Source organism: Nicotiana tabacum, chromosome 14 (assembly GCF_000715075.1).
Source record: "Nicotiana tabacum cultivar K326 chromosome 14, ASM71507v2, whole genome shotgun sequence".
In the NCBI taxonomy this organism is placed as follows: Eukaryota; Viridiplantae; Streptophyta; class Magnoliopsida; order Solanales; family Solanaceae; genus Nicotiana; species Nicotiana tabacum.
Window position 1 is genome coordinate 25,182,537 of NC_134093.1, and position 72,089 is coordinate 25,254,625.

At 38.1% G+C, this 72,089-nt stretch overlaps 1 long non-coding RNA gene across 1 annotated transcript; it reads left to right on the plus strand.

The window, feature by feature from the left end:
* The first annotated feature begins 40,650 nt into the window (after positions 1-40,650).
* LOC107776712 (uncharacterized) lies at positions 40,651-43,385 on the plus strand. Its single transcript, XR_001646039.2, has 2 exons — positions 40,651-40,783; positions 42,920-43,385. It is a non-coding gene; the product is annotated as an uncharacterized LOC107776712 (long non-coding RNA).
* The last annotated feature ends 28,704 nt before the right edge of the window (positions 43,386-72,089 follow it).

Genomic DNA, 72,089 nt, shown 5'->3' on the forward strand with positions numbered 1-72,089 from the left:
ACTACTTCTGTTCTTATACCACATATCTCATATCAAGAATGGACCCGTTGAAATACATCTTCCAGAAACCCATGCCTACCGGAAAGTTGGCAAAATGGCAAATATTGCTGAGTGAGTTTGACATCATCTACGTAACTCAGAAGGCAGTCAAAGGGCAAGCATTGGCAGATCATTTGGCAGAAAATCCTGTAGACGGAGAATACGAACCATTGAAAACATATTTTCCCGACTAGGAAGTATCATTTGTGGGGGGAAGACATCATTGAAGCATATGACGGTTGGAGGATGTTCGTCGACGGAGCCACGAACTTCAAAGGAATAGGTATTGGAGCTGTCTTAGTATCAGAGACAGGTCAACACTATCCAGTATCTGCAAAGCTCAGGTTTCCATGTACCAACAATATGGCAGAATGTGAGGCTTGCATCTTGGGACTCAAGTTGGCCATTGACATGAACGTTCAGGAATTGCTGGTAATTGGTGACTCAGACCTTTTGGTACATCAGGTTCTAGGAGAATGGGCTGCAAAGAATACCAAAATACTGTCGTATTTGTACTATGTACAAGAATTGATGAAGAGATTCACAAAAATAGAGTTCAAACATGTTCCGATAATCCAGAATGAGTTCGCAGATGCATTGGCCACTCTATTTTTCATGATACAACACCCAGACAAGAATTTCATTGACCCTATCCCGGTAGGGATTCATAACCATCCAGCTTATTGTGCTCACATTGAAGAAGAAATTGATGGAAATCCATGGTTCCATGACATCAAAGAATATTTGGCAAAAGGAGAATACCCAGAGCACGAAAATCGTACTCAGAAACACACACTCCAAAGATTATCTAACCACTTCTTCCAAAGTGGAGGGATTATGTACAGAAGGACTCCAGATCTGGGGTTATTACGGTGTGTCGACGCCAAGGAAGCATACAAATTGCTCGAAGAAATACATGCCGGAACTTGCAGACCATACATGAATGGCTTCGTCTTAGCTAAGAAGATATTAAGAGCATGAAATGTTTGGATGACTATGGAAACAGACTGCATCAGGTATGTCTAAAAGTGTCACCAATGCCAAGTGCATGCCAATATGATGCGTGTGCCACCCAATGAACTCAATGCAACAAGTGCACCTTGGCCTTTCTCTGCTTGGGAGATAGATGTCATTGGTCCAATTGAACCCACCGCTTCAAATGGGCACAGGTTCATTCTAGTGGCCATAGACTATTTCACAAAATGGGCTGAAGCCGCATCTTATAAGGTTGTAACTGAAAAGGTCGTAGCAAATTTCGTTAGGGATCGTATTGTCTGTCGATTCGGGGTACCGGAATCAATCATCATCGACAACTCTGCCAACCTTAACAGTGATTTGATGAGATCCATTTGTGAAACCTTCAAGATCAAGCATAAGAATTCCACAGCATACAGGCCACAAATGAATGGAGTTGTGAAAGCCGCCAATAAGAACATCAAGAAGATACTAAGGAAGATGGTAGATAATCACAAACAATGGCATGAGAAGTTACCATTTGACCTACTTGGATATCGCACCATGGTTCGCACATCAACTGGGGCAACTCCTTATTTGCTGGTCTATGGTGCTGAAGCCGTCATTCCCGCCGAAGTAGAAATTCCTTCTTTGAGAATCATACAAGAGGCCGAACTCAGTGATGCGGAATGGATACGAAATCGTTATGAACAATTGTCTCTCATTGACGGGAAAAGAATAAACGCAGTATGTCACGATCAACTTTATCAGAACAGAATGTCCAGAGCTTTCAATAAAAGGTCAGGCCTAGACAATTCACAGCATGGCAGTTGGTGCTAAAGCGGATCTTCCCGCATCAAGATAAAGCCAAAGGGAAATTTTCACCCAATTGGCAAGGGCCCTGCATGGTTCATAGAGTACTAACAGGAGGAGCGCTCATACTTGCAGAAATGGACAGAGAAATTTGGCCAAAACCTATCAACTCAGACGCAGTCAACAGATACTATGTTTAGATTGTTTACATTTCTTCATTTGATGTAACTGAGCTACGTTGACCTGATTTCCGTTTAATAGGGGATACGTAGGCAGCCCTGTGGGTTCGGTCACATCTCAATAAGATCTTCATTTTGCCATGGTCAGAAACTGGGATAGAATTTTGAGGGGGACCCTCAAAATTCAAGTCCAGCTAATTTCGTCAATACACAAAATGGTCAAAGAATTTCTTTTAAACTGGGGCAGAATTTTAAGGAAGACCCTCAAAATTCTAAAGCACGGAAGTCGCAATGTCTCTAAAATATGTCACAGTCATTGGTTCATCTAAATTACTTGATATTGCATACTACTATATTTAAATAACTACATTCATCAAATGCACGCATATTTTTCGAAAACATTATTTTTATAAACAGCCAGATGCTGCCCAGGGTAACTCAAACAGGATCTCAAGACAGGAGCAAAAGCAAAGCGAGAAGGCAAAGCACGGACCAACCTTCCCCGCAAACTCACGATTTTTCTTTAGATGTAGGCACAATGAACATAACAAGAATATGTGCAAATACATACACACATCAGAATCACTACCTTCATAATGACAAAGTTGCCAAACACAAACACATCTTCAGTTAAGAAATACTCTGCTTTCTCACTATCACTCATTGTTTTCCCGCATGAGGCTAAGCATTGCCTCCCTAATTCCACAAGGCTAAGCATTGCCTCCTTAACTGCATAAGGCTAAGAGCTGCCTCCTATTTGCATGAGGATAAGCATTGTCTCCTTAATTGCATAAGGCTAAGCACTGCCTTTCTTTACATGAGACTAAGCATTGTCTCCTATTTGCACGAGGCTAAGCATTGCCTCCTTAACTGCATAAGGCTAAGCACTGCCTTTCATTGCATGAGACTAAGCATTGTCTCCTATTATTATGAGGCTAAGCATTGCCTCTTTAATTGCACAAGGCTAAGCACTGCCTTCTTTGCATGAGACTAAACATTGTCTCTTATTTTACATGAAGCTAAGCACCGCTTCCCTTACTTGCATGAGGCTAAACATTGTCTCCTCATCCTGAATGAGGCAAAGCGCTGCCTCCCTAATTCCACAAGGCTAAGCACTGCCTTTTCCTCAGTGTAAAAGGCCGTGTGTATTTCTAGATCCAAAATAACCTTTTCTGAAGCATACGACCATTCCTATAACAACTCCATCGGTTTCGTTCGCCGTTGGATCTAGAAATACACACGGCCTGATTCTCGTAACACTAGGGATATGTAGGCAACTCAGGGACCACGGTTCGGCCTCCTTTTTTGTTTTTTATTTAAAAAAAAGCACCTCATTCGGTCAAAATCGGTCATCATTTCCTTTACCCGACGACTCTTTCATCATTCCCGCGTAAAGAGGGGCAGCTGTTGATACCCAGTTTTGCCCTCATATATTTTTTAAATAATATGCATACTTTAAAAATATTATTTTTGCATTATTATTAATTTACAGGATTTACACAAGCATTTCCTATAATATTTCATAATTTCAGAGTTTTTAAATTAATATTTCTTGCATTAATTTACATAAAAATTCAGTACTCACTCTTTTAAATTATTTGTGATGCCTTAATCACCTAAAACTATTATTTGCATCCCTAATACATTTTTTAAATATTTTTACCCCATTTTTTATATAATTACAATGGTATTTTAGGCTATTTGCATAAATTTGCAATAATAGCCTATATTTTGCATTCTTATTGCAATTGATATTTCATTTAGGGTCAAAATAATATCTTACATTTTTTATAGTTTTCTATTATTGTAAAGTATTAATTTGCATAAGTAGTATTTTTATATATTTATTTAGCTATTTATTTAAATTATTTTTCTTTTAATTTCTATATTTAAAAGATGGCCCAATTTTGAGTCAAATTTTCGGACCAAACCAGCCCAATACACTAACCCAATAACCCCAGCCCAAACCGGTCGTGACCCGACCCAACCCCTCTTTAAAATCCTGATCGTTGATCTCTAAGATCAACGGCCCACATTTAATACCCCATTTTAAATCACCCAACCCCAAACCTTAATCCCATTCCCTCTAAATCCGCCGCTCTAAAACTCTCCCCCTCTCTGAAGAACCCTAATCGCCGCCTCTCTAAACCCCTCTCCTAATCCCTCTTCTAATGAGATTCTCCTCTCATTTACTTACCATATTTGTGTGTTTTCGCTACTAGTTGATTCTCTATGGTATCACCTAGTACTTGCCTAAACATGGCAAGTACTACTTTTCTTATTCTGTCAGATTGATTCCTATCTTTTGAATGTGGACCATATTTCCTCTACACGCGTTCTATTCTACACTGTGTGAGTCCGATTTTGTTTGTATTTTGCTGATTTACACTTTCTCTAAAAATTAGGGTTTACCAGATTTTCTCTCTTAAATTGATTTCAAATTGATTTGCATGTTTCTTTTCCTTGTTTATTGTTTAAATTATTCTGTTTCCTTATATGTTTGCTCGATTTTTGACTACTATATAAATCCCCTCATTTTCCCTTATGGGGTAGACTTTTAAAAAATCGATTTCTTCACTAAACTTTTGAGGTTTTTGCTACTCTCTTGCTTGGTATTCTATATTGGCCGTCTGAAAGCCAAGGCCATTAGCATCTTGTTACTTAACCCATTCTTAGTGCGAGCACTACCCTGAGTTCATCGAAGCTCTTGGGAACTTTGACGCATTAGGGATTCTGGGTTTTCTGTTGAAACCTATTCTTTACTGTTCTCCGCTTAACTGGTGAGTCATTATACTTTGCAATTTTATTCCTAGGAATCTATAGTTTGTATACATTTTTATTCCTGAAATTGGTCAGTTCAGTATGTTTTCTGGATTGCTTTTGTGCGTAATTCTGTTTGCTTTCCTCAACTCTTTAGGTCTCTTTAGCCTTTAGCTTCAAGCATGCCTAAACCTGGTTCTATTAAGTTCTGACCAGTCAATGGGTTAGAAATTATTACTGTTTGGGACCCTTATACTTGTTATCATATTCTGGTTTTTAATTTAGTCTTTTGCTATCAGTCTTGTTACTTGAATATGCCTCACTAGCATAATTTGTACTTCTTTAGTCGACTAGTTGATTGAGTTCAAAATCATGAATATGTACCCTATTGTATGGCACAAGCTTGTTTCCCCTTATATTCTGAATTTCTGTATTGATGACTTGCCTATCTGACATGTTTTGACCTTTAACATGTTTAACCCCTCTCCCTGCTTCACCAGTAATGGTAATCTATTTTTCTCATGTCTAAATACTGCCCTATTGCCAAATTAGCATGATCCAGACTTATAGTTAGCATAATCAGAAACTTCTTAGGGTAATTAGTCTACTATGTCAATATTAGAATACCTACATGTATTATTTAACATGAGCTTGCTTCTCACTCTGTATTGAATCTCTGTAATGCTTGTCTTGCATACCTAATGTGTTTTAATCTATTATAAGACCTCTTTCCTCAACTGTGATCTCGCTAATATCCCCCCCCCAGTATGTCTTAATTCCATGTTCCTTCAGTGGTTACTTGGCCTCTTTCCTAAACTGTTAGTGTTGATTTTTGTCAAACTTCGCAAACCTGTTCCTTCCCCTAATTCTCCCAATATGTGTTTGTGATGTGCTACTTTGCCAAACGTTGAAGTTCTACTGAACAAGTCTTATGACCTGCTTGACTGGCTATTCTGTAAGCTCAAATGGGCTATGTCTACTTTAGGATATGAGTGTATCCCCTAACTTCTGTCCACTCTCCTTACTTGCAACTTATGCTATTCTGAACTCTTCACTCTTTGTCGGCTAGCTGAAAGTCAAGGCTACCTAGATTCTATTGTTGGCCTCCCTAGTGTGAGCATTGTTCGGGGTCCAATTGAGATCCTTGTGAACTCTGACACACTAGGGCTTGGTCCTTAGTCACTCCCTCAATCTCAAACTGTTCATATTCACTCTACTTCCCCTTGTTATGTATTTTGTACTTGAATTAGCTGATTTAAATGGTGCAACACTTGGTGCCATGGTTGAGTAAACTGGTTCTGGACTCCTCTATGGATCCCTAAGTCGTGTATTGAATGTGGCTCTTTGTTGAAGGCCTGGGTATGCTGTGTAAGAGCTATTGAAGTCCCAGGCAATGCTGGGTATTTATTTTATTTGGGCATGTTGTGAGCCTCTTATCACTGTTATGTAACATTTGTATATTTTACTCGTTATTGGGCCTGTAATACCCTTTGTATAAATAATTAGGGTGTTAGTAAAAAGGGAATGGGTGGAATTCAATATCTACATGCAAAGTGGGTAGATAACATGCCTATAGGACTTGACAATATGTTTGCTATACGTGTTGTTCGATTACATGAGCACTGTAGAAATCATGATATTAGGAGAAGCACACACACTACTTGTTTATAGACAACATGCCTATAGGAAGTAATCACTTTGCATGACTACTTTCAAATGCATTAGAAGCATGCCTATAGGAAGTGAGCACTCCTTCAATTTGCATGACTACTTTTAAATGCATTAGAAACCTGCCTATAGGAATGAGTGCTAATGAATTTTCCTTCAATTCACTTCATTTATTCAATAGAAATCATGCCTATAGGATTTTGATCACTTCATTTGCTATTGTATCACATTGTTCACTAGAAATCTTGTTTGTAGGAATAAGTACAAATAAAATGAGTTCTAACCATCAACTGTTAGAGATCCTGCCTATAGGAAATGATTGCTTGTTAATTGGTTAATATTAGACTACTTAAACATTGTTCCTGAGTGACACTATTAGGAAAATCTGGATAATTCTGGGACTCTCCCCAGTAGATTCTGTTATACCCAACTGCGTAGATCACCTAGGCATCACACATATAGGATTGGTAACTTAAAACTTTCAATAACCAGTTTTTCATACCTGCATAATTCTATCTATAAGCAATATCTTACATCTAGAATTACCTGCGTACTTTTGATCGCCTAGAAAGCATGTCTATAGGCTTAAGATTCTGGAGTCTGCCAATTCCTAATTGACATATGTGTTTGCGTGCATTTGCTGCTTAGGTGTGGAGGTCAATTTGAGCCTTTAATTGTTTTATGTGGATTCCTTATATGTTTTGCTTGTCGCCTAGTTTTTTTTTTTTTGCAATTTTGAGTTGCCTAGATAATGGTCTAGAACCATCCAAATAGAGGTCCAAAGCCTCCTGGACCATAGGTATGGGACGGGTAGAGCACGCATAGGGCACGGTTTAGAATTGAATTAGAGCGCTCTTAGGTAAACAACTTTAACATAGTAATTGGGTAGCAGGAGATAATAGTCTGTGCCCGCTAAATAATATGAGCAACCCCCCTATCTCAAGGGAGTTATGAAATATTATTTATATTGCACGGGGTGATTCTTTAGGCTAAAAAACATAGGACCCCCCCCCCCCTCTTTTCTTTCTTTTTCTATTAGAATAAAAAATAGTTGTACCCCTCTGTTCAAAAAAGCTTTTTATAATAAAATTCTTAGATTTTGTACTCTCTCTTTGCTTACTTGATTAGTTAGACTAATCCATATAATTTAAGTTTGACCGGGACCCACAGTTGTGGACCTCGAAGAGTACCTAATACCTTCTCCTTGAGGTAACTTGAGTCCTTACCCGATCTTTGGTGATGTAAACTAGTTAAAACAGAGTTATTCGCAAACAGGTGCCCTAACGCACCTTAAAAATCGTTAGGTGGTGACTCTTCTCTTTTAATACCTCCTTTAAAAGAGTTGTCATGTATCGAAGCCCGATGGGCATGACATCCGCTATGTCATTTATGACTTGTGTGCATAATTTGAGTTCAATCGAACTTTATTTGATTGGTTTCGGCATCGAATGTAGAAGTTGAAAATACTTAAGTTCCTTAAGCTTGAATTAGAGTATGATTCATGGTTTTAGCATTGTTTGATGTGATTTGAGGTCTTGACTAAGTTCGTATGATGTTTTAGGACTTGTTGGTGTATTTGGTTGAGGTCCCGGGGACCTCGGGTAGATTTCAGATAGTTAACAGATCAAAATTTGGACTTAAGGAAAATCTGAAATTTTGGCCTTCTGGGGTAATCGCACTTGTGGATTTTAGACCGCAAATGCGGTCAAGTGTCCGCAGAAGAGGAAACTGCAGATGCAGTCAAGTGTCCGCATAAGCGGAAATCGCAGATGCGGTCAACTATCCGCAGATGCGAAAAGGCCTGGACAGAACCCATAAAATCGGAAGTTAATCTTTTTTTACTCATTTTTGAGTTTTGAGTCTCGGATTTAAGCGATTCCAAAGGGATTTTTCACGAATTTGAATTGGGTAAGGTTCTATAACCAAGAGTGATTATATTTCATAAATCCATGTCTATAGTCATCATTTATTTTGGATTTAGATGGAAAATATTATTTGTAAAACTTTCCAAAAACGAAAATTTAAGATTTGAAGGTCCATTTGACATCGGAATTTGATAATTTTTGTATGGTTGGACTCGTGTCGGAACGAGTGTTTGGATTTCATAAGTTTTTCCGAGATTCGAGATGTGGGCCCCACTGTCAATTTTTGAGATGAATTTCGGATTTTAATCCGGAAAATTAATGAATTCATATGGAATTAATTCCTACAATTTGTATTGATTATGTTGAATTGTTTATGACTAGATTTGAGGATTTAAGACACAAATTCGCGAGGCAAAGGTTTATTGGAATCATAAACTTGGTTGCAAATCGAGGTAAGTGTCGTGGTTAACCTTGACTTGAGGGAATAGAACCCTTGAATGATTTGTTATATGAAATTCATGTGAACGCCGTATAGGCGAGGTGACGAGTGTCTATACGTTGTCAAATTAATTGTTTGCATAATTATTTAAACATCATAAATTATTTTAAGACACGAATTAATTATTTCTCTCATATTCCTTGTCAAATATTAATTCTTGAATTCCTGCAATAATTGTTACATGCTTATTTGATTTATGTGTCTTAATTGCTACTTGACACTTACCATATTAAATATGAAATTTCCTATTTTCTCCCTCATTTACACAATTAATTGCTACTTGTCATTACTTATTTCCTAAATAATTTATAAATATTATGTGCATTGTTACCAAATAATTTCTAACTGAATGTGGTATTTATGAGTGTATTTTTATTTTATTTAATAGTTATTAAATTTTATTGTTGGAGCGGGTTGCATGCCGCAGCGAAAATGAAAAGGAATATATTGGGGGATCGGATTGCACGCCGCAACGGATTATATTTTAAGTTTATATTGTTTGAGAGGGTTGCATGTCGCAATGAAAATTTATTAAAGAATTATATTGTTGGAGCGGGTTGCATGCCGTAACGGAAATTGATTGAAATAATAATTGGTTATGACAGCCGAGTTGGTTTCAACTGTTGAAATGAGTTACATGTTTTATTTCTATTATTGTTATTATTACTATTATTGCGTACAGGTTAATGTAAGTGACATGCCTTAGCCTCATCACTACTTCGTCGAGGTTAGGCTCGGCACTTACAGAGTACACGGGGTCGATTGTACTCATACTACACTCTGCACTTCTTATGCAGATTTAGGAGTTATTTCCAACGGTGTACCATACACTTGCTCGGATTCAGCTACCCAGAGGAGACTTGAGGTATAACTGCTCAGCGTCCGCAGTTCTGAAGTCCCCTTCTACTTTATTTTAGTTGTGTGCTTTCTTTCAGACAGCTTAATTTTATTCAGACCCTTGTTTGTATTATTCTAGAAGCTCGTGCACTTGTGACACCAGTTATGGGATGGTATTCAGATATCGCTATTATTATGGATTATTCACTTTATTTCAGATTTTGTTTACGCATTTGCTCCTTTGTTATTAATTAATTTAAAATTATTTAAAAATGACTAATATTATTCTAACGTTAGCTTGCCTAGCAAGTAAGATGTTAGGCGCCATCACGGTTCCGAATGTGGGAATTTCGGGTCGTGACATTAAGAGTGCAAAATGTATAGGCATTTACTTAAAGTAAAGTTGATTGAGACAATGTAAAGTCTCCGAGGAACTTCAACTTCAATCACTAATACTTGCATAGTCTCCATACATTTGGTATAATGAATTCACTAAAATTAGGATGTTGTAAATACTTTTAGAATTTAGAAAAGCTACCTAATTTAGATTTTTTAATTTACTATACTTTGTTTAATCGGTTGTATTATTTAATATTTTTTTCTTTTATTTTTTTTGTCTAATTCAGAAAGCAAGTAAATGCCAATTATTTCAAAAATAGTGGACCTAGAAGAACAACAAGCGATTTAAATAAAATAAATTTGGGAGATTTTGGATTACTTAAGAGATCAAAGGGTATTTTTAAAAGTTTGCCGATTGTAAGGGTAAATTTGACTCGATAGTATAACGGTATGTGTAAATTTAACCCGATAGTATAACGAAAGTTAAATGTATATAATATATAAAAATAGAGGGGTATATTTGGCCTTATTCCCTTTAATAAATGAGAGTTTTGCAACATATATAAGCTGAATAGAATAGAAGTCTGGAAAATTAGCTTGTGATGTGATTTCATTGAACAAAGATATAGAGAGACGTAGACGAGCGAGAAACATGAAAGACATATGAAGCAAGAAAGAAAAAGGCAAGACATATGATGTCACGAACCAATTTCACCTAAAGGTCGTGATGGCGCCCAACACTACAGCTAGACAAGCCAACTAATAAATTAAACATATATCAATTATTTTCAGAATAATATTCCAAGTAATTTTATTATTTTATTATCAATATTAAAGAAAATAAAAAGATACCGATAAATTTAAATCCAGGAAAAATAATAAAACCCTAAATTCTACTAGTGTGTGTGCCAAGACCTGGTGTCACAAGTATGAGAATCTAGTAGATTATATAAAATTTTAAATACTGTCTGAAATGAAAATAGACAGAATTAAAATTACAAGAAGAGGAAATGGTAGCTGCAGGATGGCTCAGAAAGGCAGCTCACCACTATACCCCTGGATAACGAGGATGTGCGATGATAGGTCCTCCACTAGTATCCTGCCCCAGATCCTGCACAAAAAGTGCAGCAAGTGTAACATGAGTACGTAAACAACGTGTACCCAGTAAGTATCAAGCCTAATCTCGAAGTGGTAGAGAAGAGATGGCCGACTTTGACACTCACTAAGGGTCAATAATAATAAATGGAATAAATTATAATTATTCAAATCAGCATGATTCACAGAGTTAACAATAATTTTATTCAATTAGCAGAAAAAATAAAAATCCTTCAAATGCAACAATTTCCAATCTATTAATTAAATCCTTCAATTTCAATAAAATTTTCAATTTATCAAATAACTTTACAAGCTGCAATTCAATTTCAATAAACTTTCAATTTATCAAATAGCTTTACAAGATGCAATAAACTGTCCAAGTATCGTGTAATTATTATTATTATTAAGCACGATTTCTGCCGAGGTCGTACGGCCCGATCCAGAGTGTCGTGTACACTGCCGAGGGACGTGCGACACGATCCATAGATGCATCTATCCTGCCGAGGCGTTCGGCCCGCTCCACAAGAAAGGAGAACATTTTCTTATGTACCTCCGGAAAGAGAGTATATTTATTATAAGATCAATTCGAAAGGATGAACAATTTCTCTTAACAATTAATTAATTTAAACAGAAAATCAAGCATATGATATTTCCATCATTTAATATTTTTTTTTATATCTAATAATTCACAATTAATATGTATATATATCAAATAATATTAATTAAATAAAGAATATAATTTACACAAGTAATTCATGCTTTGAGTCCTAAACTACCCGGACTTTAGCATTAATAGTAGCTACGCACGGACTCTCGTCACCTCGTGTGTACGTAGCCTCCACAATTTGACACAATTATTACTTTAATTACCTATGGGGTAATTTTCCCCTCACAAGATTAGACAAGAGACTTACCTCGTCTTGCTCTAATTTAATCCACTAGTAGACCCTTTCCTCGATTATCCAACTCTGTCTGGCTCGAATATAGCCAAAATAATTCGATACAATCATTAAAATTTATAGGAATAAATTCTATAAGAAAATACTACATTTTCAATAAAAATCCCGAAATTAATTAAAACTTTGTCTGTGGGGACCACGTCTCGGAATCCGGTGAAAGTTATGAAATCCGACAACCCATTCAATTACGAGTTCAACCATACCAGTTTCACTCAAATCTGACTCTGAATCAATACCGAAATCTCGAAAATTCGTCTCTATGAGATTTCAAAAAAATTTCAAATTTCAATCTCAAAACATTAATTAAATGGTGAAAATAATGATATATTTGTGTATATAGACCAAATCCGAGTTAGAATCACTTGCCCCAATGTCTTTCCTTGAAAATCTATCCAAAATCACCTCTGCTCAAGCTCCAATTTGTTAAAAATGACGAATGGGACGAATGCACTCTTTTATAAATCTGCCGAGGCAGCCTTCGGAACTGGGCCTCGAACTGGGTCTCGATCGTGGCTTCGATCATGGCCCTCGAGCCAAGGCCTCGATCTGTCTTCGATCACAAGCTCGAGCCTGGACTCGATCATGGCATCGAGCTTGCGCCTTCAATTGTGACCCACGATCTTGGGTCTCGATCCTGGCCCTCGAGCCTTGCCTTCGATCATGGCCCTCGAGGTGGACCTTCGATCGTGGCTTCGATACTGAGCCTCGACTCAGGCCATCGAACCTGGGCTCGATATCTGGGCTCGACATCTGGGCTCAATTTTGGGCTCGATCACAACCCAAAATATCCAGCAGAAGGAAAAATTGCAATAGCTTTTTAAGTCCAATTATTTATCTGTTAACCATCCGAAACTCACCCGAGGCCCTCGGGACCTCAACCAAATATACCAACAAGTCCTAAAACATCATACGAACTTATTTGAAATCTCAAATCACATAAAACGACGCTAAAATCACAAAATATGCTCCAATTCAAGCTTAATGAAACTTAGAATTTCCAACTTCTACATTCGATGTCGAAACCTATCAAATCAAGTCCGATTAACCTCAAATTTTGCACACAATCATAAATGACATAACGGAGCTATAAAAATTTTCAGAACTGGATTCCAACTCCGGTATCAAAAAGTCAACTCCCCGGTCAAACTTCCAAACTTAAATTCTTATTTTAGCCATTTCAAGCCTAATTTAACTACGGATTTCCAAAAAATATTCCGAACAAGCTCCTAAGTCCAAAATCACCATACAGAGCTATTAGAATCGTCAAAATTTTATTCCGGGGTCATTTTCTCAAAATATTGACCGAATTTTAACTTGGTCCTTTAAAGCCATTTTAAGGAACTAAGTATTCCGATTTCAACCCAAACACTTCCAAATCCCGAACCAACCATCCCCGCAAGTCATAAATCATTAAAAGCACATACGGGAAGTTTTATTTTAGTAAACGGGGTTCTAAAAGTCAAAATGACATGTTGGGTCATTACATTCTCCACCTCTTAAACAAACGTTCGTCCTCGAACGGGTTTAGAATTATACCTGAAGTGCTGAATAAGTGTGGATATCTGCTCCACATGTTTTCCTCCGCCTCCCAAGTCGCTTCCTCGACTGGTTGGCCCCTCAACTAGACTTTTACTACAGAAATCTTCTTGGACCTCAACTAGCGAACATGTTTATCAACAATGGCAACTAGCTCTTCGGCATAGCCCAAGCTATTATCTAGTTGAACTGTGCTGAAGTCTAACACATGTGATAGGTCGGCATGATACATCCGGAGCATAGATACATGGAAAACCGGATGAACTCCCGATAGACTGGGTGGCAATGCAAACTCATAAGCAACCTCCCCAACTCGTCTCAACACCTCAAATGGGCCTATAAACCTTGGGCTCAACTTTCCCTTCTTCTCGAATCTCATGATTCCCTTCATTAGTGAAACCTTCAAGAGAAGTTTTTTACCCATCATAAATGATAAATCACGTGCTTTCTGATCTGCGTAACTCTTCTGTCTGGACTGTGCTGTACGAAGTCGCTCCTGAATCAACTTTAACTTTTCCAAGGCATCTTTCACCAAATCAATACCATATAATTTAGCCTCACCGGGCTCAAACCATCCAATGGGCGAACGGCCTCGCCGACCATATAAATCCTCAAATGGAGCCATCTCGATGCTGGATTGGTAACTGTTATTATAAGCAAACTCGGCCAAAGGTAAGAAACGATCCCACTGACCTCCAAAGTCAATCACACATGCCCTGAGCATATCCTCCAAAATCTAAATTGTCCGCTCTAACTGCCTATCGGTCTGCAGATGAAAAGTTGTGTTGATCTCTACTCGGGTCCTTAACTCACTCTGTACTACTCTCCAGAAATGTGAAGTAAATTGAGGGCCTCTATCTGATATGATAGAAATTGGAACACCGTGCAACCGAACTATCTCCTGAATATATATCTGGGCCAACCTCTCTGAAGTATACGTAGTCACAACCGAAATGAAGTGTGCCGACTTGGTCAACCTGTCGACGATGACCCAAACTGCATCAAACTTCTGCAAGGTCCGTGGCAACCCAACTACAAAGTCCATAGTGATGCGTTCCCATTTTTACTCTGGTATAGTCATCTGCTGAAGTAGGCCACCTAGCCTCTGGTGCTCATATTTAACTTGCTGGCAATTTAGACACCTAGCTACATACTCAACTATGTCCTTTTTCATTGGTCACTACCAAAAATGCTGCCTCAGGTCACGATACATCTTCGTAGTACCTGGATGAATAGAATACCGAGAACTGTGTGCTTCCTCTAGGATCTCTTTCCTCAGTCCATCCACATTAGGAACACATAGACGATCCTGGAGTCGCAGAACATCATCCGCTCCAATAGTAACTTCCTTGGCACCACCCCATATTATCGTTTCTCGAAGAACCATTAAGTGTGGATCATCATACTGGCGAGCCTTGATCTACTCAAATAGTGAAGACTGAGCTACAACACATGCAAGAACTCGATTGGGTTCTGAAATATCCAGCCGCATAAGTCTGTTGGCCAAGGACTGAATATCCAAAGCTAATGGCCTCTCATCTGCTGAAATGAAAGCCAAACTACCCATACTCTTCGCCTTTCTACTCAAGGCGTCTGCAACCACATTTGCTTTGCTCGGATGATATAGGATAGTAATATCATAATCTTTCAGTAACTCCAGCCATCTGTGCTGCCTCAAATTTAGGTCCCTCTGCTTGAACAAATACTGCAAACTGCGATGATCAGTGTAAACTTCACAAGACATCCCATAAAGATAATGCCTCCAAATCTTAAGAGCTTGAACAATCGCAGCTAATTCCAAATCATGTACCGGATAAGTCTTTTCGTGGGGCTTCAGTTGACGTGAAGCATATGCAATAACTCTCCCTTCCTGCATCAATACACAACCCAAGCCAACGCGTGAAGCATCACAGTACACTGTATACATTCCCAAACCGGAAGGCAACACTAACACTGATGATGTAGTCAATGCTGTCTTGAGCTTCTGAAAGCTCACCTCACAATCATCAGACCATCGGAACGGAGCACCTTTCTGGGTTAATTTGGTTAAAGGTGTTGCAATAGATGAAAAACCTTCCACGAACCGACGATAATAACCTGATAAACCCAGAAAACTCCTGATCTCAGTCGCCGAAGTGGGATGCCAATTCTGAACTGCCTCAATCTTTTTGGGATCAACCTTAATACCCTCGCCCGATACAATATGCCCAAAAAATGCTACAGAATCTAGCCAGAACTCGCATTTGGAGAACTTAGCATATAGCTTTTGTTCCCGCAACGTATGAAGCACTACTCTCATATGTTGCTCATGCTCCTCCTTACTGCGCGAGTAGATCAAAATGTCATCAACAAAGACAATGACAAACGATTCAATATATGGCCTGAATACCCTGTTCATCAGATCCATAAATGTTGTCGGGGCGTTAGTCAAACCGAAGGACATTACCAGAAACTCATAATGACCATATCTAGTCCGGAAAGCAATCTTCGGAACATCCGAATCCTGAATTTTCAACTGATGGTACCCCGACCTCAAGTCGATCTTAAAAAACACCCTAGCACCCTGCAACTGGTCAAATAGATCACCAATACGCGGCAACAGGTACTTGTTCTTAATAGTGACTTTGTTCAATTGGAGATAATCAATACACATCCGCATCGTTCCATCTTTCTTCTTCACAAATAATACTGGTGCACCCCAAGGCGATACACTCGGTCTGACGAACCCTTTGGCTAGTAACTCCTCAAGTTGTTCTTTCAATTCTTTCGGAGCCATGTGATACGGTGGGATAGATATAGGCTGGGTATCTGGAGCCAAGTCAATACAAAAATCAATATCATGATTAGGTGGCATACCTGGAAGATCTGAAGGAAATACATCGGAGAACTCCCGAACTACATGCACTGAATCAATAGCCGGAGTCTCTGCAGTAGTATCCCGAACATAAGCTAGATAAGCTAAACAACCCTTCTCAACCATGTGTTGAGCCTTTATAAAAGAAATAACTCGATTAAATGAACTAACAGATGAACCCTTCCACTCCAGCTTAGGCAATGCTGGAATAGCCAAGGTAACAGTCTTGGCATGACAATCTAGAATAGCATGATATGGAGATAACCAGTCCATGCCCAGAATAATTTCAAAATCGGCCATCTCAAGCAATAGGAGTTCTGCTATAGTTTCATAACCACATAATGTAATAATACAAGACTGGTAGATCCGGTTCACAACAACAGAATCGTCCACAGGAGTGGACACATAAACAGGAGTACTTAAGGACTCATGAGAAACACCCAGGAATGGAGCAAATAGAGATGACACATATGAATACGTAGATCCTGGATCAAATAATACTGAGGCATCTTTGCCGCAAATAGAAATAATACCTGTAATCACGGCATCTGAGGCCTCTGCATCTGGTCTGGCTGGAAAAGCATAGAACCGAGCTGGAGCGCCAACTGGCTGGCCTCCGCCTGGCTGACCTCCACCTCTAGGACGGCCCCTACCCACCTGTCCTCCACCTCTTGGTGGTCGGACAACTGGTGGAGCAACTGGTCTGGTAATCATAGGCTGCTAATCCTGTTGCACTAGTTTACCCCGAAGCCTGGGGCAAAATCTCCGTATGTGACTGGGATCCCCGCACTCGTAATAACTCTTTGGTGCGATGGCATGCTGACTAAGTGTATGGACCTGGGGACCTAAATACCCACTGGGAGGACCCTGAATAGTTAGTGGGCGATAAGAACTCTCTGGCATAGCACTGAGATAGGGTCCCACTGGAGCACCTCGAGGAGGCGATGGTGCTGGATATGGGGGCCTGCTAGACTGCCCTCTCACGAACTGACCTCTGCCCCCAGACGGAGCACCTCTGAACTCTCCAGAATACCTAAACCGCTTATCTCTCGTAACCTGCTCTCGGCTCCGTTGACGTACACCCTCAATCCTGCGGGCTATCTCCACGACTAGCTCATAAGAAGTGCCCATCTCAACCTCTCGAGCCATAGTGGGCTGAATGCCAGTATGTAAACCCGCAACAAACCTCTGCACTCTCTCCGCCTCAGTAGGGAGTATCATAAGTGTATGGCAAGATAACTCAGAGAACCTCGCCTTATAATCGGTCACTGACATCTGACCCTGCTGGAGCTGCTCAAACTAAAACTACAACTCTTACCTCTGAGAGGGTGAAATATACATGTCCAGAAAAATACGGGTGAACCTGTCCCAAGTCATGGGAGGAGAATTTGCTGGTCTGCCAAGAACATAAGATTGCCACCATCTACGGGCTCTGTCCTCTAGCTGAAAAGTAGCAAAGTCTACCCCATGAGACTCCAATATTCTCATATTGTATAGTCTATCCTTGCACCGATCAATGAAATCCTGGGGATCCTCATGTCGCTCACCCCCAAAGACAGGAGGATGTAGTCTAGTCCATCTGTCTAATAATTTCTGAGCATCAGTGGCTGCAGCTGGCCTGGGCTCAGGTGTAGCTGCTGCAACTAGCTGGGATCCACCCATGGGTAGTGCACCTTAGGTCTGATATACAGCAGCTGCCTGTCCATGAGCCTGTGCGGTAGGGGTCTGTGCTCCCCGCCCCCCTGAGATGTGGCTGGGTCTACCATAAATAAACCGACCTGAGTCATATTGTCCATGAACCGCAGCATACAACCCATGACATCCTGAAATCCTGGTGCAGATGTGAAATCCACCAGAGTTGGCTCTGCCACAGGCACCTCACCCTGTTCCTCAATAATGGGATTCTCTGGTGGATCCACTGACGGCATAACTGGAATAGTCCTGGGACGTCCTCGCCCTCTACCACGGGCTGGAGCCCTCCCTCGGCCTCTGCCTCGGCCTCTAGCAATTGGGGGAGTAGCTCTTCCCTGGTCTGGAACCTCATTAGAGCGCGTTCTCACCATCTGTGAGAGAATAAGAGAAGGATATTTAGTACTACATCAATTGCACGATGGAATATGAAGAAAGGTAGTTTCCTAACACCCTATAGTCTCTCGAAAATAAGTACAAACGTCTCTGTACCGATCCGCAAGACTTTATTAGGTCTGCTCATAACTTGTGAGACCTACGTGAACCTAGTACTCTGATACCATGTTGTCACGACCCAATTTCACTTAAAAGTCGTGATGGCGCCCAACACTATAGCTAGGCAAGCAAACTAATAAATTAAACATATATCGATTATTTTCAGAATAATATTCCAAGTAATTTTATTATTTTATTAGCAATATTAAAGATAATAAAAAGATACTGATAAATTTAAATCCAAGAAAAATAATAAGACCCCAAATACTACCAGTGTGTGTGCCAAGACCTAGTATCACAAGTGTATGAGCATCTACTAGATTATACAAAATTCCAAATACTGTCTGAAATGAAAATAGATAAAATTAAAAATACAAGAAGAGGCACCGGTAGCTGCAGGATAGCTCAGAAATGCAGCTCACCACTACGCCACTGGATAACGAGGATGTGCGATGATAGGTCCTCCACTAGTATCTGTCTCAGATCCCGCACAAAAAATGCAGCAAGTGTAGCATAAGTACGTAAACAACGTGTACCCAGTAAGTATCAAGCCTAATCTCGAAGTGGTAGAGACGAGATGGCCGACTTTGACACTCACTAAGGGTCAACAATAATAAATGGAATAAATTATAACTATTCAAATCAGCATGATTCATAGAGTTAACAATAATTTTATTCAATTAACAGAAATAATAAAAATCCTTCAAATGCAACAATTTCCAATCTATTAATTAAATCCTTCAATTTCAACAAAATTTCCAATATATCAAATAGCTTTACAAGCTGAATTTAAATTTTAACAAATTTCTAATTTATCAAATAGCTTTACAAGTTGCAATAAACTATCCAAGTATCGTGTAATTATTATTATTATTAAGTACAATTTCTGCCGAGATCGTACGGCCCGATCCAGAGTATCGTGTACACTGCCGAGGGACATGCGGCACGATCCATATATGCATCTATCCTGCCGAGGCGTTCGGCCCGCTCCACAAGAAAGAAGGACATTTTCTTATGTACCTCCGGAAAGAGAGTATATTTATTATAAGATCAATTCGAGAGGATGAACAATTTCTCTTAACAATTAATTAATTTAAACCAAAAATCAAACATATGAGATTTCCATCCTTTAATATTTTTATCTAACAATTCACAATATATATATATATATATATATATATATATATATATATATATATATATATATCAAATAATATTAATTAAACAAAGAATACAATTTATACAAGTAATTCATGTTTGAGTTCTAAACTAGCCGGACTTTAGCATTAATAGGTAGCTACGCACGGACTCTCGTCACCTCGTGCGTACGTAGCCCCCACAATTTGCAACAATTATTACTTTAAAATTGATAAAAATATTTATTTTTTAATATTTATTTAAAATAATAAAACATATTTGTTTAACAAATGATAGCTTTTTTTATAGTCAATAAAAAATTTTACTCTTGCCACTCGGGCATACCTCACAATCACTCTTGGCACTCGGGCATACCTCACAATCACAAATGCCTCCCAGTCACTCGGCACTCGCACTCGGTAGGTATCTGCGCTCACTGGAAGTGTGTACAGACTCCGGAGGGGCTCCTTCAGCCCAAGCGCTATAATCTGCACGGACAACTCACGTGTCATAATAATAAAGTATGCTGCAGGCGGGCAACCCCGATCCACACTCATCCTCACAAATCAGGCCCTCGGCCTCACTCAGTCATAAAGTATGTTGCATGCGAGCAGCCCCGATCCACACTCATCCTCACAAATCAAGCCACTCGGGCATTTCAGTAAAACAGGGCATTCGGCCCAAAATATTTATATGCATCAAAATAGAGTCATAAAACTGAGTTATGATATGCAATGAAATGAATATGACTGAGTATGAATTTTCAATTTAACACAATAATTCATAGCAATATGACCTCTGTGGGTCCCAATAATACTGGCACATAGCCTCAACATAATTTTTAATATGCTTTTCAGCTCAATTTCTTTGACACATAAAAACGCATGGAAAATGCCAAGATTATTTAACTATAAAATTCTACGGAAACAATTATGTCATAATTTCTATAGTGCACGCCCATACGCCCGTCACCTAGCATGTGCGTCACCTCCCAACAATTCACAAAATATATATATTCGGGGTTCATACCCTCAACTCCAAGATTAGATGAGTTACTTACCTCGAACAAGCTGAATCCAATGTCGAGCAAGCTAAACAATGCTCCAGAAATCCCATTATGTGCGTATCAACTTCCAAACGGCTCGAATCTAGTCACAATTAATTTGATTCAGCACACAAAATTTATAGGAATTAATTCCATATCAAAATACTAATATTTTCACAAAATCCGAAATTATGCCCCAAAAATCACCCGTGGGGCCCACGTCTCGAAATCCGACGAAACTCACAAAATACGACAACCCATCCAATTACAAGTTCAACCATACTAATTTCACTCAAATCCGACTCCAAATCGATATTCAAACTTGAAAAGTTCGTTTTGTGACATTATAGAAATTTCCTTCTATTTCTCTTGAAGATTCAATAATCTTACACCAAAAATGAAGATGAATTCATGGAATATAATCACAAGGGAGTTAAGAACACTTACCCCAAGTTGTGTGAAAAATTTCCTCTCCAAAATCGCCCAAACCGAGCTCCAAAATGTCCAAAATGAGAAAAATTCTCGGAACCCTCATTTTTAAACACTGCCCAGGCATTTCCGCACCTGCGGTGCCTGGGCTCGCACCTGCGCATACGCATTTGGAACAAGAATGCGCGCCTGTGGAAAATAGTCGGCCCTCTAAAAACTCGCATCTACGGCAATATTCTCGCATCAGCGGGCTTCGCAGATGCACATTCCCCTTCGCACCTGCGGCTCTGCCCAATCCCACTCTTGGCCGCTTCTGCGGCTTATTTCAGGCACATGCGGCTTCGCACCTGCGATCAAAATCTTCGCAGGTGCGATCACACCAGTAGGCAGCAGTTTCAGTATTTTTCCTTAAGTCCAAATTTGATCCGTTAACCATCCGAAACTCACCCGAGGCCCCCGGGACCTCAACCAATTGTATCAACAAGTCCCATAACATAACACGGACCTACTCGAGGTCTCAAATCACACCTAACGACATCGAAATGATGAATTACTCCTCAATCCTAAATCATTGAACCTTGAAACTTCAAATTCTATAACTTACGTCGAAACACATCAAATCACATCCGATTGACCTCAAAATTTGCACACAAGTCACATTTCACATTACGGACCTATTTCAATTTCCAGAATCAGATTCCGACCCCGATATCAAAAAGTCAACTCCCCGGTCAAACTTCCCAAAAATTCAACTTTCGGCAATTCACACCAAATTCTACTACGGACCTCCAAATAATTTTTTGGACACGCTCCTAAGTCCAAAATCACCATACGGAGCTATTGGAATCATCAGAATTAAATTCTGAGATCGTTTACACATAAGTCGACATCCGATCACTATTTTAACTTAAGCTTTAACCTTTGGAACTAAGTGTTCCAATTCATTCCAAAACCTCACCGGACCCGAACCAATTACCCCGGCAATTCACACAACATCTGTAAAGTACAATTTAAGCAGTAATGGGGGAAGCAAGGTTGTAATACTTAAAACGACCGGTCGGGTCATTACACTGGCCCTAGGGACCTAAATACCCACTGGGAGGACCCTGAATAGTTAGTGGGCGATAAGAACTCTCTGGTATAGCACTGAGATAGGGTCGCACTGAAGCACCTCGAGGAGGCGGTGGTGCTGGATATGGGGGCCTGCTAGACTGCCCTCTCACGAACTGACCTCTGCCCCCAGACGGAGCACCTCTGAACTCTCCAGAATACCTAAACCGCTTATCTATCGTAACCTACTCTCGGCTCCGCTAACGTACACCCTCAATCCTGCGGGCTATCTCCACAACTAGCTCGTAAGAAGTACCCATCTCAACCTCTAGAGCCATAGTGGGTTGGATGCTAGTATGTAAACCCGCAACAAACCTCTGCACTCTCTCCGCCTCAGCAGGGAGTATCATAAGTGCATGGCGAGATAACTCAGAGAACCTCACCTCATAATCGGTCACTAACATCTGACCCTGCTGGAGCTGCTCAAACTGAAACCGCAACTCTTCCCTCTAAGAGGGTGGAATATACCTGTCCAGGAAAATACGGGTGAACCTATCCCAAGTCGTGGGAGGAGAATTTGCTGGTCTGCCAAGAACATAAGATTGCCACCATCTATGTGCTCTGCCCTCTAGCTGAAAAGTAGCAAAGTCTACCCCATGAGACTCCAATATCCTCATGTTGTATAGTCTATCCTTGCACCGATCAATGAAATCCTGGGGATCCTCATGTCGCTCACCCCCAAAGACAGGAGGATGTAGTCTAGTCCATCTGTCTAATAGTTTCTAAGGATCAGCGGCTGCAGCTGGCCTGGGCTCAGGTTTAGCTGCTGCAACTGGCTGGGCTCTACCCACGGGTAGTGCACCCTGGGTCTGATATACAACAGCTGCCTATCCATGAGTCTGTGCGGTAGGGGTCTGTGCTCTCCCTCCCCCCGAGATATGGCTGGGTCTGCCGGAAATAAACCGGCATGAGTCATATTGTCCATGAACCGCAGCATACGACCCATGACATCCTGAAATCCTGGTGCAAATGTGAAATCCACCGGAGCTGGCTCTACCACAGGAACCTCACCCTGTTCCTCAATAATGGGATTTCCTACTGGACCCACTGGCGGCATAACTGGAACAGTCCTGGGACGTCCTCGCCCTCTACCACGGGCTGGAGCCCTCCCTCGGCCTCTGCCTCGGCCTCTAGCAACTGGGGGAGTAGCTCTTCCCTGGTCTGGAACCTCATTAGAGCGCGTTCTCACCATCTGTGAGAGAATAAGAGAAAGATATTTAGTACTACATCAATTGCACGATGGAATATGAAGAAAGGTAGTTTCCTAATACCATATAGCCTCTCGAAGATAAGTAAAAACGTCTCTGTACCGATCCGCAAGACTCTATTAGGTCTGCTCATAACTTGTGAGACCTACGTGAACCTAGTGCCATGATACCATGTTGTCACGACCCAATTTCACTTAAAGGTCATGATGACGCCCAACACTACAGCTAGGCAAGCCAACTAATAAATTAAACATATATCGATTATTTTCAGAATAATATTCCAAGTAATTTTATTATTTTATTAGCAATATTAAAGAAAATAAAAAGATACCGATAAATTTAAATCCAAGAAAAATAATAAGACCCTAAATTCTACCAGTGTGTGTGCCAAGACCTAGTATCACAAGTGTATGAGCATCTAGTAGATTATACAAAAATCTAAATACTGTCTGAAATGAAAATAGACAAAATTAAAAATACAAGAAGAGGCACCGGTAGCTGCAGGATGACTCAGAAATGCAGCTCACCACTACGCCCCTGGATAACGAGGATGTGCGATGATAGGTCCTCCACTAGTATCTGTCTCAGATCCTGCACAAAAAGTGCAGCAAGTGTAGCATGAGTACGTAAACAACGTGTACCCAGTAAGTATCAAGCCTAATCTCGAAGTGGTAGAGACGAGATGGCCGACTTTGACACTCACTAAGGGTCAACAATAATAAATGGAATAAATTATAATTATTCAAATCAGCATGATTCATAGAGTTAACAATAATTTTATTCAATTAACAGAAATAATAAAAATCCTTCAAATGCAACAATTTTCAATCTATTAATTAAATCCTTCAATTTCAACAAAATTTTCAATTTATCAAATAGCTTTAGAAGCTGAATTTCAATTTCAACAAATTTTCAATTTATCAAATAACTTTACAAGTTGCAATAAACTGTTCAAGTATCGTGTAATTATTATTATTATTAAGCACGATTTCTGTCGAGGTCGTACGGCCCGATCCAGAGTATCGTGTACACTGCCGAGGGACGTGCGACACGATCCATAAATGCATCTATCCTGCCGAGGCGTTCGGCCCGCTCCACAAGAAAGAAGGACATTTTCTTATGTACCTCCGGAAAGAGAGTATATTTATTATAAGATCAATTCGAGAGGATGAACAATTTCTCTTAACAATTAATTAATTTAAACAAAAAATCAAGCATATGAGATTTCCATCCTTTTATATTTTTATCTAACAATTCACAATATATATACATATATATCAAATAATATATATTCATATATATCAAATAATATTAATTAAACAAAAAATATAATTTACACAAGTAATTCATGCTTTGAGTCCTAAACTACCCGGACTTTAGCATTAATAGTAGCTACGCACGGACTCTCGTCACTTCGTGCGTACGTAGCCCCCCGCAATTATCAATAATTATTACTTTAATTACCTATGGGGTAATTTCCCCCTCACAAGATTAGACAAGAGACTTACCTCATCTTGCTCCAATTTAATCCACTAGTAGACTCTTTCCTCGATTATCCAACTCTGTCTGGCTCGAATCTAGCCAAAATAATTCGATACAATTATTAAAATTTATTTGAATCAATTCTATAAGAAAATACTACATTTTAAATAGAAATTCCGAAATTAATTAAAAATTTGTCTGTGGGGCCCACGTATCGAAATCTGGCAAAAGTTACGAAATCCGATAACCCATTCAATTACGAGTCCAACCATACCAGTTTCACTCAAATCCGACTCTGAATCGATACCGAAACCTCGAAAATTCGTTTCTATGAGATTTCAAAAATTTCCCAAATTTCAATCTCAAAACACTAATTAAATGGTGAAAATAATGATATATTTGTGTATATATACCAAATCCGAGTTGGAATCACTTACCTCAATGTCTTTCCATGAAAATCTATCCAAAATCGCCTCTGCTCAAGCTCCAATTTGTTAAAAATGGCGAATGGGACGAATGCCCTCTTTTATAAATCTGTCGAGGCAACCTTCGGAACTAGGCCTCGAACTGGGCCTCGATCGTGGCTTCGATCACGGCCCTCAAGCCTAGGCCTCGATCGTGGCTTCGATCACAGGCTCGAGCCTTGACCTCGGTCATGGCCTCGATCATGGCATCGAACATGTGCCTTCGATTGTGACCTTCGATCTTGGGTCTCGATCATGGCCCTCGAACCTTGCCTTCGATCATGGCCCTCGAGTTGGACCTTCGATCGTGGCTTCGTTACGGAGCCTCGACTCAGGCCGTCGACCCTGGGCTCGATATCTGGGCTCGACATCTGGGCTCGATTTTGGGCTCGATCACAACCCAGAATATCCAGCAGAAGGAAAAATTGCAGTAGCTTTTTAAGTCTAATTTTTGATCCGTTAACCATCCGAAACTCACCCGAGACCCTCGGTACCTCAACCAAATATACCAACAAGTCCTAAAACATCATACGAACTTATTTGAAACCTCAAATCACATAAAACGACGCTAAAATCATGAATCATGTTCCAATTCAAGCTTAATGAAACTTAGAATTTCCAACTTCTACATTTGATGTCGAAACCTATCAAATCAAATCCGATTGACCTCAAATTTTGCACACAAGTCATAAATGACATAACGGAGTTATGAAAATTTTCAAAACTGGATTCCGACTCCGGTATCAATAAGTCAACTCCCTAATCAAACTCTCAAATTTAAATTCCTATTTTAGCCATTTCAAGTCTAATTTAACTACGGACTTCCAAAAAATATTCCGAACATGCTCCTAAGTCCAAAATTACCATACGGAGCTATTGGAATCGTCAAAATTCTATTCCAATGTCATTTTCTCAAAATGTTGACCGAAATCAAACTTGGCCTTTTAAAGCCATCTTAAGGAACCAAGTGTTCCGATTTCAACCCAAACACTTCCAAATCCCGAACCAACCATCTCCGTAAGTCATAAATCATTAAAAGCACATATGAAAAGTTTTATTTTAGGGAACGGGGTTCTAAAAGTCAAAATAACATGTTGGGTCATTACATATGAAGCAAGAAAGAAAAAGGTAGTCAATATCACTAAACTCTCACTATGTGCCGGATTCTGAGGGCAAAATAATTGTACAACACTATTTTAAAAATTTAAATCATTTTAGAAACAACTTCTTTCTATATAATTTAATTTAGGACATAACTAGCAGCCTTGATAAAAGTTACACCATAAATTTATATATAATCTTGATGCATAAAACAAAACTTAGGAACCTAAACTATCATACCAATCGTAGTGCAAAGCACATGACCCCTTTTTGCCACGAAGACAAACTCCATCATAATTGACTTCCCAATAGCAAAGCTTATTTTTGGCACAAAGGGACTGATCTCTCGTATAATCAAACAATTTAAACTCTCCTGATTTTTTATCTTCCCACATTCCACACCAAAGAATGTTCTCTTTATCATTATAGATAGGAACATAGATTGTATTAACATAATACGCACCCATTGTAAACCTCCCAAGATTTGTTATTCCATTCAACATGCAATGGACTGTTATATTATGTGGTATTATGTTGTGGATCTTAACAGTGTACTCATCTTCAGCTATGGAACGAGAAAAGATAGAGCAAATTAGTGTGAGCAGAAAGTAAAAAGCAAAGTGATGGGTAATTAGAGAAGCCATTAATCTTGTTTATGTAGGATTCCCTTCCCTCTAGTCCTTTTTATATATCAATTTAGCCACACAAAAAATTCCAAAATATTAGTCACTTGAAAATATCACAAAGATATTAATTATTTTTTCCCATCCTGATTACTCGAATCCATTAATTACTCAATTAATGAAGAGATAAGAATAAATTAGTCAAAAACTCTTAGTATTACTGCAAGTAAATGAATAGTGATTCTAGGGAGTGTCAAATCCTTAAATGACATATAAAAGGATTGACTAACAACTTATTTCTCTTTAATGTGTGATTTTGATAGTCTCCTTTCATTTTTACTTGTCTATAATGGGCTTTGTACTCCATTTAAGAAATACTAAATCAAGTATATATTTACCATAATACTCGTAATAATGATAGCATTTCAAAAAGTCTTGGGAAATAATCTAGGTAATGAGTAATTAATGATACGGGTAAAACATGAAAGCACGTTGTTTTTCTTTTGATTTGTTAAAATGGACAAGTAAAAATAAAAATATATTTATAGTATAGTGGACAAGTAAAAGTAAATAATGGAGTAATAAATAGTAGATGACGAGTAACTTATTATTCTTTTCCAGTATTATTGAAGGAATTCTTGTGATCAGGGAAGTAGTAATTAATTTTTCTGGACAGATTTTAGATGCAAGATTAATATAATCATTTTTTTAATTAAATCAGCAAATTGAGGGAGAATTAATTAGCGGTCTTCCACTTGTTTATTGACATATAAAAAATAAATATACCTGAAAGAGGTAGATATATCCTAGACGAGGAATTGACTATTAGAGACGATCTTTTTTGGCTTTCAAATAGTTATTTTTTTATATGGTTAACACTTAAAAGAGTTATATACGACATTTATACCACCAACAGATGGAGATGGACACCTTTTAGATACTTTAACTTTTAGCATGCTTAGGATTGAGAAAAAAAAAATTCAAGTTTGAATACAAACCTAGACTAGACTAATATCAATAATACGAAAAGTATAATCAACTTCATTAAACTCTCGCTATAAAGGTTACACCATACTTATATAATCTTGTTACGTAAACAACACTTAGGAACCTAAATTATCATTACCAATCGTAGTGCAGAGCACAGCCATTAGGAGCATGAAGACAAAGTCCATTATAACTAACAATCCAATAGCAAAGTTTATGTTCAGCACAAAGGGATATATCTCTCTTATAATCAAACACTTTAAACTCTCTTGACTTATTCTCTGCCCCCATTGCACACCAAAGTATGTTTTCTTGATCATTATGTATAGGAAGATATATTGTATAAATAAATATTGACGCACCGATAGTTCGTTTTCCGAGATCTTGTTTTCCATTCCAGTTGCATTGGACTTGTACAGGATGTGGTATTGTGTTGCGAATCTTAACAGTATAGGATTCAGCTATGGAAGGAGAAAAGATGGAATAAAATGTGAGCAGAAAGCAAAAGGCAAAGTGATGGGTAATTAGGGAAGCCATGAATCTTGTTTGTGTGGTATAATATTTCCTTCCCTCTGGTCCTTTTTATATGTCAAATTTAACCAAAGCAAAATTTCCAAAAATTTTGTCAGGTTAAAAAAATCAGGAAGTCATTAATATTTTTTGTCCACCCTTAAATAAGACATATAGTTATAATTACTTACTCATTTAGACGAGTGTGGATCAAACATAAAACAACATATAAAAAGGACTAGCAACTTACTTCTCTTTTCTACTATTATATAGAAGGGATTCTTGTGACCATGAAAATACTAATAATTTTCGGACTGATATTAGATACAAGAATATTTTTCTTATAAAAAAAAATGAATTAGAAATTAAGGGATAGTTACTTAGCGGACCCCCACTAGTTTATTGATACCCACAATTAAAGATATATATATTAAAGAGTTAGACATATCAATTCAGGTACGAAAATAGTTGCACAATTTTTGGCTTTCAAAGAAATGTTTCTTTTATATCACGAAATAGTACAATATTTGTACTGCCAACAGACGAAGATGGGCATATGTTAACTTTCAGCATGCTTTAGAATGGAGAACAAATGTTTTTAAAGTTGAACACAAACCCAGACTTTAATATGGTTTACTTTGAGTTAGAGACTACTGAAATTTCACATGTTAAATACGGAGGGAGTAGTAGCTTTGGTCCTTAAATTTTACTTTATTAATGTTTTGATTCTAGTGTTACTTGGAGAAGTACATTTTACCTTCAATTATAGGCTATATTAGTTTAGATTTGGTCAAATTACTGAGTGAACTTAATATATATATTTTTTTTAAATCGAGTCAATTATAGTCATTCTTTTATTGGCATTTGAAAAAGATGAGTAAATTTCATGGGTGATCATTCAACTTTGTATTCATTACGCAAAAGTTATTTTTTTTTATTTTTGTTACGTAAAAATCATTCAACTTTTTGTTCATTATTCAAAAGTCATTTTTCTTGCTTTTGTTATACAAAAGTTATTTTACTTTGCTCTATTTATCACAAAAGTCACATTGGCCAGATTATATAATACTTTTACTTGAAAAGTCTATTATATCTTTGACATTATAAATTCTCTCATTTATGTAATATCTTCTATATTGTATACTATATAATATATTTTTACCGAGATATTTTACTTATAATTAAAAATACTTTAAATTATTTTAGTTATTATTTTTATAGTATATCCATACATTTAATGTTTTCATGGCACTCAATTTTGTTTAATCATATTCAAACATGAACATATTTTAAATATAAAAATGATAAAAATATTTATTTTTTAATATTTATTTAAAATAATAAAACATATTTTTTTAACAAATGATAGCTTTTTTATAGTCAATAAAAATTTTTTAAAAAGTTTCAAATATATTTGTGTTTAATATTAAATTTTTTAAAGCTTTATCTGTTAATATTATTTATTTGAAAGTATTAATATGATGTGTCATTTTGCTAAATGTGGGTATTTTATTTATAAATTAATGGGTATGGCTTGGTGATAAATCAATGAGCTTTAATTTTTTAATCTTTATTAAATATATTTCATTAAGCATGATTAAGAACGTGGACTTGAGATTTTTTCACGGTAATGTTACTAACAAATTTAATAATGCTACTTATATATCTTGAAAATTAATATTAAGAAAAATTAAATGTACGAATATATTATAAAAATTATAAATAAAATAATATTAAGTTATTTTAATTATAAGTAAAATATCTGGGTAAAAGTATATTATATAACATATAATATAGAAGGTATTACATAAATGGGAGGATTTATAATATCAAGGGCATAATAGATTTTTTAGGTGAAAGGTTTGTAAAATATGGTCAAAGTGATTATTGTGATAACTAGAGCATAGTAAAATGATTTCTGTGTAACAAAAGAAAGAAAATTGACGTTTGGGTAATGAACACAAAGTTGAATGATTTTGATGTAACAAAAGAAAGAAAAGTGACTTTTGGGTAATGAACACAAAGTTGAATAATCACAGGAGCGGAGGTAGGATGGCGGTTACGGGTTCGGCAGAACCCAGTAACTTTGGTCCAAACTCTATATTTGTCTAAAAAATTAATTAAAAATATACAAATTATTAATTTAGAACCCAATAACTTAACAAGACAAAAAATTTTGAACCCATTAGTTTTAAATCTTGGCTCCATTCTCTGATGATCACCCATGAAAGTTTCTAAAAAGAGTGCATCCGAAGAAAGAGGTCTTTTGGTTACAAAAGTTTTTATTGGTACTCAAACTGGTAACAACGATTTCAGATGCCTCGTAAACCCAATGGCCTGATCGGCTAGAAGAATGAACAAATATATATATATATATATATATATATATATATATATATCGTACAATAATTTAATTGATTCATTTAATTATCAGGTATTCAATTCATTTAATTGAAAATAAGGGTGGTTTACAATTGTTCATCATTGTTCCATGAAAGGCACTGTAATTTATCGGGGCCCTGCTAATTCTACCAAAACGAAGGGGAATAATATTTTTCTTTAAAAATATTTTAACAAGTTTTCTTGTGTGTCAATTTGGGCTATATATTTAGCCTACATCACCATAACGTTTAGATGGGTTCAGTCGGATTGTGTCCAAATTGACTTGCCATGAAATTCTGTCCATCCCAACCTGCTCAAACTTGGGATGTCCATAAAAGTGTTGGTCAATTTCCGCACTTTTCAAATTCAAGGGATTTTATTGCAAATAATCTTTTTTCTCTTTTGACAACCTTTCATGGTTTTAATGCCCTTTCAACTTTATAAATAGAACAACAAAAAGTTGCGTCCTAATACTTTTTAAAATGGTATTTATTGGTAACTTTTGACAACCGGCGCTCAACCGAGTGAACCCGGCCGAGCAAGCCTGTTAGATACTTTCTACCCAATTAATCCATGATCAAGAAAAGACGTGATTTCATTCATACAATCCTAAATCGTTTTATTAGTTATTGCGCATTTAAGTCTCAAAATACACATTTCTTATAGTTCGAGTGGAACAATTGATCAAACACAATATAACTTGTTTAACATTCCCAACACACACATACAACCGACATAATGTCTACGGAGTCTCTAAAGATACAAAAGAGAGTAAAGATGGTACCGGCAACAAGGCCACGGCTATACCTCAAAAAGTGACCACAATATAAATAAAAGGTACAATACATGACCCCGGAATGAAATGGGGCTCACCGAGTCCACTGAGAAGAGGATGCAACACTATCTGTGATCAACACTGTTTGCTATGTAACCATCTGCATCCATTTAAAGATGCAGCGCCCCCGACAAAAGGGACGTTAGTACCGTCGAATAGCACTAGCATGTAAAACTAAACACCAACTCAATAGAATGAATAATAATACAAGAGGAACAATCAAGAATTCAATAAGGGCTTCAAATAATAGTAAAACAACAAGTTAAGGATCATATACGTTTTCGAGACACTTTCCATATTATTAGGTTGGGTAACCCTTAGTACCGATATTCCACAATTCGCAATGCCTCAGTATTCTTACACGGAGTCCGATCTCGGGCCGATCGGTTAGGCCATCTCATTTGAGATATTACCACCATTTCATTATAATTTCCAGCACGGTGCCACCATGTGTGCGGCATGGCGTCCGATCACGGCCCGATCGGTTAGGCCATCTCATATGAGACATCAACCTTTTTCACAATTTCATCCACAATACCACCGTGTTCTTACACGGAGTCCGATCTCGGCCCGATCAGCTAGGCCATCTCATTTGAGACATCACCCATATTCAATCTGTCATCTCAATTCATATTTCTTTCCCATACTTTCAATACAATGGCACGAGTGGCCCCAATTATAAAGTTATTCTTGGCGCTAGGCCGTATTTCATAATTCAAGTTCTTTTCTACATTCCAACATTTTTATTATCAACAACAATAAGGCTTCCCATTCAAGACGTTAAGTTCACATATGAGCAATTTGGGAGTCTTAGACACATAGAGACTTTTCATATAATTTGGCATAACAACCTTTATTTTGATCTTGACATGAAGTCTTAACCTTGCTAGCACATATTCCACATTTGGAACGCAACCTCAAATAACACGATAACATGATAAAGCATTTAGAATAAATATTGAACTCACATCCTTTAACACAAACACATTAGATATCGCCAATTCTATAATGATCAAGGGCTTACTCCAATTACATGAACACCATGGGGTTCGATTCTAAGAAGAAGGGGGTTTAACCAATATACCCCAATTGAGCTTCTTCAAACTCTAAAATAACCCGGAATTCTTAGCAACTTTAATCTATATTAGAAATATAACAAGTTGGATCAAAATTAGGAAGATGAACATGGTTTTAGCTCATTTGAGCATATTATCAAACATTAGGTGTGCATCAATATTTTAAGGCCCTTTTCATGGAAGATTCCATCATTCCCCAATCCATTCTCTATCATCTTTAGTTCACAATATTTTCACATACTACAAGGATACATGCATGCAAGGTAAGCACTCTCATCCCCATTAATTACCCTACTAATGGCCCATTCTAGTTATATTTTGAAATTCAGAGTTTGGGTGATAGATACTTACCTCTTAGGAAGAAGACCTAGGTGCCTCTCTTGATAATCTTCAAGATTTTATGTGAGAATTGAAGAACAATTTGATGAAGATCACTTCTCCCTCTAGGACCCTCTCTCTCACTCTAAAATTATCAGAAAATATGATCAAAATGGTCCATGGAATGTGTTTTAATGGAATAGGGTCGGGTTTAAAAATCTAAAAATTGAAGCTCCGGAACAGGTTCTGCGGTCGCATATGCGACCGCATAGTGGTTATGCGGTCCGCGAAATGACCGCGAAAATGGGGGCCAGAACTGGAATGAAACTGATTGGTCTGCGGTCACTATACGGCCCGCAGACCTGTTCTGTGGTCGCATAATGCACCACAGAACAGTTCTGCTATCACATAGTGCACCGCAGAACCTCCCTTCGAAAAATTCTAAGGAGGGATATGCAACAAGAATGCGGCCTGCGAAACGGTTATGCGGTCACATAATGGCCGCGAAATTGGGCATCAAAAATTCCCCAGAAATCTGCCCCACTCTGCGACTAGTCTACGGTTCGCAGAGTTGCGGCCGCAGAATGGGCCGTAGAAATGCGTACTTTTGCCCAATATATTCCTTCAACTCCCAACACATTGTTCAATTCAGAGTTTCCTTTGTAACTAGGCCTATCCACTTGTCAGAGAGCCCCAGAAACACATCCTTAAAACATATTCATAAACCAATAACATAACATAACTCATAACAATACCAACCGTGGCCTCATGTAAACAAAATATAATCAAAAGTAATACCTTTACATTAACTGAACAAGTGATACAAAATTCATAGGCAACAGGTTCATAAAAGAAAGGATTACATAACTATTCAAACAAGTAATGATACTTCTTCTTTATTTCTTCCTCGGCCTCCCACGTGGCCTCTTCAACATGTTGGTTTCTCCATAACACTTTCACGGAGGCAATTTTTTTATTCCTCAACTTTCGGACTTGTCTATCAAGAATGGCAACTGGAATCTCTTCATATGACAATTCTTCATTAACCTCAATGGTCTCAACCGGCACAATAGCTGACGGATCTCCAACTACCTTCTTCAATATAGACACATGGAATACCGGGTGCACTAATGACATCTCGGGTGGTAGCTCAAGTTTGTACGCCACCTGGCCAATTCTCTAAATGATTTTATACGGCCCGACATACCTCGTACTCAATTCCCCTTTCTTACCAAATCACATTACACCTTTCGTGGGGGAAATTTTCAAGAATACCCAATCATCTTCTTTGAACTCCAAGTCTCTGCGACGAACATCCGAATAGGATTTTTGATGACTCTAAGCAGTTTTCAACCGCTCCTTTATGATCTTAAATTTTTTCATAGCCTGATGTACAAGGTCTGGACCTATCAACTCTGCTTCCCCAATCTCGAACCACCCAATGAGAGATCTACATCTCCTACCATATAATGCCTCAAATGGTGCCATCTGAATACTAGCATGAAAGATGTTGTTATAAGAAAGCTCTATGAGTGACAAATGATCATCCCAGCTACCCTTGAAATCAAGAATACAAGCACGCAACATGTCCTCAAGTGTCTGAATAGTCCGCTCTGCTTGCCCGTCGGTCTATGGATGGAAAGTTGTACTAAGATTCACCTGAGTACCCAAACCTTGCTGAAATTTCTTCCAAAAATTGACCGTGAACTGAGCCCCTTGATCGGAAATGATAGAAACTGGAGTGCCATGTAGCATGACTATTTCCTTGATATACAACTAAGCGTACTGTTCCGTTATGTCGGTAGATTTAACTAGAAAGGTTTCGTGAGTCGGTCCACAATCACCCAAATCGAGTCAAACTTGCGTGGAGTGCGTGGTAATCCTACCAAAAAATCCATATTAATCACCTCCCACTTCCACATTGGAATTTTTATGTTCTGTGCCAACCCACTAGGCCGTTGATATTCGGCCTTCACTTGTTGACAGTTTGGACACCTTGACACAAAGTACGCCACATTCCTTTTTATGTCATTCCACTAATAGACTTCCTTGAGATCGTGATACATCTTTGTCCTGGATGCACGAAATACCTAGAAGCGTGAGCCTCGATCATGATCATTTCCCGGAGACCATCTACATTCGGAACATATAGTCGCCATTGGTACCTTAGTGTACCATCATCCATGCCAAGAGTAAAAGCCATAATTTTATGTTTTTGAATCCCCTCCTTCAATTGCACCAAAAATGAATCATTGTATTGCTTCTCTTTGACTTCCACAACAAGCGATGATTCAATCCTATTTTACACAATTACCCCTCTTTCATTAGAGCCCGTAAGAAGAACTCCCAAACTAGCCAATCGATGGACTTCCTTGGCCAATGGCCTTTGATATACCTCCAAGTGAGCCAAACTACCCATAGCTTTCCGGCTAAGCGCATCCGCCACAACATTGGCCTTCCCCGGGTGATATAGAATATCAATGTCGTAATCCTTGAGTAACTCAAGCCATCTTCTTTGCCTAAGATTCAGCTCCTTTTGTTTGAAAATATATTGAAAACTTTTGTGGTCCGTGAAACCTCCACATGGACCCCAGACAAATAGTGACGCCAAATTTTCAATGCAAAAACCACCGCCGCAAGTTCTAAGTCATGTGTTGGATAATTCTTTTCATGATTCTTGAGTTGCCAAGAAGCATATGTTATAACTTTGCCGTGTTGCATTAACACACACCCTAGCCCAATTATTGAAGCATTACAATATACCACAAATCCATCTGTACCCTCTGGCAGGGTCAACAGTGGCGCCGTAGCCAATCACGATTTCAACTCCTGGAAGCTCCTTTCACAAGTATCGAACCATTGGAACTTAACTGCTTTCTGAGTCAATTTAGTCAACGGAGAGGCAAGAGTAGAGAACCCCTCCACAAACTTCTTGTAATACCCTGCTAACCCCAAGAAACTGTGAATCTCGGTGGGCGCTGTAGGTCTAGGCCAATTCTTTACTGCTGAAATCTTTTGAGGATCAACCTTAATTCCTTCTCTAGAGACAACATGACCCAAGAATGTGACAGATTCGAGCCAAAATTCACACTTTGAAAACTTCGCATACAATCAGTGCTGATGAAGTGTCTGCAACACCGCCCTGAGATGATCGGCATGGTCCTCCCGGCCTCGTGAATACACAAGAATATTGTCAATGAACACTACCACAAAGGAATCGAGGAAAGTCTTGAAAACACGATTCATAAGATCCATGAAAGATGTCGGGGCATTTGTTAGCCCAAAAGATATTACCAAAAATTCAAAGTGTCCATACCGGGTTCTGAAAGATGTTTTCATAATATCCTGCTCCATGATCTTCAATTGGTGATACCCGGATCGTAAATCAATTTTAGAGAAGTATCTAGCACCATGTAACTGATCAAACAAATCATATATTATTGGTAGTGGGTATTTGTTTTTGATTGTGACTTTTTTGAGCTGCCGGTAATCAATACACATCCTCAGTGATCCATCTTTCTTCCTCACAAAGAGGACCGGTGCGCCCCATGGTGACACACTCAGTCGGATGAAACCCTTTTCTAACAATTCCCAAAATCAATCTCCCTGTCTAGCGGAATCCCAGGGAGATCATCAGGAAAGACCTCCGGAAATTCATTCACAACTGATACTTACTCGAGTGTAGGTGCCTCAGCAGTGGTGTCCGTAACTCGGACCAAATGGTAAATACACCCCTTGTTGATCATCTTTGTGGCCTTAAAGTAAGAAATAAACCTATCTTTTGGCATCACATTACCCCCCTTCCACTCAATAACCGGCTCATTTGGAAATTCAAACCTCACAGTTCTAGTTCGGCAGTCGAGCTTAGCAAAACATAAATAAATCCAATCCATTCCCGACCATGCACCGTGACAACACAACCCCTATAAACTCATGCGGCCATAATAGACTCGCCGACCGGAGTAGATACAGAGAACGGCTCAGGAAGCTTTTCCGGTTCTATCCCAAATTCCATAGCAACATAAGGGGTAACATAGGACAAGATGGAACCGGGATCAATAAGAGCATATACATCATGGGTTTGGACAGTCAATATACATGTGACAACATCTAGAGAAGCCTCTGCATTCTAGCGACCGCTCATAGCATAGAAACGGTTGGGTCCTCCTGAACTCTGCGCGCCACCCCTAGCTGCACCACGCCCTACTGGTGCCGGAGTGCCTCGAGCTGGAGGGGGTGCTGAAGATGTAGCAGCCACAGGACTGGATGGCTATGTTGTGCCCCTGCCCGCACCCTGGCGGGATGAACGACACTCCCTCTGAATATGACCCCTCAATCCGAACCCGTAATATATAGGCAAGTACATGTAGCAGATCCCCGAGTGCATCTTCCCACACCTGGGGCATGGGGGCCTTCACTGCTGCGGGAATCTCCCTCCAGATCGGCCTTGATGGTGGGGTCCCCTGCTGCCCTGATTGGGCCTGAAGTGACTCCCCTACTGCTGACTGTGCCTCGCTGGCGGTGCACTAGCTGAAGACTGAGCATGAGACTGGGTTGGCCCCAATGACCCTCCCCTGAAAGTTGATCTTCCCCCACCAAATGACTCCCCAAAGTTTCCCGCGGACCGGGCCTTGCTGGTACCCTCTCGCTCCCTTCTGTTCTTCAACTTGCGGTCCTCTGTAGCTTGAGCAAATGCTACCATATTCCCATATTTCATGTCTGAATTCAGGGCAGCTGTAGCGGCCTCATTGATAACCAAGGGGCTAAGGCCTTGCACAAACCGACACTCTCTCTCCTCCATAGTAGGCAACATGTGAGTAGCATATTTTTCCAGGTGCGCGAACTCCATGTGATACTCCCACACACTCTTACTCCCTTGCTTAAGATTCTCAAACTCTGCGGTATGGGCTGCCCTAGTCTCGGCAGGCAAGAAATGGTCTATAAATGCATCAACAAACTCACTCCATCTCGCTGGAGGGCTCCCCTCCCCCCGAAAGTCCTCCCACAGCTCAAACCAAGAATATGCCACCCCTTTCAGGCGGTAGACGGCCAACTCCACTCCCTCCATCTCAGTAGCGCGCATAACCCAGAGAGTCTTGTGCATCTCATCAATGAAGTCCTTTGGCTCCTCCTTGGGATTAGCACCCGTGAACACCGGAGGATCCAACTGTAGAAATCTGTTCACCCTAGAAATAGTAGAATACCCTTGTTGCCTAGACGAAGTGGGTGCAATATTTGATCTCTGGGCTTGAGAAGCCACTATCTGTGTCAGCATCTGAATAGATCCCCTAAAATCCCCATTAGAAATACCAGAGCCGATAGCTGGGGTTGGAGGTGGAATCAGAATATCAGGTGGAGGAACCGTCGCACCTTCAGTCGGTATAGGAACTGGTGTAGCCTGGAATAAGTGTAATGGAATCAGGTAGTGTAGCAGTCGGGGGATTATCCTGACCCCTCGGTTGTTCACCCGCATCATCAAATAAATGGTCAACTGCCACTCCTAAGGCGGTATTGGATCCTTGGCCAGTCATTTCTCTCTTCTTAGGTGCCATATACTGAAAGTTAAAGGAATGTACGAGTTAGAGGAGGAACAGTTGCACAACTAGTTTCATCGCACGATACAGAATATCAAAGAACGGTATTGTTCCTAAATGTCCGAGTAGCCTCCAACTTATAGATGTGGTCGACAACACACCGATAAGAAGGACTCTACTAGATACGGCTCCGAGACATCCTAGGATACTTTAAAACCTTAGGCTCTGATACCAAGTTTGTCACGCACCAACCTCGGAAAGCACGACCGACACTCAACCGAGTGAACCCGGCCGAGCAAGCCTATTAGATACTTTCTACCCAATTAACCCATGATCAAAAAAAGATGTGATTTCATTAATTATACAATAGGAATCTCATTCATACAATCCTAAATCGTTTCATTAGTCATTGCGCCTTTAAGTCTCAAAATACACATTTCTTATAATTCGAGTGGAACAACTGATCAAACACAACATAAACAAAAAGTACAATACATGACCCCGGAATGAAATGGGGCTCACCAAGTCCGCTGAGAAGAGGATGCAGCACTATCTGTGATCAACACTATCTACTATGTAACCACCTGCATCCATTTAAAGATGCAGCGCCCCCAGCAAAAGGGACATTAGTACCGTCGAATAGCACTAGTATGTAAAGCTAAACACCAACTCAATAAAATGAAGAATAATACAAGAGGAACAATCAAGAATTCAATAAGGGCTTCAAATAATAGTAAAACAACAAGTTAAGGATCATATACATTTTCGAGACAATTTCCATATTATTAGGTTGGGTGACCCATAATACCGATATTCCACAATTCACAATGCCTCCGTATTCTTACACGGAGTCCGATCTCGCCCTGATCGGCTAGGCCATCTTATTTCAGACACTACCACCATTTCATTATAATTTCAAGCACAGTGCCACCATGTGCGCGGCATGGCGTCCGTTCACGGCCCGATCGGCTAGGCCATCTCATTTGAGACATCAACCTTTTTCATAATTTTATCCACAATATCACCGTGTTCTTACACGGAGTCCGATCTCGGCCCGATCGGCTAGGCCATCTCATTTGAGACATCACCCATATTCAATCTGTCATCTCAATTCATATTTCTTTCCCATACTTTCAATACAATGGCACGAGTGGCCCTAATTATAAAGTTATTCTTGGTGCTAGGCCGTATTTCATAATTCAAGTTCTTTTCCACATTCCAACATTTTTATTATCAACAATAATAAGGCTTCTCATTCAAGACGTTAAGTTCACATATGAGCAATTTGGGAGTCTTATACACATAGAGGCTTTTCATACAATTTGGCATAACAACCTTTATTTCGATCTTGACTGGAAGTCTTATCCTTGCTAGCACATATTCCACATTTGGAACGCATTCTCAAATAACAAGATAACATGATGAATCATTTAGAATAAATATTGAACTCACATCCTTCAACACAAACACATTAGAAATCGCCAATTCTATAATGATCAAGGGCTTACTCCAATTACACTACTAGAAAAACATCAATTTGTGACCGAATTTTCCAACTGAAAATGAAGCAGTCGGTAATGGGACTACTTTTGCGACCGCAGTAGTGGAAAAAAGATTGAATTTTTATTACTTATTTTTAAAAAAGAAAATTGACTGTTATTCTGACAAAGGCAGTGGAAAAACAGCGTACCAATTTTCCGCCTTCACTTTTGCGACCGATTCGGTCGGACATTAAAAAGTCAAAAAATTCTGTTGACCCACTAAGCGACTGTGTCAGTCGCAAAATTAAAATTAAAATTAAAATGATAAAATAATTTTAGCGGGTTTGCGACTACCGTAGTCACTAACCTTAATCTAATATTTCACGCCAAAACCCTTTTTTTCCCAATTTTCTGTTTCTTTCTCTCTGCTCGACCGATCCTTGAAGGTCTCGTTCTTCAATCTCTCGTCCACACCTTGAGGTAAATCACTAATCACTCAGCTCTCTCTCTTTCTTCTCATATCCTCATACGGGTAAGTTTTTTTTTCCCTTTTCTGTTTAATTTTTCCATCTTCAATTTTAAGGCACAATCTTTAAATGGGTAACTTTAATTTCAGTAGAAAGCAGTTTTTATGTGTTTATGTTGGAATCTGTGGTTCTTAATTTTAGTAGAAAGCAGTTTTCTTAGGTATATGAATTTAGAGAAACTCTAAAAACACTGCATTTTTGCATCTGGTTAAAGTTTGTTTTGAATTTCTGTAATTAATCATTTGGATTTGATTTCACTTAATTAGTCATTTTTAGTTGTTCATTTGTTCTTTTGATTACTTCGTCAATGTAGTTTTTACATCTGAATTTAAACTTTCACTTGACGATTTGAAATCAGTTGATGCACAGTCATATGCTTTAGTATATTATTATTATAGCTATTCTCTGGTTAAAGAAAATTTGGGGTTTCTAATTTGTGGTTGGTTTCTAATTTTGGAGTCACTGAGAGTGAGGGTTAATCACTGCCATTATGTTTTCTGCGTTCCATTACCCTCGTTCTTTTAAGATTTATTGTATGAAATTTATATTGAAGATTTGAATTGATTGAATGTTTTACTTTTCCTTTTCTCATAGGCAGTACATTAGTGTTTCTATTTTGTTGCCACGAACCATTTTGCACCGTTCTAGTTGGAGAAATTGGATTTTCTGTAGTTGTACTTTGCGATTATGGTCTTTGGTTACTATTGAAAATACGTAGTTGATCCTGAAATCCACCTTAAAATCACATTAACTCTGAATGTCTTGAATATTTTGAATTAATTTTTTCTTCTCCATTTATTTGCTGGTTAAACACAGTTAAATCTAGGATGTTTGTTAGTTTTAACTTACCATTCTATAGGGTTCTGTTAGAAAATCAAAAAATCTGATTATCTTCCCTTTGTCTAGTAGCTTATGAGGTTTCAATGTTAGCATGACCCTGCAGTGAGATTAATTTTAAGTCTGAAATGCTTAGTCTAGGTTGCTTAACACACAGTGAAGAATGATCATGAACTATAATGTTCTTATTTGCCTCCAATTGATTGTATTATGAATGGTTTAGTTTCCTTGCTCTGCACCAACAGGAAAGGACTATATGTGGATATTTTGTCCAGGGAGATTTCTTTATGAGGTGCTTTATAATGTCTTAAGCAAGTCACATGACCCTCCTTTTTAAAACCAAAATCAAATGGGAAAAGTCACTTAGTAGGTATGTTTTCAGAATCAGATCAAAGACAATTGTTCATAATGTGAGCTGAATTTTTAATGTTTTTGAGTGAATTACTCACTACCTTGTTTCTGTTCTATGTAAATTCAATTATTTTTATTCTTGTGAGAGTAGTTCTTTACTTTCTTCTGTGTGATTATCCAAGACGAAATATTTCGTATCCGCGCATGGTCTCCTGAAAGTGCACGCTCCCTCTTTAATCGTAAGAAATCGTGGTAATATTCTATGGCAGATTTCAAACTTCAGCTGCTGTTTACTCTGTTTTTATGTTAGCTTGATCTTGAAAACCTGAACGACAAGTAAAATGTTGCTGCTAAGTTGCTTGAAATCTGCACTTTACATCTTTTTAGCTGAGTGGCTACTAGTAACTAATGATGTATGTCCAGTTTGATCTGTTATTTCTTGCATTTGAGTTGATATCGCTTGAGTCGCATGTCCTGAGTGATGAACTGTTTGCTAGTATAAGAGTATTTTACTCAAAGATTTGCTAAGGTTTGGGAGTTTTGGTTCTGTGTCTAGCTAATTTTGTGTTAGTTTCAAATTGTCATCAACCTTAGGAGTAAGGAAATGCTTAACAGGAATTCTGAAAAATTATGAATATATGTTTTTCTATGATAGAACCAATGCAGTTTTTTAAAGGATTATCTATTACTAGCAGGATCTTTAGTCTTGCTATTCATCTATTACTAGCAGGATTCTGACTAACTTACTAACTTTTTTCATGTATATATGTATCTCTTTCTCTGGTTGTGAACAAAATTATGAACTATCTGACTATGTATTTTTGAAATGGAGGTAAATTGTTATCACTTTATTGCCAACTTGACCATAGTGAATCAAGAATATCAAACATTTTAATTTCAGGAAGCCTATCAGCAACGTTTTAAGAAATGGCGTCAAAGTCAACCCGATTCCGAGGATGGTAGCTCAACCCAAGTGTCACTCAATGATGTAGCTTCAATATGGACGTGGGTGGTTGGTAGCGCAAAAAAAGTTAGAACATTGTTGTCTGGTGATGCGAGTTATTCACAAGATCACGAAGAGGTGGAAGCATTACGAAAAGAAGTTGAAGAGTTGAAGGAGGAACGGAAAGAAGATCGCGCAAATTTTAACAAATTGCAGAGTCTAGTGGAGAAATTTATGAGCGGACGTCCATTGATCCTTTGAATGACGAGGATGGTGGGGATAATGAATTTTTGTTTGTTATGGTTATGATGTTTGAGACATTATTATTTGTTGTAGTTGGATGTTTAGACTTGGTAATATTTACATTTGACTATGATTGTAATGTTTTAGACTAGATTGAATGGTACTAGAATGTTTAACTCTTTTTGGATGTTTTAGTTACAAATATTTATATTTTGCATTTTATGGATTAGATTAGTTGCAATGGTGAATTGATTGGTTGAAATGGCGGATTGATTGGTTAGCATTGTGGAATAATGGGTTGGCATGGTGGATTAATTGGTTGTTGTATATTTGAATTGGCAGGAGGTACTGCTTTAAAAGAGCTGGAATTTGGCAAAATATTCCCAGTTTTTCGATTGATTTCCGACCATAGTAGTCGCAAAATGCTTCAAAATATTCCAGATTCAGGAACATCTGCGACTACTGTAGTCGAAAATATAAATAAAATAAATAATTTTAAACTAGATTTGCGACCACGGTAGTCGGAAATATAAATAAATAAATAATTTTAAATTAGATTTGCGACCACGGTAGTGGAAAACTCAAATAAAATTAAATAATATTATAATTATGTATACCGTTTACGACCGAAGTAGTGGGAAAGTTAATATGAAATTAAAATTTAATTTAAATTGTTTGCGACCGCGTCAGTCGAAAAATTGACCATATTTATTAGTCGTTTTTCTATTTTGACTTTCCGACCGCTGTAGTCGCAAATTACGGACTGATTCGACCACAAACTATTTCAGACCAGCTATTTTGTGACTACGACTTTTCGGTCTGAATATAGTCAGAAATTAGCATTTTCTGACCACTTTCTGATCATTTTTGCAGTCGAAAAATAGCCATTTTCTAGTAGTGTTACATGAACACCGTGGGGTTCGATTCTAAAAAGAAGGGGGTTTAGCTAACATACCTCAATTGAGCTTCTTCAAACTCTAAAATGACCCGTAATTCTTAGCAACTTCAATCTATTTTAGAAATATAACAAGTTGGATCAAAATTAGGAAAATGAACAAGGTTTTAGCTCATTTGAGCATATTATCAAACACTAGGTGTGCATCAATATTTTAAGGCCCTTTTTGTGGAAGATTCCATCATTCCCCAACCCATTCTCTATCATCTTTAGCTCACAATCTTCCCACATACTACAAGGATACATGCATGCAAGGTAAGCACTCCCATCCCCATTAATTACCTTACTAATGGCACATTCTAGTTACATTTTGAAATTAAGAGTTTGGGTGATAGAATCTTACCTCTTAGGAAGAAGACCTAGGTGCCTCTCTTGATAATCTTTAAGATTTTAAGTGAGAATTGAAGAACAATTTGATGAAGATCACTTCTCCCTCTAGGACCCTCTCTCTCACTCTAAAAATATCAGAAAATAGATCAAAATGGTCCATGGGATGTGTTTTAACGGAATGGGATCGGGTTTAAAAATTCAAAAATTGAAGCTCTGGAACAGGTTCTGCAGTCGCATATGCGACCGCATAGTGGTTATGCGGTCCGCGAAATGACCGCGAAAATGGGGGCCAGAACTGGAAAGAAACTGATTGGTCTGCAGTCACTATACGGCTCGCAGACCTGTTCTGCGGTTGCATAATGCACCACAGAACCTCTCTCCGAAAAATCCCAAGGCGGGATATGCGACAAGAATGCGGCCCGCGAAATGGTTATGCGGTCGCATAATGGCCGCAAAATTGGGTATCAAAAATGCCCCAGAAATCTTCCCCAGTTTGCGGTCCGCAGACTGGTTCTGCGGCCGCAGAATGGGCCGCAAAAATGCGTACTTCTGCCCAACATTTACCTTCAACTCCCAACGCACTGTTCAATCTAAAAAGTCCGAACCGTGGCTCGCAAGCTCGCCTCGAAGAATTTCTACTATCATTAATCTCTACGCCTACTTTGGCATCACGGAACCGGGGTTTTTAGAAAAGTTTTTACGGGACCTTACAGGTACATATATTTGACACACTTAACTTAAAATAATATAAAATAAATATCAATTTACACAAAAAATAATGTTTTAAAATCACCATTACAGCATATTCAAGTCATATATACACGCGAAATTGTGACAATAGACCTACACCACTACTTGCGTCCTGAGGCGGAGCTAGTCTTTCGATTACGGGTTTGACCGAACCTGATACATTTTGTATAAACTCTGTATTTATGATAAGATCTATTAAATATATATAAAATTATTAATTTAAAATTGAGCTCATAAACTCTAAATCTTGGCTGCTTTCGCGCCACAAACCACTACTGTTGTTAGGCCTATTTGCAGCCAACCAACTGCTAGTACTTGAACAAACATGAAACTAGTGGGCTCCATTGATAGAACCTCATCGGTCCCTAAATCCTTCTAAATATCATTCTCTGTCTCTATTAAAATAAGTCAGACAAAATTGCCAGGATCTTCATTGATGAGTTGCCTTACCTTTTCAAGCAAGCCATGAATGAGTCCCAGCCTTTCATTTGCTCTTGTGGGGACAGAGTAAAACCTAAGGCAATTAATTCTATGTGTATTTAAGAAATACTATATTTATTTCTCACTGATAGTTCGTTAGATAGCTTCAACATGACTAGAACAAGACAAGTAGGTACGTAATATGTTCTATATTTTTTAGTGTCTTTGTCCACTCCTACGAACAACTATAAAAGGAAGACAAGATTACTCGAATCTTAATCAAGTAATTCAACAATGGAGAATTTCAGTAGTCCAAGACAAAGTTTGTTAATGTTTTTGTTGTTTATTTTTATGTTTATGGTGAGTTTGAGAGGTGATGAAACTGTAGACGGAAGTAGTATTGCTCAAGCTCCAAAAATGGTCAACAATACCTACAACATTACTCACGCTGTTATCGACGAAAAGGACGGACGTGGAGGAGGAGGAGGCAGTGGAGGCGGTGGGCGGGCGGGTGGGGAGGTGGCGGTGGAGGTGGAGGTGGAAGCGATGGTACCGGCCAAGGAGGAGGTGGCGGAGGCGGCAGTGGTGGTGGCAGCCGAGAAGGAGGAGGTGGTAGTGGTGGGGGTATAGGAGGTAGTGGTGGATGGGGTTGGGGAGGAGGCGGGGGTGGGTGGTGGGCATGGGGATGTAGGAAACAAAAAAAGCATAGTAATAATAATGGAAGAGATCATAGACATCGGCATATGAACAATAATCAAGATTACAAGATAGGGGAATTTGCACAATGCATGGTTAAAGGAAGATGCAAAGGAATGCGTTTGGATTGTCCTCTTCATTGTGGTGGTCCTTGTTTTTATGATTGCATCCATATGTGCAAAGCTCACTGTCGCCGCCGCCGCTAATTAAGGCCCATTCAAATAGAGTTTCCTATCGTACGGTTTTCTTAGGAATATTTCTTCGATCAAACACCTATTTTACGTTTTCCTTGTGTTTTTTTCTACGATAGTATTATTCTTTGGTCCTATAGTCTTATATCTTACTAGAAATTAGGTGAAAAGAAAATTGCTAGGCTCTTTGGAATTGGATTGTAATTTAGCAAGTATTGTAATTTACATGGTTCTGCTCTCTATATTTGAGGGCTAAAAGATTTCTTTTATTTTTGATTGATTATTTTAGCCGCACTTGATGGAAAATGGGTTTGCTTTGTAGCACCTTCTTTTTTTTTTTTTTTTTTTTTTTGCAAAAAGGTTGACGTGAGTTCTTCCTTTTAAAGCAAATGAATATTGTCAAGTTTGAAGATTATATAAAATCGGCTGCTGACCTTTAAAACTTCTGCATTTGAAGTCTACAGTAGGTTTTAGTTTACTAGGACTAACACTTGTTGAATTTAAAGATATTTTCAAAAATTAAATATGGGGGCTAAATATTCTTTTGACAGAATGGCCTAACTGCCCCATAAATTTCCATCGGGTTTTCAAGCTAGCTATCAAACTTACGAGTTTTTCATTTTAACACATCTACTTCATAGAATGATTATTAATAAATAAGTCAAGACGGAAATGATAACAACACTTATTCATTGAAATGATCTTGCTAAAATACTTTAGAGAAGATTTTCCGTGATAATGCGGAGAAGTATTGGAATATCTCTTTTTATGGAAATCTAGCTCAGCTCCTGTATTTAAAGAAAAATAGCTGAAGAACCATGTCCAATAAGAGTTTCTTTGGTTATGATAAAACAACTAATCAAAGGTAAACATAGATTCCATGCCCACTTCATTCATTGTTGGAGAATTAATTAAATTACTTAAAAATTGCATTGGCGTCAGGTCGCCCCCATTTAACTTATACTCACTTTTTAAAAAAGTTTTAACTTGTACCCACTTTTAAAACAATTTTAGGCATCTTTCTCCTCCTTCTTCTCCTCTTTCGTTTTCTTCTTCTTTTCCTCCTCCTCCTACTTCTTCTTCTTCTTCTTCGGGTAATATTATTCTTTTCTCTAGATGATATTATTATTCAAAAATGTTGGACTCGTCAAGGAACTCATATTTCTCAACACAAGTAGGCACACGTGCATCTTCTTCATATAAAGCGAAGCTTTTGGATTCAGGAAACTTGGTTTAATTGATGATTTGTCAGGGAAGCCACTATGGCAAAGTTTTGATGAACCCACTGATACCTTCCTTCCTGGTATGAGGATGGACGACGGGAAGTTCAAGTTGACTGCTTGGAATATTACCCAAAAGGACCCAAGCACTGAAGTGCATCCTCTAGGAGCTGAAGTTCAGCAAATACTAAACAAACTCCACCTCCTAAAATGCTGAAGTTCAGCATATACTAAACAAACTTCAGCTCCTAGAATGCTGAAGTTCAGCAATTACAAAACAAAAACTTCAGCCGAAATTGCTGAAGTTCAGCAATTATTGAACTGAAATGCATCCTCTAGGAGCTGAAGTTCAGCAAATACTAAACAAACTTCTGCTCCTAAAATACTGAAATTCAGCAATTACAAAATAAAAACTTCAGCCAAAATTGCTGAAGTTCAACAATTATTGAACTGAAGTTTTTCATTGCACTATGAACTAAAATTTGCGTGATTGCCTTTGCAAGTCAGGCCAAACTTCAGGCAAAACATTCTGAAGTTCAAACTTCAGACATAAATTTTTGCTACTTCAGGCCCATATGTCTGAAGTTACCCGAAAAATGGGTACGCTTACAATTTTTTTTACAAAACAGGTATAGGTTAAAAGGTGACCCAAAAACTGAGTATAAATGCAAATCCCCTTAAATTACAGGTATAGGTTAAAAGGTGACCCAAAAACTGAGTATAAATGCAAATCCCCTTAAATTACAGGTATAGGTTAAAAGGTGACCCAAAAACTGAGTATAAATGCAAATCCCCTTAAATTACAATGAATATGTAAAAAAGATATTTACTCGATACACGTATAAAACTTAAGCATATTTCTACATATAATTAATGGTTGTCCTGTGAATAACCTTTTCTTGTACTCCTATATTTAGAGTGCCTTTTCCCCCCTTTTCTTCAAAGAAATCTATTCTCACAAGTCTCATTTCGTAATAATAGTTTTATGTGACAAAATTTGATTCTAATTGTACTCAATTTTAATATATTAATTCTCTAATTATTACGCAAACAAGAACAACTAACAACAAAAGAGGGAGCTGGTATGGTACTATAATATTTTATTATGGTACTACAATACTTTATTCTATTAGTTTGGTCACGCCTACTTATTAGAAGGCTAGTTTTGTACAATCACTGATTGGTAGGACAATACAGAAAAATGATTGCATTCAATCAAATGAATTCTAGACTTTGATGTTTGATCTCATATAGTGCTTTTTTTTTTTTTGAGTATATTTCTATTTATTTAGATAATTCTTTTAAATTACTCTAATACTGGCAGAGAAACCTCATACCCAAAAGTTCCAATGGCTGAACGTATGGAATTCATACCAGCAGGGTATGAGTTAAGATTTGAAATTTATGGGCTCTGAATTTGACATCGAATTGGGTTCATAATTAAATATTTTTACAAACTTAATAGATTTCTTAATATAAATACAAGGTCTAAGCAAAAGTTACTATAATTTAGAAAATTAAAAAAAGAGAATATATCACTACTAGAAATTCGGCAAAAACCGACCGAAAACCGGCAGAAAAATCGACCGAAGCCGGTCGGTTTTCAAAATATTTTAATTTTTAATTTTTTTTACGGAACCGACCAACTTTGGTCGGTTTGCTTTGGCGCAAAAATGCGGGAAACTATTTTTGCGTCCCGCGAAATTTATTTTTCAAGAAACCCACCAACTTTGGTCAGTTTTTTATTTAAAATAAATTAAAATTAATATTAAAAAAAGATCGAAATTGGTCGGTTAATTCGGTCGGTAATTTTATTTTATAATAAAAGCGACCGACATCAATCGGTTATTTTCGCGCGAAAATGCAATAAAGAGTATAAATAAAATAAATGACAGTCTTAAAACAAAATGCACCAATGGTTTAGTGGTAGAATAGTATTCTGCCACAGTACATACCCCGGTTCGATCCCAAATGGTGTGTTTTTTAATTACATAATTAAAATACTGACCGACTTCGATCGGTTTTTTCAGTAATTTTTTCTTTTTTGAAATTTAATTGACTGACTTAAATCGGTCAAAAAATACCAACCAAAGTCGGTCATTTAGCTCTACCGATCTTATGATTATCGACCGCCACGAATCGGTCGATTTTCGGTCAATTTTTGCCAATTACCGACCAATATTTATCGATTTTTCCTTTTTTTTTAGTAGTGATAAAATATGGAAATTATGCGTGCACAAGCACATGTTAGCTTTGAAAGATGTGATGCATTTATAAACACATGCACCATAATTTCTTTATGAAAATTTCAAGAAAAAATTAAAATACAAAAATAAGCTTTGTAATTTACATAGTTGTACACTAATTTCTCCAACAAAACTTGCTCAAACCTAGCAAATTTTGGTTTTAGAGGGAAAATCAGTTTGATAAACTCTGAAGGTGCACCGATAGAAGTTCTATTATTATAATACATTAATATACTCCAATATGTTTGAGCACTATATGAAAACCTTAAGTTCATTCTAGACCCTGTGACTACTAAACTATGTCTTAATTCTGGACTCCATCATCACTGTGTATTTGTTCAGTATATCTTCCTGATTATACTGAAGATCAGTAAAGCAACAGGATTAGGAGAAATGAGAAAGTGGAGATTCTACATTAGGACATTTCATTGTATAGTTTGAAACCATAAGATTCTTTTAGTAGCATTTATGATTCAGATTAATCAATCTTTAGTCATATTTACCTAGATAATTCCCATTTTTTAGCAAACCTTTCACCAGAAATAAATTAGAAATCAAGAAGTGAATAAAACTGAAATTCTAGCTACTAGCTAACATTTATTGTTAATGAAAATTCAGTATACTCTAATCAAGGGCAGATTTCTGTGGAGGGGGGTGAGGTACATGCACCCATGCATGCTCCCACCTTAGGCTACGTATAAACGGTACTAAGTTTTTAGATTATGTATCTAAATATATTTGGTAAAGGGCCAAATATACCCCTGTACTTTCGAAAATGGTCTAAGAATACCCCTCGTTATACTATTGGGCTATATATACCCTTCCCGTCATACTTTGGAACAAATATACCCTTATTTTGAATGGAGCGCCACGTGTCAATACCAGATGAAAATGACCCATTTCTTTTTTTTTTTTACCCGATCCGTTTGAAAAAACCCACCACCCGACCCGTTTTAAAATTCAGTTTTTTTAAAGCATATATTTTGTAAAAGCTGAAATTTTTTTTTGTAAAAAAAAAAAAAAAAAAAAAAATTGCAAAATTTATTTTAAGTCTTTTCAGTTTTTTAAAAGTATTTTTTTGTAAAAACTGAAAAAAAAATATTCTGAAAAAAAAAAAATTGCAAAATATATATTTTTAAGTCTTTTCAGTTTTTTTAAAATATATTTTTTTTAAAAACTGAAAAAAAAATATTTTTTTAAAAACTAAAAAAAAAAAAAGACTCTCCTAAAGCAGTGGACTATATATGCATTAGTTTTAAAAAAATAAAAATATTTTGCAAAATCGTTTTTTTTCCAGTTTTTACAAAACAAATACTTTAAAAAACTGAAAAAACTGAATTTTTTTCTTCTTCCAGTTTTTACAGAATATATATTTTTCAGTTTTTAAAGCATTTTTAAAAAAATATTCTTTTTTCAGTTTTTACAAAAATAATACTTTAAAAAACTGAAAAGACTTAAAAATATATATTTTGCAAATTCCTTTATTTCAGTTTTTACAAATAAAAATTTCAGTTTTTACAAAATATATGCTTTAAAAAAACTGAATTTTAAAACGGGTCGGGTGGTGGATTTTTTAAAACGGATCGGGTAAAAAAAAGAAATGGATCGTTTTTATCTGGTGCTGACACGTGGCGCTGCATCCAAAATAAGGGTATATTTGTTCCAAAATATGACGGGAAGGGTATATATAGCCCAATAGTATAACGAGGGGTATTCTTAGATCATTTTCGAAAGTACAGGGGTATATTTGGCCCTTTGCCGAAATATATTTGTGGTCACCTATGCTCAAGTGATTATTTTATTGCTTTGGTGACTAATGCCCTTTTTACTAGAAGCGGATCCAAGATTTAAACTCTATGGGTTCAAGTCTAAAAAAAATTTAACATTGAACCCATTATATTTTTAAAGTTATGGGTTCATATCTATTATTTTTGCAATTTTAATAAATTTTTACACATAAATTTTCACTCCGCCCAGCACCGGGGCTGATCGAGCTCGAGCTCACAGACAAGAGCCGTTGCAAACACACGAAGGGAGAGAATTTCGGCGGAAATTAAGGAAAAGCTCATTTATCATGAGTTCTCCACTATGTATTTTTAATTATATCTAAAGTAGGATCCTTCACTATAAAGAGGATGGCTACATTTCTGTATAGGGCAGTTTTTTGGCTTACATTGTAATTCAAGCACCATATTCTCTTATATTCAAGAGTTACTCTTTTAAGCTTCATAAATTGATTCATCTTACTTAGTCCTAAAAATCATCTTCTTTACAATCTTGTTTATTTTACATTCTTTGCAATCCATATTTGATATTTCTATGTATCCTTACGATTTGTATTAAGCTATATCACATATCCTTAGAACTACGTACAAATTCAACTCTATCCATTTTTCGGGTAAACAGTTTGGCACCCACCGTTGGGCTAAGGATAATAATGGTTATTTGATACGAATCTGCAAAACACACCGTTTTGAGCTTAGTATCTTGGATTTCGGATTATCGACGACCAATTATCAATCAAATGGTCTTACTTATCGACAACGAAGCTGGTCTTTAAGATGAGAACAACAACTTGACACCCAATACCGAAAGACCACTTATTAACGTCGTTGGAGCTCGAATCGAAGTGCCGATAGACATCAATTCACATATGGACATTGAGGCGAACCTACATTCTGAACCTGAAAATAGCATTCATGGTGGCACTCGATCTGCAGCTCGAGATACCCATAATGTCGAGGAGAACGGCGTCAGCTTGCGTATGATTTTCGAAATGTTGCAAGCTCAACAGACAGCAATAGCTCAGTTACATAGTCAAACCTAGATACCGAGTAGACCGAAGCTCAGTCAACCCCGAGAAATCGCCCATACAACGGAACCAGCTATAGTGAAATCAAATGAGCAAGAGTCGGGGACTAATCCCGAAATTGCTAAGATGTTCGAAGAGCTGACCAAACAAATAGAATCAGAAGAAAGGAGGATCGAAGCAAACGACAAAAAGTTAGAGACATACAACTCTAGGGTTGATCAGATCCCGAGGGCACCACCAATATTGAAGGGCTTAGATTCCAAAAAATTCATACAAAAGCCTTTCCCCCCAAGCGCGACTCCTAAATCGATCCTAAAGAAGTTCTGCATGCCTGAGATTCCTAAATATAACGGAACTACAGACCCCAACGAACATGTCACCTCATACACATGTGCCATCAAAGGGAACGATCTGGAGGATGATGATATCGAATCAGTATTATTGAAGAAATTCGGTGAAAGCCCCGTCAAAGGGAGAAATGATATGGTATCATAATTTTCCATCTAATTCTATCGATTCTTTTGCTATGCTTGCGGATTCCTTCGTAAAAGCACACCCCGGGGCCATAAAAGTCGAGACCAGGAAGTCGGACCTGTTTAAGGTAAGACAAAAGGAAAACGAGATGCTAAGGGAATTCGTGTCTCGTTTTCAAATGGAACGAATGGATCTACCCCCGGTCACAGACGATTGGGCTGTTCAAGCTTTCACTCAAGGTTTGAACGAACGAAGTTCGACGGCTTCACGGTGGTAGAAGCATAACCTGATCGAGTACCCAGTTATCACTTGGGCCGACGTGCACAATTAGTACCAATCAAAAATTAGGGTCGAAGACGATCAATTGGGGTCTAAACCCGCTGCTCGAAGGGATATCAATAGAGAATAAGGTCCGATCAGGGATCTATATCGACCGTATAACGGAAACCACATAATCAATAAATCGAGACGTAACCCCGGACAAAGCAACAAAAGAAATGATCGAGGTCAAGGGTCTCGGGGGCTGATGAACAGAAGTGGGTTCGACAGGCCTACCGGATCTAAGGAACCACCTCGGTTATCGGAGTATAACTTCAGCATTGATGCATCCGCCATCGTATCGGCTATCAGACGCATCAAAGACACTAAATGGCCTTGACCCATGCAGACCGATCATGTCCCAGAGAAATTCCAATCAAATGTGCAAATATCATGGCACCCATGGCCACAGAACGGAAGATTGCAGGCAACTGAGAGAGGAGGTAGCCCAGTTATTCAATAAAGGGCACCTTCGAGAAATTTTAAGCGACATGGCGAAGAACCATTTCAAAAACAGGGATTTCGGCAAGCAAAATGAACAAGAAGAACCACAACACGTCATTCACATGATCATCGGCGGCGTCGATACCCTCAAGGGCCGGTGCTTAAAGGCACTAAGACATCGATTGTGAGAGAAAAATGATCTCGAACTCAGGATTACGCACCCATAGGAACTTTGTCCTTCAATGATGAAGATGCAGAAGGAGTCATACAACCTCATAACGATGCACTGGTAATATCTGTACTTATGAAAAAAACTAAAGTTAAGCGTGTGTTAATTGATCCAGGTAGCTCGGCCAACATCATTAGATTGAAGGTCGTACAACAGCTCGGTCTACAGAACCAGATCGTACCCGCGACCCTGGCTCTAAATAGATTCAATATGGCATGTGAAACCACCAAAGGTGAGATAATTCTATCGATAAACGTGGCCGGGACCATCAAAGAAACAAAGTTCCACGTAATCGAAGGCGACACGAGGTACAACACCCTTTTTGGAAGGCCATAGATCCACAACATGAGAGTTGTACCTTCGACCCTACACCAGGTTCTTAAATTCCCGACATCAAGGGGGTCATAATAGTGTACGAAGAACAACCGTCCGCAAGAGAAATGTTTGCCATCGAGGAAGCGAATCAGATATCCTCGCCTTTTCCAATAAAGGGATCGAGCTCAAAAGGGGAACAAGATGTCAAATAGAAATCACAGACACCAGCTTTAACCCAACCAGAAAATCAGAAGATCGATGAAGATGATGATCAAAGGATCCCTCGATCCTTCATGCTTCCCGATGATTCCGAAGCTACCCAATCAATGATTGAAGAGTTGAATCAAGTCATATTAATCGAGCATTTGCCCGAACGAAAGGTATACCTGGGAACGGGATTAACCCCCGAACTCAGGAACGGGCTTATTCAATTTCTTATCGATAACATGGATTATTTTGCTTGGTCTCATTTAGATATAACAGGGATCCCACCGGATATAACGACGCATCGGCTAAACCTGCACCCTAGGTTCCAACCAATAAAGCAAAAGAGAAGGCCCTAATCCGAGGTAAAGCACGCATTCATAAAGGACGAGGTAACTAAACTTCTCAGAATAGGGTCCATTCGAGAGGTAAAATATCCCGAATGGTTAGCCAATGTAGTTGTAGTCCTTAAAAGAGGGAACAAACTTAGAATGTGTGTAGATTACAAGGATTTAAACAGGGCATGCCCCAAAGATTCTTTTCCACTATATAATATCGATCGTATGATCGATGCCACGGCCGGCCACGAGATCCTTACTTTTCTCGATGCCTATTCCGGGTATAATCAAATCCAAATAAACCCGGAAGACCAGGAAAAGACTTCATTTGTCACCAAGTATGGAACATATTGTTATAATGTGATACCCTTCGGGCTAAAAAATGCAGGAGCTACTTACCAACGCCTAGTAAATAAAATGTTCGAGGAACAAATAGGTAAATCAATAGAAGTTTATATTGATGACATGCTAGTTAAGTCCCTGCGCGCAGAGGATCATTTGACCCATTTGCAGGAAATATTCGAGATTTTAAGGAAATACAACATGAAGCTCAATCCCGAGAAATGTGCTTTTGGGGTCGGTTCGGGCAAGTTCCTCGGCTTCATGGTGTCAAATCGGGGGATCGAGATTAACCCCGATAAAATAAAGGCCATCGAAGACATCGCCATCGTGGACAGCGTAAAAGCCGTGCAGAGGCTAACGGGACGGATTACAGCCTTAGGCCGATTCATTTCGAGGTCGTCAGATTGAAGTCACAAATTTTTCTCTCTACTCAAAAAGAAGAACGATTTCGCTTGGACCCCGGAATGCCAACAGGCATTAGAGGAATTAAAACGATATCTATCGAGCCCACCACTGCTTCATACACCAAAAACAAACGAAAAACTTTGCTTGTACTTGGAAGTATCGGAAAATGCGGTAAGTTGTGTCCTAATTCGAGAAGAGCAAGGTACGTAATTTCCCGTCTATTATGTAAGTCGAACCTTAGGAGAAGCATAAACTAGATATCCATACTTAGAAAAATTGGCACTGGCACTAATAAGCAACTCTAGAAAGTTAAGACCGTACTTTCAATGTCACCCTATATGTGTATTGACCACCTACCACCTCCGTAATATTTTGCACAAGCCCGAACTATCAGGACGATTGGCCAAATGGGCCGTCAAACTCAGTGGGTACGATATCGAATATCAACCCCGTATGGCCATCAAGTCTCAAATTTTAGCGGACTTCGTGGCCGATTTCACGCTGACCCTCATACTTGAAGTTGAAAAAGAACTCTTATTGAAATCAGGTACGTCATCGGGGGGTATGGACCCTTTTTACGGACGGGGCTTTGAACGTGAAGGGGTCCGGGCTAGGCATCATTTTAAAGCCACCCATGGGTAACACTATTAGGCAATCTATCAAAACAACTAGGTTGACTAACAACGAGGCCGAGTATGAGGCCATGATTGCAGGTCTCGAGCTAGCTAAAAGCTTGGGAGCAGAAGTCATTGAAGCCAAGTGTGACTCTTTGCTGGTGGTAAATCAAGTAAACAAAACCTTCGAAGTTCGAAAAGATAGAATGCAAAGGTATTTGGACAAACTGCAGGTCACTTTGCACCATTTCAAAGAATGAACTTTACAGCATGTTCCACGAGAGCAAAACGGTGAGGCCGATGCACTTGCAAATTTGGGATCATCGGTTGAGGAAGGCGAGATAAGATCGGGGACTGTTGTTCAACTCTCGAGATTCGTGATCGAAGAAGGCCATGCCGAGATAAATTCTACAAGCTTAACCTAGGATTGGAGGAATAAGTATATTGAATACTTGAAGAATGGAAAGATCCCATCGGACCCTAAAAATTCGAGGGCCCTATGAACCAAAGCTGCTCGATTCACATTAACTGCAGATGAAACATTATACCGAAGGACATTCGATGGACCATTGGCAGTATGCTTAGGTCTAGGAGACACCGACTATATCCTACGTGAGGTGCACGAGGGCACGTGTGGAAATCACTCTGGTACTGACTCATTAGTCCGAAAAATAATCAGGGCAGGCTATTATTGGATCAATATGGACAAAGATGCAAATGAGTTTGTTCGAAAATATGACAAATGTCAAAGGTTTGCACCAATGATTCATCAGCCCAGAGAGGAACTTCACTCAGTCCTATCCTCATGGCCATTCATGAATTGAGGAATGGATATCGTCGGCCCTCTACCATCGGCCCCAAGTAAAGCTAAGTTCATTCTATTTATGACTAACTATTTCTCTAAATGGGTTGAAGCACATGCGTTCGTGAAAATAAGAGAGAAAGAGGTTATAGAATTTATCTAGGATCATATCGTATGTCGATTCAGGATACCCGCCGAAATAGTATGTGACAATGGAAAACAGTTTATCGGCAGCAAAGTGACAAAATTCCTCGAAAACCACAAAATAAAAAGGATAATATCAACACCATATCACCCCAGTGGGAAAGGATAGGCCGAATCAACGAACAAAACTATTATTCAAAACCTAAAGAAGAGGTTGAACGACGCTAAGAGAAAATGGAGAGAAATCCTACCCGAAGTTCTTTGGGCATATCGAATAACATCAAAATCTAGTACTGGGGCAAGCCCGTTCTCCTTAGTATATGGCTCCGAAGCCTTGATTCCAGTCGAAATCGAGGAACCCAGTGCCAGGTTTCAATATGCAACAGAAGAGTCAAATAACAAGGCTATGAACACTAGCCTCGAATTATCGGATGAAAAACGAGAAGCTGCTCTCGTCCAATTGGCCGCCCAAAAGCAGCGAATCAAAAGATACTACAATCGAAGAACCAAGCTTCGCCATTTTAAACTCGGGGACTTGGTGCTAAGGAAAGTCACCCTCAGTACCCGAAATCCAAACGAAGGAAAACTAGGATCGAACTGGGAAGGACCGTATCAGGTTCTCGAAAACGTCAGAAAAGGATCATACAAGCTTGGTATCATAAACGGCAAACAACTATCAAGCAATTGGAATGTGTCGCACCTAAATCAATACTATTGCTAAGGTACGACCCTCCCATATTCGTTTACATTTCAAAACTAAACCCTTCAGGAGTCCGATCAGGAGCTAGGATGGATCCTTCAATGCGAAGGCCTAGGCCTGAAAGCACGCATTGCACTCTTTTTCCCTTAGACCGATTTTTTCCCAAATAGGTTTTTCGGCAAGGTTTTTAATGAGGCAACTATTGATCATGCTAACTTAGAAAAAAATCGATAGTATCCGAGGCCTCTTTACAATCGACCTCGAATACTAGAGGGGCATTAACCCTCAAATATATCAAGTTCGATGCAAGAAAGTTACTTCATAATAATAGGGTTCCGATAGGAAAAATTATAAGAGCTAAATGGTCAAAATGAACCATGCTCATGTAGTTGGCCCGAGTCCTGACACAAAACATGGACACATGTATAATGACTTTCAAAGAAACATTTCTTCTTTACCGATATCTTATATCCAAGATTTATTATGCAAACAGGCCTAAGGTAAATCAATGAGTTCGAGCAACTCTCACTCAACTATCAAGACTACGGGCTATATTACTTCAAGTTCGAATCATTCACTCGACCACTACGCCTACGGGCTACATTACTTTGAGTTCGAAATCACTCACTCGATTACTACGCCTACGGGCTACATTACTTCGAGTTCGAAACACTCACTTGACCACTACGCCTACGGGCTACATTACTTCGAGTTCGAATCATTCACTCGACTACTAAGCCTACGGGCTACTTTTATTTCGAGTTCGAGCAAGCATTCACTCGACCATTACGCCTACGGGCTATATTACATCGAGTTCGAATCATTCACTCGACTACTAAGCCCAATGCTATTTTTATTTCGAGTTCGAGCAAGCACTCACTCGATCATTACGCCTACGGGCTACATTACTTCTAGTTTGAATCATTCACTCGACTACTAAGCCTACGGGCTACTTTTATTTTGAGTACGAGCAAGCACCCACTCTACCATTATGCCTACGGTCTATATTACATCGAGTTCGAATCATTCACTCGACTACTAAGCCCACTGGCTATTTTTATTTCGAGTTCGAAATATTCACTCAACTACTAAGCCTACGGGCTACCAATATCATCGAGTTCGAATCATTCACTCGACCCGTAGCTGCCACATTGCATCCGCCCCTGCTTTTTACCCAGGTCAGAGGTTCGATTCTCATACAGTTCTTTTTAATTAATCTTTTTTATAATTAAGAACTAAGCAAATCCCTAATTTTCCATGCCCTTTTTAATTAACATAATGGTACACCTATGTTCTTAAAATCCTAGATAACCTTAGACTCTAATGACTTCTTGAGCTTGAGATGTTGTTGTTTTTGTATACGGTCGAAATAGATTTTGGCCTTCGTACGAGTGATCGAGGTCGAAACATAATGGATCAAAGAAAGACCTCGTAATATCGAGATAGGTTCCAAAGATGGTATGAACGAGCTTCAGATTTTAGGTATAGGTCAAACACCGGATTCGAAGTCATTATCAAGCTCGGGTCCGAATCGAACTACGATGAGATGATTTCGAGCTTAAGGGGCAGAGGCCAACCGATACCGAGCCCGAATCATCACTTGATTCCGAGTCTACATCGAGCTCTAGAAACAATACTGACCAGCACCGGGGCCGATCGAGCTCGAGCTCACAGACAAGAGCCGTTGCAAACACATTAAGGGAGAGAATCTCGGCGGAAATTAGGGAAAAGTTGATTTATCATGGGTTCTCCATTATGTATTTTTAATTATATCTAAAGTAGGATCCTCCACTATAAAGAGGATGGCTACATTTCTGTAGAGGGCAGTTCTTTGGCTTACATTGTAATTCAAGCACCATATTCTCCTATATTCAAGAGTTACTCTTTTAAACTTCATAAATTGATTCATCTTACTTAGTCCTAAAAATCATCTTCTTTACAACCTTGTTTATTTTGCATTCTTTGTAATCCATATTTGATATTTTTATTTATCCTTACGATTTGTATTAAGCTATATCGTATATCCTTAGAAGTACGTACAAATTCAACTCTATCCGTTTTTCGAGTAAACAGTTTCATTCAAGAACTCCCACCTAAGCTATTAAGTAAGAACATATGCTGATATTTGACAAACCATAATTACATTATTATTTAGAAGGGGAAGAAAGGACAGTGTTAACCATTAATTTGAGACATAAATGTAAAACCTCTCAAACTGTGGCATCCTCCTGATTTTCTTATTCTACTTTGCCAGTTAGCTAGACAAGCATTGTTTTTCTTTACTCTTCAGTTCCACAGTCCAACCACAAAACAAATCCGTAGATAAGTCTGTTAAAAAAAACATGGAGGGGCCTTGCACCAAAGGTATGTCGTATTAGTTAATGAAGTGAGTTTAAGAACCATGAATTATCAAGTTCAAATCTCGTTCGAAAAAAATACTAGGTGATTTCTTCTCATCTGTCCAATCTTTGGTATAAAGAGCCTATTTAAAGAACTCAAACTTCAATAATTTCTGTAACAAAGTCACCCAAGAAATATACCAACTAGGCCAAATCACTCAAATTTCAATTGCCAATTTTGGTTTTTCCTTTTTTTTCTTATCATCATTCTCTTTTAATGCAAGGGCAAATAACTTCAATGTAGACACCATTAGTGAGTTAATCGATCCACTATGGGTCGATTGTATAATGAACGGTAATATTACCGAAGGAAGGGTTGCACTTAGACAATCGGGCGTTCACAGATATCTTGTTGAAATTGCCACGGGCCAATTAGAACCAACACTTTTATGTAACATGACTGCTGGTCCTAGATTTGGAACTTTCCTTCTTTTTAAATTTTATAGAGATGCACCTAGGTGTGATATTCAGAAGAAAAGGTGCACTTGGAATTTAATGCAAGATGGTTTATATCTCTTTTTCGACTGGAATCTAATTTTCAACGGGTCAATGTCATCACCTGTATCATCCAATTTAGATATCAAGTCTGTTGAATATTTGCCTAATAAGGGCACCTAAATGAGTTGGGGTTCCCTATGCTTTTTATATGCTTTTGTCGCATTACAATTCTTTTATTAAAAAAATTTGTTGTCGAATGTGATATGTGCAATGTCTCACCATTATTGTTATTGTTTTTTTTGTTATTTACCTCATAAGTGGGGATGAAGTCTAATTATCACAGGCAAATGCGAAGTAGGCACCAACTGTTGCAGTCTTGCGGCCTGTAATTTGGTTTGAACTTTATATATAATTGAACAAATTCAAAATTTATATCTTAATGGTTGGTTTACACCGATTACCACAACGAAAAGATTACTTTCACTACTATAAAAAAAAGGGGGGGAAATTGTTGAGGAAAGAGTGACTTGAGCATGAGGGTAGTTTAGTCTATTTATACATATTCGGATTAGTTAATCTGTTAGTGGTTAATGATGTGAGTGGTTGGTTAGTTAGGTAGTTACATTAGTACTAATTACTTTCACTACTATAAAAAAAAGGGGGGGAAATTGTTGAGGAAAGAGTGACTTGAGCATGAGGGTAGTTTAGTCTATTTATACATATTCGGATTAGTTAATCTGTTAGTGGTTAATGATGTGAGTGGTTGGTTAGTTAGGTAGTTACATTAGTACTGAATTACTTATATATATATATATATATATATATATATATATATATATATATATATATCAATGTAAACACTGAAATAGAATAGAATGAAAAAGTACACTATTTCATTCATTTCCTTTCTTCCTTTCTTCTTCTCTCTTCTCCCTCACAGCTAGGGTTTTCTACTGCATTCAATCTATGAACTTTAGCATGGTATCAGAGCTTTGAGCTCTGAATTGAAGCTCAAAATCGATCCTAATATTCTTCTCTACTCTAATTTCAGCTACTTTTCCCTAAATTTGAGTCAATTGTGACTTCAATTTCTCTGATTAGAACCTTCAAACAACACAACATGCGATTGATGATTTGGAATATGAAAATGCAACTATCACTGTCGAGAATGCATCGCATGCATCATCGGACGATGAGTTTGAGGAAGGCGTACAGTAGCAGTTACTCATCCTATGTACCTTGCTCCTGGTGATACAAGTGGCATCTCCTTGATTTCATTTCAGTTGACTGGACCTGATAATTACTCCTTATGGTATCGATCTATGCGAATTGCTCTACTTGGCCGAAATAAACTGGGAATTATTGATGGCAGGTGGCCAAAATAAGAGGTTTCGTGAGAAGTATTGGTACTAGTAGGAAAGGTGTAATATTATCGTACTGCCGTGGTTGACGAATTCAGTTGCTCCTTCGCTAATTAGTGGTATAGCTTATGCTACCAGTGCGCAAACAGTGTGGCTGGATCTACAAGAGTGGTTTGATAAGGTAAATGATACTCGTTGCTACAATTTACACAAAGATACAGCCACTTTGTGTCAGGGTACCTCATCTATCTCTGTCTATTATTCAAAACTTAAAGATCCCTGGGATGAATCTGAGTATGTAATACCTACCCCTGAATGTGACTGTGTCAAAACAAAGGAGTTTATTGTGCATTTATGAAAATAAAAGGTATATCAGTTTCTAATGAGCCTAAATGATTCTTACTCACAAGCTCGTAGTCAAATTCTTATGATGAATCCCTTACCAACAGTAAATCAAGCTTATGCAATGCTCATGAGTGATGAGAGCCAAAGAGCTGTAGCTGCCTCGGCTGGTGTATTAGGTCCTCCTCCTACTATGAATGCAAATACATATGATTTTACAGCACTCTATAGTGCTAAGTCCAACTCTAATCCAAAGTTTAGAGAGAATTATAATGTTCAGTGTGAGTTTTACAAAATAAAAGGTATTAGTAAGGAGAATTGTTACAACATAATAGGATATCCCTCTGATTATAAGTTCAAAAAGAAAGGGGGAGCTAGTGCACACAATGTAATGATAGAACATGGTTACTCCATGCCTTTATATATTGATAGTACCTCTCAGTACATGTCAATGCAGTCATTGCCTATGAACTATGGTCATCATCATGCTATGGGAAAAGTTGCTGAAAAGTACCAGGTACAAGGGAATTCTGGTTCTCAGGTTCAGGCTAACTCTGCTGCTTCACAGGTTCAAGGTGCTATAAATGCAAAGTCATCATCTCAGGGAGGTGGTTTTTCTTTCACCAAAGAACAATATGAGCAAATCATGCTGATTTTGAACAACAATCACAATGGAACCTCATCATCTACTTCTCAGGCAAATGTAGCAGGTACTACCATTGCTCTTTTGGCATCTTCTAGTCCACAGGAATGGATCATTGATACAGGAGCCACGAATCATATGGTGTTAGATATCAATCTATTAACCAAAACCTCCTTAACTGCACCCACTAATCCCATATTCTATTGCCTAATGGAGATATCACTCAAGTAACTCACATTGGAGATAGTCATATTTCAGACAACAATATCATTAAAGAAGTTTTCTATTTGCCTCAATTCAAATTCAACTTGATGTCAGTCTCCAAAGTGACAAGAGACCTAAGATATTTTGCTTCCTTTTATCCTGATTTTTATGTATTTCAGGATCTCTTCAGTGACAGGGTGAGGGAGATTGGTAGGGAGAGAGATGGACTGTATTTTCTATAGAATCATGGTTCCAAGAAGCTCACTGCAATCTCTTTGGCTGCTGCTGGAATAAAGTCAAGCAGAAATAACTATACCATTGATGTTAGTTTGTGGCATAAAAGATTAGGACATGTGTCTAGTATAGTTTTTAAGAAGTTGTTTCCTGCCAAACTAGCAAATATTACTGATACCATAAATAAATGCATTGTATTTCCATGTTCCAAGCATACCAAATTACCATTTCCTACTAGCTGTATTAAACGTATTGCTGCCTTTGATCTAATTCATATGGATGTTTGGGGTCCGTAGAAATATGCAACCTTTGATGGTAATAGATACTTTCTAACAGTTGTTGATGACTTTACCAGAATGATTTGGTTATTTCTCTTAAAACTAAAGTATGATGTGTGTGTGGTCCTTACTCAATTCATTACTTTTGTTCAAACTCAATTCAACAAAATTTTGAAAGTAATCAGGTCTGACAATGGATCTGAGTTTGTAAATTCTACATGTCATGCATTATTTCAGAAGTATGGTATTATTCATCAGAAGACTTGTGCATATACCCCTCAGCAAAATAGAGTTGCTGAGAGGAAATACATGCATATTCTGGAAGTAACTAGAGCCTTAAGGTTTCAAGCTCATATTCCCATTAAATATTGGGGCCACTCTGTTCTTGCAACTATTTACATCATCAACAGAATGCCAACTTATGTTCTTAATGGTTTGTCTCCCTTTGAGCTACTATATGGTCAAAAACCTACTGTGGAGCATCTGAGAGTTCTTGGATGCTTGTGTTATGCCAAGAAAGTTCAAGAAACAGATAAGCTTCTTCCCAGATCTAAACCTACTATTCTTATGGGCTTTTCTGATACTCAAAAGGGCTATGTGCTACTGGATCTTGCCACTAATTGCTTCTTCATCAATAAGGATGTCTCTTTCAGGGAGGATATCTTTCCTTTTAAGGAGTCTCAATCCTCACCAATGTTGGTCGATAATTGGCAAAAATTGACCGAAGACCGACCGATTCGTGGTGATCGGTACCGACTTCGGTTGATATTTTTAATTATATAATTAAAAAATGCACCATCTATTGCGCCCCATTTTCTCGCGAAAGCGGGTTTCGACATGTGACAACTCTTTTAAATGTGTATTGAAAGAGAAGAGTCGCCACCTAATAATTTTTAAGGTGCGTTAGGGCACCTATTTACAAATAACTCTATTTGACTAGTCAACGCCACCAAAGATCGGGTAAGGGCTTAAATTAACTCAAAGAGAAGGTGTTAGACACTCTTCGAGGTCCACAACTGTAGGTCCTGGCCAAACTTTATACTATGTGGATTATGTAATTAAGCTAGGTGACCAAATAAATAGAAAAGAAATTCAGAAGTTGTAGAGTCTTATTAAAACATATAAGAATCGATACAAGTCTTAATAACTACAAAGGTACAAACTATATTGATATATGTTGAATGACTAAGTGTAAATAACACGCACATAAAAAAGAGGATGGGGGTCCTAAGTATTTTAGCCTAAAGGATCACCCCGTGCAACATAAATAATGCTTCGCAACTCTCTTAAGGCAGAGGTTGCTTGTATTATTCAGCGGGCATAGACTATCATCTCCTGCTACCTGATTACTATGTTGAAGTTGTTTACTTAAAGGCGTTATAATTCAATTCTAAGCCGTACCCTATGCGTGCACTACTCGTCCCATGCCTATGGTCCAGGAGGCTTTGGACCTACGATCAGGTGGTTCTAGACTTTACTTAGTTTGCTCAAAAATGATAAAACTATGCAACATTCAAAAGAGATAGGACTGCATACAATAGCAATAAAAGGCTCAAGTTAACCTCCACACATAAGCACGAAAGCACACAAACAGATTTATGGTTAGGCAGTAGACAAAATTAAGGCGTATTAGAATCCTTAAGTCCTGTAGGCATGATTTTTATATAATTCCAGTATTATACAGGCAGTGCTGTAATTTTTGGACTAATGTATAGGCAAATTAGAGCGTTGCAAGTCCTATAAGCATGATTTCTAATCGTTTGCGTAATAAGGTAATGCAAAACAATCCCAGAACTCTGAATTGCTAGCACTGATTTTATAGGTATGCGTCTTAGGCAGGTGACAGTACGTTATAGACATGATCTCTAATAGTCGCATAATTAGGTTGTGAGGTCGTTCGAAAATACAGGATTAGTAACGTCAATAAACACCCTATGGGCAGGATTTCTAACAATTGAAAATAGACTTGATTTTATAATACTTTATCCCTATATGCATGCTATCTAAGTGAGGTTGTACAAAAAGCAGCATGAAGCAGTTGATTAATTATTAAACCTTATAGCCAGGGTATCAAGGTTAGCAAAGGTATTGCATTATTGTATCTTATAGGCATATTATCTAGGAGTGTTGAATAGCAGACATGGAAACGAGTGTAGCATATTTTGACAAGTTAAGTGTGTGTGTGATTCCTATCAGTATGCAATGCAAGCTAACAAAACAAACAAGGCATGCTGGACATAATAGCAAATAGAATACATAGACCCTATAGACATGTTTTCTACCCACTCATGCAAGTATTAGAATAACCCAACCCCTATGTTCATTAATGCCCCCAATTGTGTATTTACAAATTATTACAGGCCCAATTTAGAATAATAAAATAAATACAAACTTGATAGGACTATTACAGGACCAAATACAACAATTACAGGTCCAACACAAGTACAAAGTAACCCAGCAGTGCCCTTCTAGGCCTTCACCAACCATACTCTTGCATATCAAACATACCCAATACCCAGGCTCGCAAGCTTGTTTGACCAATGCTTAGATCCAATAACACACACGGCCCAATAAGCCAGGCCCCAAAAATGAAAACAATTGTATTGATTACCCATTAACAAATAACAGGAACATGGGGTCATAAAACATGTCATTCAAATGGCTCAGAGCCCAGGCAAAGACACATGAATTTCTATTATTATAATCATCAGCAGAAAGATTTTCTAAGTATCACTTTATGGGTGACACCTAACAGGTAAGAGGATGCACATGTACAAAGACCTTACAATGAGCACATAAGTGAGGCTTTCAAACTAACAAATAAGTTCAAAGCATAGACTTCTTAAGATGCACCAGATTAGTTATGGGCAACATGAATCCACAAAGCAAGAAACTCGGCATAAGAGTTAAGGACATGGATTAGTTCTAAGAAGATGAACAAATGATAATGACATGCTTGATAGACTCCCCTTTGGGGTATATACCACAACAGTCTTCTCAAGAAGAACATAAGGATTCAAGGCAGGGCATAACTTAGAGTTGCAGACCAATTCAGGGCAAGTAGAAATGCTACTAAGGAAACCTATTACAGAAGCTTAGGGTCAACAGTATCACAAACTCAATACCACAACTAGTCAGTGAACAAGTACTTAATACAAATTGATATCAAAGATTCCCTAGGCATTAAACCTCAGCAATCCTAGCAATAGCAGGCGTGAGTCTACAAAACAGGATGGTAGTAAAGCAAACAACTATAATGAGGACTAGGGTTCACAAATGGTAGAGTAGCATGCTTGTTTGAAGAGTTCAGATTTCATACAGACATGACCAAGTAGCAAGTTATGCCTGAATGGCTTAGCATAGAGAAATACAGTCAAGCAAATTCTGGGCATGAATAAGTATCCCATGAGTTTTAATACAATAACTTAGAGCACTACATGAACATGGGCAAGCAACATACATAGGAAACTCATGTGTGCATAAATATCGTAGACTAAGTCGGTTTAAGATGGTCAAAATAAACATAGTGGGTAGACATCCGAGTACAGGATTTAGGCAAGTTTAGATGCTAGAGAATACAGGACTATATGCTAACTTCAAGGTAGATAGGATTGCAAACAAAGGTAACAACATATTGTAATCATATAGGTTCAGAAAATTCGAACAAGCATGGTATTCATGTCATGACCACAACTAAGCATAGCATTGCAAGAGTCAAGGTACTCACCGGTTGCAAATTAAATGAACAAGGAAATTAAGCTCCGGCAGCAAATCAACTAGCAATAAACAACAGGACTCCTAGAATCTCAGTGCGTCAGAGTTCCCAAGGGTCTCGAATGAACCCCGGGCAGTGCTCACACTGAGAAGGAGCAACAATTAAATTTTTGTGGCCTTGACTTTCAGCCGGCAAAGGTCTTAAATTTCAGAACAGTAGAATGAAGGAGAGTGAGAGAAAAATAGTGATTCCGGTACGTTTAGGGGAATTAGGTGAGGGGTTTATATAGTGTTGAAATTGAATGAACAAACAAGGAAAACAATCGATTAAACATAAATAAGGAAAGAAAATATCGCATGCAATCAGTAACAGAGCCGGCAAAGGAAGAAATTGAATTTCAAACCCTAGTTAGGGTTCAACGATTGAAAATTGACCTGTGAATGTGGGGAATCAATCCCTTTTCCAAGTATATGGATGAGATATCGTCCAAATCTTGAAGATCAAAGCTGAACAGGTCTGATCTGAAATGGTGATACTTGCCAAAATTAGGGCGAGTACTAAGTAATATCAAGAGCGTGTGAGTAGTAGCAGGGTAGTGTAAATAAGGTAAGCAGATCGTAGGAATCCATAGTATAACCGGAATCAGAGAGATATTTGGGGGGTAAGACAGCCAGGGTTCATAGAAGATGAGAGCGTGTGAGGGCGACTGGGAAAAGAAAATGGTCTCTAGGGTTTGGGGTGGGGATATAAAGAGAGTGGGGATTTTATTTCGGGTCGTTGATCATTTGAGATCAACGGCTAAGATTAAAAAGGAAGGTGGGGCGAGTTGAATAAGCAGGTCCCGGCCGGATTGTAATAAAGAGGTCATTTGGTTTGGTCCAGGGCAGATTGGGCTAAGGTTTGGGGTGTTTGGGCTATTAATTTGGTCCAAAAATCGGCTTGGGATTGGGCTGGATTTTAAATACAAGGAATTAAGATTAAAAAAAAAATTATAAAAAATGACTAATAAATTGTAAAATATGATTCACGTAGTAAAATGCTCGAAACTAACAACTCAACATTATAAAAATATAAGAAATGCTATTTTAGTATAAAATAATATAATAAATACAAATATGTAAAGAATATAGGCTATTATTGCAAATTGTGTAAAATCGTTTTAAAATACAAATATAATTATATAAAAACAAATAAAAAATTATGAAACATATTTTTGGATGAAAATAATAATTTTTGATGATTAAGTCATCACAAAATAATTTAAAGGGGTAATTAATAAATATTTGAACAATTTAAATGCAAGAAAATTAATTTCAAAGCCTTAAAAATTATGAAAAATTACATAGAATACTTTTATAACCCTTGTAAATAAAGTAATGATGAAAAATAATATTTTAAAAGTATATATATTATTTGAAAAATATGAGGGCAAAATTGGGTATCAATAGATACCCCTCTTTACCTGGGAATGATGAAAGAGTTGTCGGGTAAAGAAAATGATGACCAATTTTATCCGAAGTGAGTGAGGAATGATGTGTTTTGAAAAAATGGGGGCTGAACCCTGGTTCTTGAGTTGCCTACATATCCCTGGTGTTACGGGAATCAGACCGTGTGTAGTTCTGGATCCAACGGCGAATGAAACCGATGGAATTGTTATAAGAGCGGTCGTATGTTTCAAAAAGGTTCTTTTGGGTAGGATAGTTTCGTAAGTAACAAATTATTTTAGGTGGAGCTATAAATTCGAAATGAACGTTACAGGTGTACGAGGCAGATATTTGAATGATGATAGAACAAAAGGTAATCAATTGCTGATCATCGGTTACATTTGAGGTGATTGAAAGATGTTAATGTTGTTAACGAAAACCGGAGCGAGAATTGCTCCTGTTTGTAGAACGGCTTCCTCCCGAGTTACCTGCGAAAACTTAAAACACGATGCATGCGAATATATACGGGTGATTGCGAAAATTTAACCATGATGCAAATTCCCTTTGGACCATGAGAGTTGTCTTTGGACGATGAGGATGAGGTCCTTAGACTATGATGTCCCGGGCCATGAAGTGTATGATAAGGGATTCGCAGGCCATGGAATGGTTTCCTCAGGCCATGAGTATGGTGCCTCCGGACTATGATGCCTTTGAATAATGATATGCAATTTTGAGAGATCCTCCGGCCATAACATAGTGTCATCAGGCTTTGAGGATGGTGCCTTTGGACTATGACGCCTTCGGACAATGCGGTGATGTTTCAGTCCATGAGATGCAAGTATGTGGTAATATGGATTTATTGATAAAGGAAGCAGGTGATGCTTAGTCGTATGTGAGAACGAGACGAGACCAGGTTTAGTCTTGTATGAGATGAGGACAGTGCTTAGCCCGATGCAAAGAGCGGAGACAATGCTTAGTCTCATGCAAGGAAAGGCAATTCCTAGCCTTATGTAACAATAGAGGCCATACTTAGCCTCGTGCAAGGAATGGAGACAGTGCTTAGTCTCGTACAAGGAAAGGTAGTGCGGAGTCTTATGAAATGATGGAGGCAATGCTTAGCCTCGTGCAAGGAATAGAGACAATTCTTAGCCTCGTGCAAGGGAAGGAGACAAGGCTTAGTCTTTGGCAAGGAAAGGCAATGCTTAGCCTTATGCAATAATGGAGGCAATGCTTAGCCTCATGCAAGAAATAGAAACAGTATTTAGTCTCATGCAAGGAAAGGCAATGCATAGCCTTATGCAATACTCGAGGCAATGCTTAGCTGATGGTAGGCAATAATCTCAAGTTTTAGTCGATTATTACATTCCAATTTACTACACTTTAGTTGAGTTTGAGCTTTAATCGCCAGTGTTTTGCACTAATTGTGTGTTTATGCCTTGTAGGAGTGATTTCGAGCTATGTAGATGTTATGGAATGAATTCAAGTGATTTGGAGCTTTGAAGTCTGAGTAAAAGCTCAAGGAATTAATCCGGGATCGTATTCGGGGATCAACGGATGATAGTTAAGAACAAACGAAAAATCGAGCAGGTATATTTTGCAGTGTCTAGTAAAATGCATATAACTTTTCTCTCGGAACTCCGTTTGGGCTTCACAATATATTGTTGGAAAGCTAATTCAAAGCACAACAACTTTCTTATTTTACATGTTTTCAAATTCCTAATAGAACATGGTGAAAAGTGCGCGGTCGTGCACTAACTGCGCATATGGGGCAGAACAGTGTGAAAAGTGCGCGGCCAAGTGCGCAGGCACACTTCTAGGTGCACGGTCGCGCACGTCCAACTCCAAAAAAGTGTCCTTTTGTGTATATGAGAAGGTGTATTTGTTTGGCGCCGACCCTACTTGGTATATATACATAGAAAAATGGTATTTTGAGTACTTTTGACATAATTTAGACCTAAGGAAGCTAAGGAGAAGAGGGAGAAGCAAGAGCACAAAGATTTCACCATTCATCCTCACTCAAGACAAGGGTTTGGATATTTTATGTTTTCCATTGACTTAAACTTATTTGTGATGAATTTTTTCCATATCCATGGAGTAATGCTTCCTTAGGGATTGATGGATTTGGTATTTTGAGAATTGTTTGTGGATATTAACTCTAGTTTTATGTATTAAAGTGTTTTGGGTGTTTTTATTATTGCATATATATTCACTTGTTTATGTAATCGAAAGAGGCATAATTTGTGATGTTTTGTATTATCTTATTGACTGAATTCATTGGTTCTTATTAGTAATCGAAAGAGGCTAGTTGAATTAATGTTTAGACCTAGTTAGGAGGATAATCGAAAGAGGTTCTCCTAAGGATCAATCCACTATGAATTCTTGCATATCTTCACCAAGCTTAACTTAGTTCATATCGTAAGGTTGAGACTTAATCGAAAGAGGAGTTTCTACTGAATGTTTGAACATAAAAGAGTGAATTCGAGAGACTCACTTGAACCATAGAAGTGAAGTAATTGGAGTTAATTCCCAAACAAGTATCTTACACCTATCCAATCAACCCCTATTTTCTCCCCTTGATATCTTCTTGCTTACTCTTGTTGCAATTGTCATTAGCCAATAGTTAGACTTTTAGTTAATGTTAGTTTTAATTCACACAAATCTAAATTGTTGATCATATTGAATAGAAATAAAGCTGTAAACTACGACAACACTGTTTAACTCCAATCCCTGTGGATACGATATTTTCTATACTATATTCGACTAGCGAGCATAATTTTGTGTTGTGTTTTTAGCTCGTCAAATTTTGGCGATGTTGCCAGGGATTGGCAATCAATAGTGTTTAAAATAGTTTGTAGTGCTAATTCAGGAATCTTTGTTTTTATTTTTCTTTTATTTTTC